The sequence below is a fragment of the Lipophrys pholis genome, assembly GCF_963383615.2.
Source record: "Lipophrys pholis genome assembly, chromosome: 3".
Classification (NCBI taxonomy): domain Eukaryota; kingdom Metazoa; phylum Chordata; class Actinopteri; order Blenniiformes; family Blenniidae; genus Lipophrys; species Lipophrys pholis.
In genome coordinates, this window is record NC_137627.1 from 36394032 (window position 1) to 36454031 (window position 60000).

General features: G+C 48.6%; 5 protein-coding genes across 13 annotated transcripts in view; 2 read left to right on the forward strand and 3 right to left on the reverse strand.

The window, feature by feature from the left end:
- The first annotated feature begins 17663 nt into the window (after window positions 1–17663).
- ilkap (integrin-linked kinase-associated serine/threonine phosphatase) lies at window positions 17664–23258 on the forward strand. Of its 4 annotated transcripts, none has more exons than XM_080460305.1 (10): window positions 17664–17971; window positions 20603–20727; window positions 20922–21033; window positions 21130–21236; window positions 21936–22029; window positions 22106–22193; window positions 22355–22482; window positions 22733–22852; window positions 22911–22992; window positions 23091–23258. In XM_080460305.1, exons 2-10 carry the CDS (start codon window positions 20667–20669, stop codon window positions 23211–23213), a joined length of 915 nt encoding a protein of 304 aa, XP_080316431.1. In that variant the 5' UTR covers window positions 17664–17971; window positions 20603–20666; the 3' UTR covers window positions 23214–23258. The 4 variants fall into 4 exon arrangements, with proteins under 4 accessions (XP_080316431.1, XP_080316428.1, XP_080316429.1 ...); XM_080460302.1 differs by having other exon boundaries at window positions 17688–17971; window positions 20603–20887; XM_080460303.1 differs by having other exon boundaries at window positions 17688–17971; window positions 20603–20740.
- Window positions 23259–23319: 61 nt separating this feature from the next.
- On the reverse strand, window positions 23320–34199 carry iws1 (interacts with SUPT6H, CTD assembly factor 1). Of its 3 annotated transcripts, XM_080460308.1 has the most exons (17): window positions 34071–34199; window positions 30633–30715; window positions 29801–30545; window positions 29489–29542; window positions 29155–29362; window positions 28857–28914; window positions 28616–28725; window positions 28380–28530; window positions 28207–28289; window positions 27063–27192; window positions 26855–26972; window positions 26624–26735; window positions 25541–25597; window positions 25198–25254; window positions 25007–25118; window positions 23983–24130; window positions 23320–23704 (listed from the first exon to the last, which is right to left on the reverse strand). In XM_080460308.1, the coding sequence occupies exons 1-16, from the start codon at window positions 34111–34113 to the stop codon at window positions 24005–24007; spliced, it is 2247 nt and encodes a 748-aa protein (XP_080316434.1). In that variant the 5' UTR covers window positions 34114–34199; the 3' UTR covers window positions 23320–23704; window positions 23983–24004. The 3 variants fall into 3 exon arrangements, with proteins under 3 accessions (XP_080316434.1, XP_080316433.1, XP_080316435.1); XM_080460307.1 differs by lacking the exon at window positions 23983–24130; XM_080460309.1 differs by lacking the exons at window positions 23983–24130; window positions 25541–25597.
- Window positions 34200–34251: 52 nt separating this feature from the next.
- Window positions 34252–36925, forward strand: wdr74 (WD repeat domain 74). Its single transcript, XM_080460314.1, has 2 exons — window positions 34252–35464; window positions 36025–36925. Exons 1-2 carry the CDS (start codon window positions 34856–34858, stop codon window positions 36538–36540), a joined length of 1125 nt encoding a protein of 374 aa, XP_080316440.1. The 5' UTR covers window positions 34252–34855; the 3' UTR covers window positions 36541–36925.
- On the reverse strand, window positions 36825–47454 carry LOC308107796 (arf-GAP with coiled-coil, ANK repeat and PH domain-containing protein 2). 4 transcript variants are annotated; one of them, XM_080460313.1, is made up of 23 exons: window positions 46958–47454; window positions 46822–46879; window positions 46089–46208; window positions 45042–45095; window positions 44447–44505; window positions 44183–44366; window positions 44065–44109; window positions 43308–43403; window positions 43140–43214; window positions 42534–42637; window positions 42417–42468; window positions 42193–42293; window positions 41955–42096; window positions 41670–41863; window positions 41376–41445; window positions 41169–41263; window positions 41005–41093; window positions 38654–38808; window positions 38476–38585; window positions 38294–38404; window positions 37893–37951; window positions 37674–37805; window positions 36825–37552 (listed from the first exon to the last, which is right to left on the reverse strand). In XM_080460313.1, the coding sequence occupies exons 1-23, from the start codon at window positions 47050–47052 to the stop codon at window positions 37539–37541; spliced, it is 2214 nt and encodes a 737-aa protein (XP_080316439.1). In that variant the 5' UTR covers window positions 47053–47454; the 3' UTR covers window positions 36825–37538. The 4 variants fall into 4 exon arrangements, with proteins under 4 accessions (XP_080316439.1, XP_080316437.1, XP_080316438.1 ...); XM_080460311.1 differs by having other exon boundaries at window positions 37633–37805; XM_080460312.1 differs by having other exon boundaries at window positions 36827–37552; window positions 41946–42096.
- A 7897-nt stretch (window positions 47455–55351) lies between these two features.
- Window positions 55352–60000, reverse strand: part of ostn (osteocrin) — a 7587-nt gene continuing 2938 nt past the window's right edge. The window contains exons 3-5 of the mRNA XM_080459220.1: window positions 56075–56322; window positions 55856–55999; window positions 55352–55776 (exon numbers count right to left, since the gene is read on the reverse strand). Coding sequence (XP_080315346.1) covers window positions 55912–55999; window positions 56075–56322 — 336 coding nt within the window. The 3' untranslated portion in view covers window positions 55352–55776; window positions 55856–55911. The remainder of the gene's footprint in view (window positions 55777–55855; window positions 56000–56074; window positions 56323–60000) is intronic.

A 60000-nucleotide genomic window follows, 5' to 3' on the forward strand; every position in this document is an offset into this window, starting at 1 on the left:
CACTGGACCTGATCAACAGGACAGACGGTTCTACCTCCACTCTGGTTCCTCGTCCTGTCCCGAGCGGTGGACGTACCAGCTGAGCAGCTTCATGACCTGAGACAAGCTCCCTCAACATCTGGTTCTAAGAGTACACAGTGTACACCTAGAAAGGAAGGTACCAGTACTGAGGTGGGGGAACATGGCCCAGACCTCAAACCTGCACAGCTTGAGTTTCCATTTAAAGGTAATACTTCATATTAGGGCTGTCCCGATCCGCTCGGTAGGGATCGGATCGGGACAGCCCTACTTCAGATTGTGAGTCCGTCTGTTCTGGGTTGGACCGTCTCCAACACCGGCAGGAAAAACTATTAAAACAACGTTTCTCCAGAAACCTGCAGCTCAGACACCTTCGTCACAAGAACATTAAAACACCTGAGAATTGCACCAGAGACCTCATCAGCATTATCACCAGTACTTATAAAGGTAGAAGCTACAGCAGGGAGGTCTCTGGACTTTACTCAGGCCTGTAATCCTTCAAACATACTTCAACAGTTTGTACTAAACGCAGTCGGGAGAAGGAAACAAGTAAAACACTGGAACATCACGAGTAGTTAAATATATATCAGATTAATTCCTCCTCCACCAGTTCAGGGCAACAGAGGAATATTATCAGGTATTTTACAACCCTGAAAACAAAGTACCAACAGAGGGGCAGAACAGAACGGGGACATTGCTGGAGACAATGTCCTCCTGGGTGGCTGCCCTGGAATCCAACTTCACTGCTCCAGAGTGGTCAAAGAAATAAAAGCTTTTCTTGGTTGTGACATTGAGTTCAACTATCAAACAGAATATTTATGTAATCTACCATCCCAGGATAAGTACCTTCTGAAAATATTACAAGAAATCTATAACAAGGAAATGGCTAAACAGGAAGCCACCTACGCAGGGAGAATGGACCGCCACAGTAAAAGAACTAAACAAAATGGAAAGATTGACATTCTCCCCAAGACAATAAAGCTGAGACATACTGGTTGAAATGGTTAATCTGTGTGAGAGGGATTGATAGAACCATAATCTGCTGACTATACTGGGACTGATGGACGGACTGGAGGAATCCCCACCCGGGGGGGTTAATCTCTGCCGACACACCCGCCTCGCTCTCCTCTCATCTCTCCCAGGGATTACTGTAATCCCATGTATCACAGAAATATTAGTTTGTCTTTATTTCTCTGATGAACCACAAAGTATCTCAACCAGCGACCTGATTGGTCTGTTTTGTTCAGGTTTCATATGTTTTGTTCTTTTTATAAAACTATGAAAAATATATTGTTTGTATTTAAAGGGCTCAAATGTGCTGGTATTTAAAATATAGCACAACTTTCTTAAAAAATATTTAATTTATGTATGAAAATAGTACAATATCAAAGTATTTCTGTAAAAAGTATACTATCCTGATTTGATAGAAACATAATGAAAATGGTTTCAGATTATGAAAGTAGACCTAGTTTTCTGTGTGGTTAATGGTCATTTTACAGATTATTTACCTGCGTTGATTTAGTAAAAAATAATAGTTTAAAATATACTTTAACCTAATTAAATGTGTTTACCTGAAATTGTATTTATTTGTATTTATCTTGTTTGATGAGAAGTCTTGAACTTATTTGCATTGTGTTTTATGTTGAAAGGTTTTTCACCTTTCTCGTCACTGGAAGAACAAAAACAAGAACGAGTGAAATCCTGAGTTTGGTCGAGTGCCAGAAGCCTCGTCGTTATAAAGACACTCGACAGATATCCTGGTATGTTAATCCAGGTAACAGAGATATCCTGGGATGTTAATCCAGGTAACAGAGATATCCTGGTATGTTAATCCAGGTAACAGAGATATCCTGGTATGTTAATCCAGGTAAAATAGATATCCTGGGATGTTAATCCAGGTAACAGAGATATCCTGGTATGTTAATCCAGGTAACAGAGATATCCTGGGATGTTAATCCTGGTAACAGAGATATCCTTGTACGTTCATCCAGGTAACAGAGATATCCTGGGATGTTAATCCAGGTAAAATAGATATCCTGGGATGTTAATCCACGTAAAATAGATATCCTGGGATGTTAATCCAGGTAACAGAGATATCCTGGGATGTTAATCCAGGTAACAGAGATATCCTGGGATGTTAATCCAGGTAACAGAGATATCCTGGGATTTTAATCCAGGTAACAGAGATATCCTGGTATGTTAATCCAGGTAACAGAGATATCCTGGTATGTTAATCCAGGTAACAGAGATATCCTGGTATGTTAATCTGGGTAACAGAGATATCCTTGTACGTTCATCCAGGTAACAGAGATATCCTGGGATGTTAATCCAGGTAAAATAGATATCCTGGGATGTTAATCCAGGTAAAATAGATATCCTGGGATGTTAATCCAGGTAACAGAGATATCCTGGTATGTTAATCCAGGTAACAGAGATATCCTGGGATGTTAATCCAGGTAACAGAGATATCCTGGGATGTTAATCCAGGTAACAGAGATATCCTGGGATTTTAATCCAGGTAACAGAGATATCCTGGGATGTTAATCCAGGTAACAGAGATATCCTGGGATGTTCATCCAGGTAACAGAGATATCCTGGGATGTTAATCCAGGTAACAGAGATATCCTGGTATGTTAATCCAGGTAACAGAGATATCCTGGGATTTTACTCCAGGTAACAGAGATATCCTGGGATGTTAATCCAGGTAACAGAGATATCCTGGGATGTTAATCCTGGTAACAGAGATATCCTGGTATGTTAATCCTGGTAACAGAGATATCCTGGAATGTTATTCCAGGTAACAGAGATATACTTGGATGTTCATCCAGGAAACAGAGATATCCTGGGATGTTAATCCAGGTAACAGAGATATCCTGGGATGTTAATCCGGGAAACAGAGATATCCTGGTATGTTAATCCTGGTAACAGAGATATACTGGGGTGTTAATCCAGGTGACAGAGATATCCTGGGATGTTTATCCTGGGATGTTAATCCTGGGATGTTAATCCAGGTAACAGAGATATCCTGGGATGTTTATCCTGGGATGTTAATCCAGGTAACAGAGATATCCTGAGATGTTAATCCAGGTAACAGAGATATCTTGGGATGTTAATCCAGGTAACAGAGATATTCTGGTATGTTAATCCTGGTAACAGAGATATCCTGGTATGTTAATCCTGGTAACAGAGATATACTGGGATGTTAATCCAGGTAACAGAGATATCCTGGGATGTTTATCCTGGGGTGTTAATCCAGGTAACAGAGATATCCTGAGATGTTTATCCTGTGATGTTAATCCAGGTAACAGAGATATCTTGGGATGTTAATCCAGGTAACAGAGATATCCTGAGATGTTTATCCTGGTAACAGAGATATCCTGGGATGTTAATCCAGGTAACAGAGATATCCTGGGATGTTAATCCTGGGATGTTAATCCAGGTAACAGAGATATCCTGGGATGTTAATCCTGGTAACAGAGATATCCTGGGATGTTAATCCATGTAACAGAGATATCCTGGTATGTTAATCCTGGTGACAGAGATATCCTGGGATGTTAATCCAGGTAACAGAGATATCTTGGGATGTTAATCCAGGTAACAGAGATATCCTGAGATGTTTATCCTGGTAACAGAGATATCCTGGGATGTTAATCCGGGAAACAGAGATATCCTGGTATGTTAATCCTGGTAACAGAGATATCCTGTGATGTTTATCCTGGTATGTTAATCCTGGTAACAGAGATATCTTGGGATGTTAATCCAGGTAACAGAGATATCCTGAGATGTTTATCCTGGTAACAGAGATATCCTGGGATGTTAATCCGGGAAACAGAGATATCCTGGTATGTTAATCCTGGTAACAGAGATATCCTGGGATGTTAATCCGGGAAACAGAGATATCCTGGTATGTTAATCCTGGTAACAGAGATATCCTGGGATGTTTATCCTGGGATGTTAATCCAGGTAACAGAGATATCCTGGGATGTTAATCCTGGTAACAGAGATATCCTGGGATGTTAATCCGGGAAACAGAGATATCCTGGTATGTTAATCCTGGTAACAGAGATATCCTGGGATGTTAATCCTGGTAACAGAGATATCCTGCTATGTTAATCCAGGTAATAGAGATATCCTGCTATGTTAATCCAGGTAACAGAGATATCCTGCTATGTTAATCCTGGGTTGTCGTTTAGACACCTGATCAATACCTGATAGCAGTTTGTCCACTGATCAGTCTGAAATGGAGTGAAAAAGCGACACACTGAAGGCAACACGAAGAGGCTGATGAGGAGCAGGAGGAGCACGATGAGGAGGATGAAGAGGAGGAGGATGAAGAGGATGAGGAAGAGGAGGAGGGGGAATAGGAGTATGAAGATGAGGATGAAGAGGGGGAGGAAATGTGACTGGAATCAGACTCAGACTTTGAGCTCCGAGGATTTAAACATTACTCACAGTGAACCGCTCCTATTGTACAGAGGAGGCCCCACACACACACACACACACACACACACACACACACACACACACACACACACACACACACACACACACACACACACACACACACACACACACACACACACACACACACACCAGCAAAAGGTTGGTCGCAGTTCTTTCTTGAGGTTTTCTGAGAACATTCTGAACACAGACCGAATGACAGAACGAGACGAGACGTGACGAGACGAGACGTGACAGAACAGGAGAGAACAGGACAGAACAAGACGGGATGAGACGTTATGAGGAGGAAGGACAGAACGAGACAGGACGAGACGTGACGAGACAAGACGGAACAAGACAGAATGAGATGGAACAGGACAGAATGAGACAGAACAGGGCGGGACAGAACGAGACAGAATGAGATGGGACAAAATGAAACAGGACAGAACGAGATGGAATGAGACAGAACAAGGCGGGACAGGACAGAACGAGATGGAATGAGACAGGACGAGGCGGAACAGGACAGAACGAGGTGGAACAGGACAGAACAAGAGGGGATGAGATGGAATGAAAGAAGAAGTTACAGGACAGGACAGACACAAACTTCTGTGGGAGGTAGGCCTGACAGCAGATCTACCGCAGGTATTATGAACACACACACACACACACACACACACACACACACACACACACACACACACACACACACACAGTTCACCGAGGTTGTTTAGGATCAGGCACACTGCACTCAGTGTGTGTTGACTTTGCATCCATCACTTCAGCGTCAGACTTGAAGCCGATTACAAACACACACACACACACACACACACACACACACACACACACACACACACACACACACACACACACAATTTCACACATTCCTGAGGTCCGACACCCCGATGAAGCTTGTTGGTTGAGGACTTCACGTCAACATCTCACAGAGACACAACAAACCAACATTCATGTGACGTCATGACAACAAAGACCAGACACAAAAAAAACACTAAACAACCTTGAAAACTCACAAAACTACCAGCAAATAACAAACAAAAACACACAAAAAAACACAAAGAGGCAACATCGACCATAAAACAAACAAAGATACAAAACTACAACAAAGAGACACAAAACTACTAAAACGCCTCATAAAAGACAAAAACCTTAAGGTCCTAAAACACATTTAATAAAGTTCAACTCCGAACAGGAAGGGTTAAATGCAGAGAATTAAAGAGAAGAGAGAATCAATAAAGTATTCTTTATTCTATTTTTTATTTTTATAAAAAACCAGAAAGAGTAAAAAAAGAAAACAAAAACTCAGAAACAAGCAAAAGAAAACTCATCCTGGAACAAAATGACAACAGAAAGAGGAAATAAAGTCGGTATTAAAAATACAAACTCTCACCGGCTCCCAGGAGCTCTCCGGCGGCCCCCCGCCTCCTCCTCCTCCTCCTCCGGCCGGGGAGCTGCTCTCCGTCCCCCGGGGCTCATCCAGCCGGGCTGCTCGCTCCCCGGGCCCCGCTGCGGGGGACTCGGCCCCCTCCAGCCGGGCTGCAGCCCTCCTCCCCCCGGCTCGAGAGGCCGCAGAGCGGCGGAGAGCAGCGGGAGCATCCAGAGGACCGGCACCGGCACCGGGAGCCGCATGTTGCCGCACCGCAGGAACACAGCCACACCGACACCTGCAAATAGGCTTAAATTCCCACGGCCCTGAACGCACCGTGATGCCTTCACAGACACTGAGAGCGTCGGAACTCCGACCGCGAGAAGCTTTCTGCAGCCACTGACCAGGAGGCCAGGAGCGCAGCCGCGGCCAATGAGAGCCCATGAGCGCCTCTCAGCAACCAATCAGAGACCAGGAGTGCAGCTCAGTGGCCAATCAGGTGTTGTAGTGTTCTCCAGGGTGCGAACTATGAGGGGCCGAGGGGCTCAGACTCCTAGATGAGACATGAGCCCCCCTTTCATTATGATTAGTGAAAATTGTGAGGGCTCTCTAAAATATTGGCAAAATTGTGTTTTTTTACCATGTGTTTCCTGTTATTTTGTATTTTTTTGTATTGTCATCTTTAAAATGAAGCTATTATTAATGTGTGATTGTTGCATGAGGGGGATTCATTATATTTCACTTTAGTAAAGAGCTGGCCTGCATGCAATTCCTGTCCTCACCACCACTGAAGCGTGGTGGCGCTGTCTGAAAACGTCCCTTCAATCAGACTTGTGCCCAGTTTCAAATCTGGATTTGTGTTTATTGCAATATTGAGCAGCCGGTCGTCACGTCGAAGAGACAACAAGGAAACCGACTTTCTGATTTCAGTTTCACAAAGAAAAACCAGACCCTACAGGACGGGGCGACCCTACAGGACGGAGCGACCCTACAGGACGGGGCGACCCTACAGGACGGGGCGACCCTACAGGACGGGGCGACCCTACAGGACGGGCCTACCCTACAGGACGGGCCTACCCTACAGAACGGGGCGACCCTACAAGACGGGCCTACCCTACAGGACGGGCCTACCCTACAGGACGGGGCGACCCTACAGTACGGGGCGACCCTACAGGACGGGCCTACCCTACAGGATGGGGTGACCCTACAGAACAGGATAAGCCTACCCTACAGTACAGGGTGACCCTACAGGACGGGCCTACCCTACAGGATGAGCCTACCCTACAGTACAGGGTGACCCTACAGGACGGGCCTACCCTACAGGATGAGCCTACCCTACAGTACGGGGCGACCCTACAGTACGGGGCGACCCTACAGGACGGGCCTACCCTACAGGATGAGCCTACCCTACAGGACAGGGCAACCCTACAGGACGGGCCTACCCTACAGGATGAGCCTACCCTACAGGACAGGGCAACCCTACAGGACAGGGCGACCCTACAGGACAGGGCAACCCTACAGGACAGAGGTCGCTGATGAGGGCGACCCCACCTGTGTCTCTATCCAGGGCTGGACTACCTGGACCAGCCAGCAGTGGAGACAATGGAAGTCCTGCAGAACCCGGCTCTTTATTAAAGATGGAAAGTTGTGATGCACAAATGGCAGAGAGCCAAAAACTCTTCTGCTCTCTGAGGAGGTCATGAGCATCACGTATCAGAAGAGTGGATTGATGGAGACACCAGCAGCTCCCTGCTTTCATGAAACTCCAGGAGCTCAATGGCACTGTGGCACTGTGCAGAAATCACACCAGTCATCTGGAACTTAAAGGTCATATTGCCCAGCACATGAAGTTGGTCTCAAACATTAAAGAAAGTTGGGATTAGATGATGAGTTTCTGAAGAACAACCTCATCAGCCGGCAGAACCAGTGGCCCGGTTGAGAAGCTTAAACGTGACTTCCCAAACTTGCCTGCATCCACTGCCTGGCCCGCCGCCCTGGCGGACCTTGACCCAAAGACGCTGCTGGATGAAGCCACGTTGAGCTTTTCATTTCCATCTTCACACACTGCATCACTCCATCCCGTACATCCCCGAGAGGAAAGCCCCCGGCAGGAAGGAGGGTGGTGGTTACTCCACACTCCACGTCCCTGGGCCAGTCTACAGATGTTCCACTTGTTGAGGGCAGGGGAAAATCTACCGGCGTCACTTTTATCACGCAGTGGTTGACAACCTGAAAATGCCAGAATCAATCAGAATGAAGTGTGAGCGCTGGACGAGTCCGCTGGGGAGGCAGTGGAGGACAGACACGCCTGCAAAGTACAAGACAAAGTCCCAGGCAGGACGCTGGAACAGCCTTACGGCCAGCAGAACACATGTCCCCTCATCAGGGTGAGCGGGGCTCTTCTGTCCTCAATAACACCCACAGCAAGACCTGCAATACACTGCATGAGAACAGCCTCTCATGGCTCCTCATTGTGGATCTTAAGGGAGAGACTGGACCCGGAACCCTTCATCACATCCTGGATTAAATCAGGTCCTCGCCCGTCCACATTGTGGGCTTCTGGAAGGATCATGGGATATGCTCCTTGCAACTTTGGCTATGTGTTGCCCTGGTTCCGTGTTCCGTGTTCCGTGTTCCGTGTTCCGTGTTCCGTGTTTGAGTTTTTGAGCTGAGCGCCCCCCTCGGAGCGGGGCGTGTTCGGTGTGATTCAATAAAGACCTTCCTGAGCGTTCCTGAGTCTCCTGGTCCTTGTATACTCACTGCGGCGCTACAGAGGGTATTTTGAAGCTTGTTGATCCAGACTGGGTTCCTTGTGGTCAGACTGGCCTGTTTTCATTTAAACCTGTTTGGTTCACATTTGAAGTGTGTGAAGTTTGGATGTGATAAATGTTTATATGTGCTGATAAAAGTCAGGTAGACGTATACAGGCTTGTAACAATGGATGTATTTTGAGTAAGCCCTCGCCCTGCCTGTGTGTGTGAACCCCCCCCATTGCGTTTCATTGTGTTCTCATTTTGTTCTTGTTCTCATTGTGTTCTCATTGTGTTCTCATTTTGTTCTCATTGTGTTCTCGTTATGTTCTCCTTGAGTTCTTGTTGTGTTCTCGTTATGTTCTCATTGTGTTCTTGTTATGTTCTCATTGTGTTCTCATTTTGTTCTCATTATCATTGTGTCCTCATTGTGTTCTCGTTATGTTCTCCTTGTGTTCTTGTTGTGTTCTCATTTTGTTCTCATTGTGTTCTCGTTATGTTCTCCTTGTGTTCTTGTTGTGTTCTCGTTATGTTCTCATTGTGTTCTTGTGGCGTTCTCATTGTGTTCTCGTTACATTCTCATTATGTTATCGTTATGTTCTCATTGTGTTCTCATTTTGTTCTCGTTATCATTGTGTTCTCATGATGGTTTTATTGTGTTCTCGTGATGCTTTCATTGTGTTCTCGTTACGTTCTCTTCGAGTTCTAGTGGTGTTCTCATTGTATTCTCATTATGTTCTCGTTATGTTATCATTGTGTTGTCATGATGGTCTCATTGGGTTCTCATTGTGTTCTCATTATGTTCTCATTGTGTTCTTGTGGTGTTCTCATTGTGTTCTCATAATGCTTTCATTGTGTTCTCGTTACATTCTCATTGTGTTCTCATTATGTTGTCATTGTGTTCTTGTGGTGTTCTCATTGTGTTCTCGTTATGTTCTCATTGTGTTCTCATTTTGTTCTCGTTATCATTGTGTTCTCATGATGGTTTTATTGTGTTCTCGTGATGCTTTCATTGTGTTCTCGTTACGTTCTCTTCGTGTTCTAGTGGTGTTCTCATTGTATTCTCATTATGTTCTCGTTATGTTATCATTGTGCTGTCATGATGGTCTCATTGTGTTCTCATTGTGTTCTCAGTAGGTTCTCATTGTATTCTTGTGGTGTTCTCATTGTGTTCTCAGTAGGTTCTCATTGTGTTCTTGTGGTGTTCTCATTGTGTTCTCAGTAGGTTCTCATTGTGTTCTTGTGGTGTTCTCATTGTGTTCTCATAATGCTTTCATTGTGTTCTCGTTATGTTCTCGTTGTGGTCTCATTGTGTTCTTATGTTCTCATTGTGTTCTTGTTATGTTCTCATTGTGTTATCATGATGGTTTCATTGTGTTCTTGTTATGTTCTCTTTGTGTTCTCATTACGTTCTCATTGTATTCTCGTTGTATTTTCGTGGTGTTCTCATTGTATTCTCGTTGTGTTCTCATTATGTTCTCATGGTGTTCTCATTGTGCTTTGCCCTTTATCTTATTGTTCTTTGGGTTCTACTTATTGTCCAACTTAAAATCACAACCTGACCGATGTGACACGACAACGGTGCTTTAAAACACGTCTTCTCACTTTTAGGAACATTCATGTTCACTTTCAGCACCGAGGGAAGCTTCATAGTGAACTATGATTTGTACTCGTGCTGGAAGCCACAACGTTGTTCACCAAAGTTCACTTTAATAAACCTCATGACACATTTCTAACCCGTTGCACTCTGACTTTCACTTTAGTGTCTCATATTGTATCGTTGACTGTTTCACTCCGGTGTTCACTTCACACCGTTACAGACACAAAACAGAGGTTATAGATGTGTTTGTGTGTGAAATAGAAACATTATTACAAGTTTGATGTGTAATAAACGGTCAATGGATTTCACTTCTAGAGCGCTCTTACACTGCTTCAGGTAAAACCACCGACAACTGAAAGATAAACTGTTAGAGACGTCCTGATCAGATCGGTAGATATCAGATCGGTAGATATCAGATCGGTAGATATCAGATCGGTAGATATCAGATCGGTAGATATCAGATCGGTAGATATCAGATCAGGACGATATTAGTGATTTGTGACTGATCAGGAATCATTAAATCCAGCCGATCACCCCGCCGATCTAAAAAAAACTAAAACCAACCTTTTTCCCGTCAGCTGCCGTAAAGCGAGCCTGTTAGCGACCTGCCGTAAAGCGAGCCTGTTAGCGACCTGCCGTAAAGCGAGCCTGTTAGCGACCTGCCGTAAAGCGAGCCCGTTAGCGACCTGCCGTAAAGCGAGCCTGTTAGCGACCTGCCGTAAAGCGAGCCTGTTAGCGACCTGCCGTAAAGCGAGCCCGTTAGCGACCTGCCGTAAAGCGAGCCTGTTAGCGACCTGCCGTAAAGCGAGCCCGTTAGCGACCTGCCGTAAAGCGAGCCCGTTAGCGACCTGCCGTAAAGCGAGCCTGTTAGCGACCTGCCGTAAAGCGAGCCTGTTAGCGACCTGCCGTAAAGCGAGCCCGTTAGCGACCTGCCGTAAAGCGAGCCTGTTAGCGACCTGCCGTAAAGCGAGCCTGTTAGCGACCTGCCGTAAAGCGAGCCTGTTAGCGACCTGCCGTAAAGCGAGCCCGTTAGCGACCTGCCGTAAAGCGAGCCTGTTAGCGACCTGCCGTAAAGCGAGCCTGTTAGCGACCTGCCGTAAACTGAGGTGAGCAGCCTGAAGCCACTGAGAGGATCAACCAGCAGTCTGGAGGGAGTTTAAGTGGATAACCAAACCAGTCCTGAGAGGTGGAGCACCAGAGCTTCACCACAGTCCTGAGTGGTGGAGCACCAGAGCTTCACCACAGTCCTGAGTGGTGGAGCACCAGAGCTTCACCACAGTCCTGAGAGGTGGAGCACCAGAGCTTCTTCACAGTCCTGAGTGGTGGAGCACCAGAGCTTCACCACAGTCCTGAGTGGTGGAGCACCAGAGCTTCACCACAGTCCCGAGAGGTGGAGCACCAGAGCTTCGTTTAACACAACTAATCTGACAAGACATCTAAAAAGTAAACATGCGGCGGAGTACGCTCAGCAAAGACCATCATCCGTGGACAAAAGATGATGTAATGGCTCCCCTCCCCCTCCTCCCCCCACCGCTCCGCTACGTCACCTAATAACCACAACAATCAGGGACTAGAAGCTCGGGTGGAGCTGCAGAAGCTAGAAGCAGGTGGAGCGGGGCCATAGACCTATAAAACTAGAGTTATATATAGTGGTTTATGTGTTTATGTGCAGAAGTCTACTTCTAAATTTCTATGTGGTCTGTCTTCTTCTGTGTTTTTGTTGTTTGGTGAGTCACAGCGCCCCTACAGGCCTGGCATGTGTACTACATGCCCTGAAGCCTCGTGTTGAGCCGTGTTCATAGTGAGGTGTGGACGGAGGTTCTTAGGGAGAAGGCCAGGGAGGACAAAGATCGTATTCTGAATAAGTTCTTGAGAGTACTATGTTCAGAGTACTTTAGTCAAACAGGTTTTACCACTTTGAAGTGGAATTAAATGTTTATAATTCACATTGAAATGTAAATGTTTAGTGACATTCAGGTCAAACCTCTCATACTGCTTTAAGGTAAACTGGAATTTAATACACAAAGAAGTTACATTGGAGCCTCAGAGTATTTATGTTTAACATTTATTTATTTATTTATTTTTATTATTGTATTTGCACTTTTTTAGGACTTATTTTCAACCCAACCAGTCAAAGACACTTTGAAGTAGAACTGGGTTCTTCTGATTGGTTTTACTGAATACTGTTTATGTTGTAGTTTTTTATACTTTCTATGTTAGTCAAACTGATTCTCTGGGTTTCATTTTTAATTCTTTTTATTTGCCACAAAATCCAGGAGAAGTAGTTTAAGTTAAGATAAATAAGAGAAACAAGACTGCAGAGTGGAACTGTTTGGTTGTTCTGACTGAATCAAGTTTAAATAAGTTCTGAAGTCGTTCTGAGAAGAATTCTGATTCAATAAGTGAGTTTTACAATAATTTCTAGGTAAACAAAGCTTCTGCCAGTACTGCGTTTAGCTTCAGACATCTTAGTTACTCCTAAAATACTCTATTGAGTATCTGTGCAATAGCAATGTGAGTATCGGATTCTGAAAAATCAGATCGGGATCGGGACGTCCCTATAAACTGTACTATACCGTCGACAGTGATGCCGGTAACGCGTTAATTAGTAACACACTCTCATATGACCAGTGGCGGCTGGTCAATAGAGGGCGCCGGGGCACCGCCCCCCTGGTGGAGGCAAGAGGAATGTTTTTTTTTTAAATTATGAAATATATGAATAAACTGTAATACTATCAAAATTTGTTTATGCCAATTAACTAACAATGGGCAGATAATCTATAGAGAATCTTCAATAAAAGAGAGGATTTCTTGATTTCTCTCTCTCTAATAGTGTGTGTGTGTGTGTGTGTGTGTGTGTGTGTGTGTGTGTGTGTGTGTGTGTGTGTGTGTGAGCAGCCTGCCGCCTTGTGGAGGCGGGGCTTAGTAGTGATCTCACCAGTTACTGATTAACACCAGAGCGACTGACGGAATATTTAACCAATCAGCTTCATTTCATGTTGAGACTTGGCGCCTTTTTAAATGGCCCCTGGCCAGAGCTGCTCTGTGATTGGCTTAAAGTCCGTTCTGGTTTGTTCTGGTGTTTCTATGAGATGCTGAGATGAAGACAACAAGCGGCGAGTCTCTGATTATTAACTCTGTCACTTCTCTTCTAATTTACCGGTTTGAAAGAAGAAATTTGGTTGAAAAGTTGCAGGACAAGTTCAACTTTCTCCAGTAAAGTTATATTTTTGAGTTTTTTTTCAAGAGAGAGGAATTGATGTGTTGTTTGAAAATAAACCTGATAAACCTTTAGTTTTCTCTAAACTCAGACGAACTGTCATTTCCAGTAAACCAGCAGCAAAACCTTCATTTTCTAAAAGGAACTAATGAAACTTCTGCTTCTATTTGTTTACAGGAATGTTAATGAAAGAGTCTTAATAAATGTCTCTGTTCAATAGCCTTTTAAATGTTTAGGGGGGGAGGGGGTAATAATGAAGAGCCCCACCTAAGAAGATAGTAATAATAGTTACTATTGTGGCGTTACTATTGTAGCGTTACTATTGTAGCATTACTATTGCGGCGTTACTATTGCGGCATTACTATTGCGGCGTTACTATTTCAGCATTACTATTGTAGCATTACTATTGCGGCGCTACTATTGCAGCGTTACTATTGCAGCGTTACTATTGTAGCGTTACTATTGTAGCATTACTATTGTAGCATTACTATTGTAGCGTTACTATTGTGGCGCTACTATTGTAGCGTTACTATTGTGGCGCTACTATTGCGGCGTTACTATTGCGGCGTTACTATTGTGGCGTTACTATTGTAGCATTACTATTGCGGCGTTACTATTGTAGCATTACTATTGCAGCGTTACTATTGCGGCGTTACTATTGCGGCGTTACTATTGCAGCGTTACTATTGTAGCGTTACTATTGTGGCGCTACTATTGCAGCGTTACTATTGTGGCGCTACTATTGCGGCGTTACTATTGTGGCGTTACTATTGTAGCATTACTATTGCGGCGTTACTATTGTAGCATTACTATTGCAGCGTTACTATTGTAGCGTTACTATTGTGGCGTTACTATTGCGGCGTTACTATTGCAGCGTTACTATTGTAGCGTTACTATTGTGGCGCTACTATTGCGGCGTTACTATTGTGGCGTTACTATTGTAGCATTACTACTGTACCGTTACTTTTGTAGCGTTACTATTGTAGTGTTACAACTGTAGCGTTACTATTGCAGCGTTACTATTGTAGCGTTACTATTGTAGCGTGACTATTGTGGCGTTACTATTGCGGCGTTACTATTGTGGCGTTACTACTGTAGCGTTACTACTGTAGCGTTACTACTGTAGCGTTACTACTGTAGCTTTACTTTTGTCGCGTTACTACTGTAGTGTTACTACTGTAGCGTTACTACTGTAGCGTTACTATTGTCGCGTTACTACTGTAGCGTTACTACTGTAGTGTTACTACTGTAGCGTTACTACTGTAGCGTTACTATTGTAGCGTTACTACTGTAGTGTTACTACTGTAGCGTTACTACTGTAGCGTTACTATTGTAGCGTTACTACTGTAGTATTACTACTGTAGCGTTACTACTGTAGCGTTACTATTGTAGCGTTACTATTGCAGCGTCACTACTGTAGCATTACTATTGTAGCGTTACTACTGTAGCGTTACTATTGTAGCGTTACTACTGTGGTATTACTACTGTAGCGTTACTACTGTAGCTTTACTATTGTAGCGTTACCATTGTAGCGTTACTACTGTGGTATTACTACTGTAGCGTTACTACTGTGGTATTACTACTGTAGCGTTACTATTGCAGCGTCACTACTGTAGCATTACTATTGTAGCGTTACTACTGTAGCGTTACTATTGTAGCGTTACTACTGTAGCTTTACTATTGTAGCGTTACTATTGCAGCGTTACTACTGTAGCATTACTACTGTAGCGTTACTACTGTAGCATTACTATTGTAGCATTACTACTGTAGCATTACTACTGTAGCATTACTATTGTAGCGTTACTACTGTAGCATTACTACTGTAGCATTACTACTGTAGCATTACTACTGTAGCGTCCAGCAGGACGACTTTATTATTAAACAGAACCTGCTGCTCCTCCATTCTCCTTTAAACTGACACAGACACACATCGCATGCAGCCTGCACCCTCACCTGACCCGCCCCCTTCTCCAATCTCAGCCAATCACAGGCCAGCTCGCTCTAACGATGTGTTCAGGTGACACAAAAGAATGGGAACAGACTAACATCACTAAACTACATCATTGCACCAAGAACACAACAGCAGAAATGTTAAACCACGTTTTGTGATTTTCCTCAGTAAAAAGATATATTGGCAGGAAGCCCCGCCCCTTTTTTCAATCAGTCAATTAATGAAAGACTTTATTTATCCCAGGGGGGCAATTAAAAGGTTGCATAGAGCAGGCAGTGCAAATAAATGAATAGATAAATAGATAAACAGTACAAAAACAGACTACAACTACGTACGTAATAAATACCAGTAATAGTAAAAATCTGATTATAAAACCATGAGTCAGATATAAATACAACAAAGAATGAAGGTCAGAGGTTAAACATGTACCAGCAGGAGGTCAAAGGTTAAACATGTACCAGCAGGAGGTCAGAGGTTAAATATGTACCAGCAGGAGGTCAGAGGTTAAACATGTACCAGCAGGAGGTCAGAGGTTAAACATGTACCAGCAGGAGGTCAAAGGTTAAACATGTACCAGCAGGAGGTCAGAGGTTAAACATGTACCAGCAGGAGGTCAGAGGTTAAACTTGTACCAGCAGGAGGTCAAAGGTTAAACGTGTACCAGCAGGAGGTCAGAGGTTAAACATGTACCAGCAGGAGGTCAGAGGTTAAACTTGTACCAGCAGGAGGTCAAAGGTTAAACGTGTACCAGCAGGAGGTCAAAGGTTAAACATGTACCAGCAGGAGGTCAGAGGTTAAACGTGTACCAGCAGGAGGTCAGAATTTAAACTTGTACCAGCAGGAGGTCAGAGGTTAAACTTGTACCAGCAGGAGGTCAGGCAGGGATCAGCAGTGAGTTTTTGGTAAAACCAGTTGTAATGTTCATGTAGAGATCAGAGGGGGTGTTGTCGGCAGCTGCTGAAAGTAACTAAAACGTTACTTGTAATCTAACTTAGTTACTTTTAAATACAAGTAATGAGTAAAGTGCTGTTAGAACCCGGCCTTAAGCCCTCTGGTTCCTCCGGGTCCTTTGATCCTATACATGATATGTTCTACCATTTATGTATCAATGGAAGTAAAGAGCCACATGGAAGACCTGAAGGTCTCAGCAGGAGGACCAGCAGAGAGTCCAATCTCCCTGGTTCGACATTGTTCTTCTGGGCGGGGCCACACCCCCACAACAGGTTGGGCTTCAGCACCATTGGTCAGTTTGGTCAGTGGCGTCTGTTGCCAACGTGAGTCATGAAAGCTGTATGTTGTTATCTGGAGTAGCTGAGTTCTAATCTGTTGTTCTACCATCATAGGTCAGGCTGAGAGCAGAACAACCTGGTCCTGGAATGAACAGTCAGAATGAACAGTCAGAATGAACAGTCAGAATGAACTGTTAGAATGAACAGTCACAATGAACAGTCACAATGAACAGTCAGAATGAACAGTCAGAATGAACTGTTAGAATGAACAGTCACAATGAACAGTCACAATGAACAGTCACAATGAACAGTCACAATGAACAGTCACAATGAAAAGTCACAATGAACTGTTAGAATGAACAGTCAGAATGAACAGTCAGAATGAACAGTCAGAATGAACAGTCACAATGAACTGTTAGAATGAACAGTCACAATGAACAGTCACAATGAACAGTCACAATGAACAGTCAGAATGAACTGTTAGAATGAACAGTCACAATGAACAGTCACAATGAACAGTCACAATGAACAGTCACAATGAAAAGTCACAATGAACTGTTAGAATGAACAGTCAGAATGAACAGTCAGAATGAACAGTCAGAATGAACAGTCACAATGAACTGTTAGAATGAACAGTCAGAATGAACAGTCACAATGAACAGTCACAATGAACAGTCAGAATGAACTGTTAGAATGAACCGTCAGAATGAACAGTCAGAATGAACAGTCACAATGAACAGTCACAATGAACAGTCAGAATGAACAGTCACACTGAACAGTCACAATGAACAGTCAGAATGAACTGTTAGAATGAACAGTCAGAATGAACAGTCAGATTTTCAGTTTCTAAGCATAAACATAAACCGTGATCACAGTATTGCTAATGTAATATCCTTCAGTAACTAATTTATTTTTAAAAGATTAACTAGTAATCAGTAATCTGACTACTTTTTCAAGGTAACTGTGGCAACACTGATCGTTGAGGTGTAATAACAGAGGTAATATATGTGTTTACGTGTGAAGCACGTTGAATAAGCTTCGGCGTAATTACAGGGACTGACCAGTGGGGGCAGTGACGTCAGCAGCTGCTGTTCAACCGCCGAAGAGGAGAAGAAGTGGAGCATTTGTGATGCTAGCTGTAGCTTAGCTTCTCCCAGTCAAACTTTACCCTTTTCGCTCACAAGGTGAATAAAAGTCTTGGTTTTTTTTTTATTGAGGCTTTTTGAGACGTTTTCAGCGTTTCAGTCCGTCTGACCGAGCCCCGGCAGCTTGTTCCGTGTGACAGTTTACGGTCCGTCTGAAGCTTCGTTAGCTCGGAGGCTAACTGCTGCGACGCGGGATGGATCTGTTCGGGGACCTGCCGGAACCGGGCCACAGCTCCGGTGAGTGGGCCAGGGGTTAACCGGGCCGGAGGTCCAGTTAGTGGGGGGGGGAACTGGGCCAGAGCTCCATGAAATACACTAACAAGACCAGAAAGTACATTTTCTGACAAACTTGGTCACATCTAAGTGAGATTTGAGGATAAATCACAATAATGTCACAACTTTTACTGATAAACACAAAAGAAATCACCAATAAATGTAATAATAAAAGACAAGAAAACTCATCAGAACTCTCGCCACTCTACAAAGAGTCTATGGGTACGTCCGAAAAGTCTCCTTATCTATCGACTTTACCTTCACCCCGTGACGTCATCCACGGGGTGAAGGAAAGGTGTTAGGAGGCTTCCTAAAGGAGTTAGTAAAGGAGTTAGGAGGCTTCCTAAAGGAGTTAGTAAAGGAGTTAGGAGGCTTCCTAAAGGAATTAGTGAAAGGTGTTAGGAGGCTTCCTATAGGAGTTAGTAAAGGTGTTAAGAGGCTTCCTAAAGGAGTTAGTAAAGGAGATCACGGTGGTGAGGCAGTCAGACTTTCACTGAGTGACATCATAATAAAGCGACGGCGGCTCTAGTTAGTGACGTCTGCCATGGTGGGGAAAGAACTACAAGTTTCTGAAAATGAACTACAAAAAGTTCATCTGGGTTCTAGATGATTTCAAGTGGTTCTAGGCAGATTATTGCTTTGGTAACTTACATGATCTCCTTTTTCAGTCATCCTGAGTTTCCCTGAACGCTCCGGTGAGCGGGTTCCTTTAAATGTTGTCGCCGCAAGGAATTGTGGGGGAACATGAGCTGGTCTCCTTTGGTAAAGGAAGCATCAGTGGTTCCTAGGCTAAAGGAGGTTCTAAAGGAAGGATCAGTGGTTCCTAGGCTAAAGGAGGTTCTAAAGGAAGCATCAGTGGTTCCTAGGCTAAAGGAGGTTCTAAAGGAAGGATCAGTGGTTCCTAGGCTAAAGGAGGTTCTAAAGGAAGCATCAGTGGTTCCTAGGCTAAAGGAGGTTCTAAAGGAAGCATCAGTGGTTCCTAGGCTAAAGGAGGTTCTAAAGGAAGGATCAGTGGTTCCTAGGCTAAAGGAGGTTCTAAAGGAGCATCAGTGGTTCCTAGGCTAAAGGAAGTTCTAAAGGAGCATCAGTGGTTCCTAGGCTAAAGGAGGTTCTAAAGGAAGGATCAGTGGTTCCTAGGCTAAAGGAGGTTCTAAAGGAAGGATCAGTGGTTCCTAGGCTAAAGGAGGTTCTAAAGGAGCATCAGTGGTTCCTAGGCTAAAGGAGGTTCTAAAGGAAGGATCAGTGGTTCCTAGGCTAAAGGAGGTTCTAAAGGAGCATCAGTGGTTCCTAGGCTAAAGGAGGTTCTAAAGGAAGGATCAGTGGTTCCTAGGCTAAAGGAGGTTCTAAAGGAAGCATCAGTGGTTCCTAGGCTAAAGGAGGTTCTAAAGGAAGCATCAGTGGTTCCTAGGCTAAAGGAGGTTCTAAAGGAAGGATCAGTGGTTCCTAGGCTAAAGGAGGTTCTAAAGGAGCATCAGTGGTTCCTAGGCTAAAGGAAGTTCTAAAGGAGCATCAGTGGTTCCTAGGCTAAAGGAGGTTCTAAAGGAAGGATCAGTGGTTCCTAGGCTAAAGGAGGTTCTAAAGGAAGGATCAGTGGTTCCTAGGCTAAAGGAGGTTCTAAAGGAGCATCAGTGGTTCCTAGGCTAAAGGAGGTTCTAAAGGAAGGATCAGTGGTTCCTAGGCTAAAGGAGGTTCTAAAGGAGCATCAGTGGTTCCTAGGCTAAAGGAGGTTCTAAAGCACACGTGTCGAACTCCAGGCCTCGAGGGCCGCAGCCCTGCACGTTCTCCATGTCTCCCAGCTTCAACACAGCTGATTGCAATGAGCAGCTCGTTCTCTGGCTTTGTGCTGAATGTGGTGATGAACCATCAGGACATTCAGGGGAGGGAGACATTGAAAACGTGCAGGGCTGCGGCCCACGAGGATCTGAGTTTGACACCCCTGGTCTAAAGGAAGGATCAGTGGTTCCTAGGCTAAAGGAGGTTCTAAAGGAAGCATCAGTGGTTCCTAGGCTAAAGGAGGTTCTAAAGGAAGGATCAGTGGTTCCTAGGCTAAAGGAGGTTCTAAAGGAAGCATCAGTGGTTCCTAGGCTAAAGGAGGTTCTAAAGGAAGGATCAGTGGTTCCTAGGCTAAAGGAGGTTCTAAAGGAAGGATCAGTGGTTCCTAAGCTAAAGGAGGTTCTAAAGGAAGGATCAGTGGTTCCTAAGCTAAAGGAGGTTCTAAAGGAAGGATCAGTGGTTCCTAGGCTAAAGGAGGTTCTAAAGGAAGGATCAGTGGTTCCTAAGCTAAAGGAGGTTCTAAAGGAAGCATCAGTGGTTCCTAGGCTAAAGGAGGTTCTAAAGGAAGCATCAGTGGTTCCTAGGCTAAAGGAGGTTCTAAAGGAAGGATCAGTGGTTCCTAGGCTAAAGGAGGTTCTAAAGGAAGGATCAGTGGTTCCTAAGCTAAAGGAGGTTCTAAAGGAAGGATCAGTGGTTCCTAGGCTAAAGGAAGTTCTAAAGGAAGCATCAGTGGTTCCTAGGCTAAAGGAGGTTCTAAAGGAAGGATCAGTGGTTCAGACGTTTGACTGAGTTCTCCCTCTGATTGACTCTGGACTTTCTCAGGTTCACTGCCAGACGGCAAAACGCCTTCCACCAAAGAAGAAGAAGAGAGGAGGACCAAACGGAGATGGGAGGAAGAGGAGGAAGAGGAGGAGGAGGAGGAGGAGCAGCGCGGGAAGACGAAGAAAGTTTGTAAACAAGGTTTTCAACTGTTTACCCCCAATGTTTGTCTGCTTCTCTCCTCCAATCAGATGCAGCGTGAGCAGCGAGGAGGCCGGCTCTCACTCTGTGTGTGTGTGTGTGTGTGTGTGTGTGTGTGTGTGTGTGTGTGTGTGTGTGTGTGTGTGTGTGTGTGTGTGTGTGTGTGTGTGTGTGTGTGCAGGTCCCCCCATGTTCAGAGGGTACGTGGCGGCGAGGCGTGGCGAGCGAGAGGAGATGCAGGACGCTCATGTGCTGCTGCCTGACCTCAGTGTGACCTCACTACCTCCACATGTGTACGACTACTGTTTGTAACACACACACACACACACACACACACACACACACACACACACACAGATCCCTGAGGGACACCACTGTTTATGTCGCAGGTGTCGCGTGTCGTACTTCGCCGTGTTTGACGGACATGGCGGCTCTCGAGCTTCACGATTCGCTGCTGAACATCTGCACCACGTTCTGGCCAAGAAGTTCCCCAGCGGTGAGTCTGAACCGGCTGGTTACTGAAGAACAATACTCCAGTTACTAGTTACTCTTTTAACAAGTAGTGAATTTACTTGAGTAGTAACAATTTAACTTTATTTCTAGAGCTCCAAATACAGCAGTTCTTTGTTCTAGTTCCATTAGCTTAGCTGCTAGCACTGTGTGGGTCTGGTGTCAGTTCATGTGAAGTTACATCAGTTACAGGAGGAAGATGCTCTATAATCTGAGATTAGAGGAGGAAGATGCACCATAATCTGATGTTAGAAGGAAGATGCGCCATAATCTGATGTTAGTGGAGGAATATACTCCACAATCTGATGTTAGAAGGAAGATGCTCTATAATCAGGATGTTAGTGGAGGAAGATGCTCTATAATCTGATGTTACAGAAGGGAGATGCTGTATAATCTGATGTTACAGGAGGGAGACGCTGTATAATCTGATGTTACAGGAGGAGGATGTTCTATAATCTGACGTTACAGGAGGAAGATGAGCTATAATCTGATGTTGCAGGAGGAAGATGTTCTATAATCTGATGTTACAGGAGGAAGATGTTCTATAATCTGACGTTACAGGAGGGAGATGCTGTATAATCTGATGTTGCAGAAGGAAGATGAGCTATAATCTGATGTTGCAGGAGGAAGATGAGCTATAATCTGATGTTGCAGGAGGAAGATGAGCTATAATCTGATGTTGCAGGAGATGGTGAGAACCTCGAGAAGCTGATCAGGAAGTGTTTGGTCGACACCTTCAGACAGACGGACGAAGACTTCCTGAGGAAAGCTTCCAGTCAGTAAGTTCCCATGATGCACTGGGAGGGGGCGGGGCCTCGGCGTGGAGCTACTCTGAAGCCCGCTGTGTCCAAACAGGAAGCCGGCATGGAAGGACGGGTCCACCGCCACCTGCGTGCTGCTGGTGGACGACGTGGCGTACGTGGCGAACCTGGGAGACAGCAGGGTGAGAGGATGCCACCATGACGGGCTTCAGTGTGTGTGTGTGTGTCACTGAGTGTGTGGGTGTGTCACTGAGTGTGTGTGTGTGTCACTGAGTGTGTGTGTGTGTCACTGAGTGTGTGTGTGTGTGTGTGTGTGTGTGTGTGTGTGTGTGTGTGTGTTCAGGCCGTGCTGTGTAGGATGGAGCAGTGTGACGGTCAGACAAAGTGTGTGACTCTGTCGCTCAGTAAAGAACACAACCCGACCATCTACGAGGAGAGGATGAGGATCCAGAGAGCCGGAGGAACCGTCAGGTCAGGTCTCACTACCTCACCAGCTCACTACTTCACTCTCTCACTCACTACCTCACTCTCTCACTCACTACCTCACTCTCTTGCTCACTACCTCACTCTCTCACTCTCTCACTCACTACCTCACAGGGATTGGTGTTCCTCAAGGATCAACCCTGGGTCCACTTCAATACTCATTTCACACACATACCTGCGTCCAATTGGCTCAGAGGTGTCCTCTGGTCACGTGACTCTGTTTTTGCGTGTCCTGCAGAGATGGGCGTGTCCTCGGCGTCCTGGAAGTGTCTCGTTCCATTGGGGACGGTCAGTACAAACGCTGCGGCGTCATCGCCACGCCCGACCTGAGGAGGTGTCAGCTCTCAGCCAATGACAGGTGATACACGGTGTGTGTGTGTGTGTGTGTGTGTGTGTGTAACGCTCTCTGTCTGCAGGTTCATCCTCCTGGCCTGTGACGGACTCTTCAAAGTCTTCTCAGCTGATGAAGCCGTCCAGTTTGTGCTGGTTGTCCTACAGGTGACACACACACACACACACACACTTTCTCTGACCAATGACGGCTGAGCTCTGGCCAGCAGCTCCATTCTGATTGGTCTTCCTCTCCGTCCCATCAGGAGGAGCAGACGCAGGGTGAGGAGCAGCGGTTTGATTCCGCCTGTCAGCGGCTGGCCAGCGAGGCAGTACGCCGAGGCTGCGCCGACAACGTCACTGTCATCCTGCTTTCTATTGGCTATTGAGCGCACGCATCACTTCCTGTTTTCTAATAAAAGCTCTCTGAGGACTGCGTGTAGTTCACTGACTGGGAATTCTCACACACATGTTGGAAAGACGAGCGAGGCGGGGTGGACTTTCAGCGTTTATTAAGAAAACTTTGTGGTCGCTCCGCGCTGCGTGTTTCCTGTACAGACGCTACGGGAGCTCGCAACGGACAAAAAACAACCAAAAAAACCCCAAAACATTCAAACCACCTGAGGGCTGGCTGCTAACGTAGCCACGAGCTAACAAAATAAATCTGAAGATACGAGCTTGTTTAAACATTTTATAAACAGACTTCCGTAACATCACAACAAGCCCCACCCCCCGTGATGTCACACGTTGCTCCTCAGAGGGGCATCCGGTTCCCCTCCACGCTGATCTTCACGGCGTGGCCCGTCTTCGTCAGGCGGCGGATGTCCGCAAAGCGACGCATCTGCTTGTCCACCCGAGAAATACCCTTCTTGACCGGCCCCTGCAGGAGGAAACAGCAGCTGGTTCAGAGGCTCAAATCTCCCACTGACACTGAACGCATCGCAGTAGCGAGTAAACGCAGTAAAGAAGAGAACCAGTTAATGTTTCTGATGCTTCGCATTCCAAAGTACTTCCAATATTTAGAGCAGTCCCACACACCGCCACAGGGGGCGCACACTGCTGCAGTCCCACACGCCGCCACAGGGGGCGCACACTGCTGCGGTCCCACACGCCGCCACAGGGGGTGCTGGCACACTGCAGGCCATGCAGACCACTTACTGCCCCCTGGTGGCAGCTGCAGCTACAGCGGCATCCTGTTGCCCTCGATGCTGATCTTCACGGCTCCTTGAGGCCGACACAGTTTCCTCTGCTCCGCAAAGCGACGCTTGTGTTTCTCCAGGAGACTCAGAGACTTTTTACCTCCAGTCTGAGGACCAATCACAGCTCAGCTCAGGGGACCAATCACAGCTCAGCTCAGGACACACTCTGTTCTAGTAGTTTAGTTCTGCAGATCTAAAGTTCAGCTCAGATTTAAACTTTAATTCTTTGTAGTTTAGGAAACAGTTTGAGTTCACAGGTTTAATTATCCTCATGTTGAGGTTGAGCTGCGTTCAGGTCCAGAAGGTTCTGGTTCCTCAAAGAGCCTCACTCGCCCTGCTGGAGCCTCACCGGTCCTGCTGGAGCCTCACTCACCCTACTGGAGCCTCACCTACCCTGCTGGAGTCTCACCCGCCCTGCTGGTGCCTCACCGGCCCTGCTGGAGCCTCACTCACCCTGCTGGAGCCTCACTCACCCTGCTGGAGCCTCACCTACCCTGCTGGAGCCTCACTCACCCTGCTGGAGCCTCACCGGCCCTGCTGGAGCCTCACTCACCCTGCTGGAGTCTCACCCACCCTGCTGGAGCCTGACCCACCCTGCTGGAGCCTCACCCGCCCTGCTGGAGCCTCACCGCTCCTGCTGGAGCCTCACTCACCCTACTGGAGCCTCACCCACCCTGCTGGAGCCTCACTCACCCTGCTGGAGCCTGACCCAACCTGCTGGAGCCTCACCCACCCTGCTGGAGCCTGCTGGAGCCTCACCCACCCTGCTGGAGCCTCACCCACCCTGCTGGAGCCTCACCTACCCTGCTGGAGCCTGACCCACCCTGCTGGAGTCTCACCCACCCTGCTGGAGCCTCACTCACCCTGCTGGAGCCTCACCCACCCTGCTGGAGCCTCACCTACCCTGCTGGAGCCTGACCCACCCTGCTGGAGTCTCATCCACCCTGCTGGAGCCTCACCTACCCTGCTGGAGCCTCACTCACCCTGCTGGAGTCTCCCTCCACATTCCACTTGGGTCGGACCACGTAGTCCTTGTTGGAGGGCATCGGGACCCGAGCCCGGGCACAGAAACCAGGATCCCCGGGTCTCAGAGCTCTGTGGGGGGAGGGGGAGGAAGAAGAGATGAGGTTGTGGTTCTCTTCAGGGAGCTTCAGGTGTTGTCAGGTGGACTTACTTTTCTTCTCCAGTGAGCTGCTTCTCCAGGTCTCTGCGGGGCGTCTGACCCCCCGAGCTGCGCACACACACACACACACACACACACGCACGCACGCGCGCACGCGCACACACACGCACACACACGCACACACACGCACACACACGCACACACACGCACACACACACAGTTAGTTTCAGAACGGCAAATGATAGCTGGCCTGTGATTGGCCGATGAGCTCCATGCTGTTATGACATCACAGCAGGTTAGAATCACGGACATGGAGACAGACTCGTGGTGCGTTCAGGTGCAGCAGGTGAGCCCAGCACTGCACACGTTAGTTCAAACAGATGCTGAAGACAACCTGCTGGGTGGACAGAAGACGTCAGGTTCCTCCGTCCTCTCCACCTTCTGAGGCTGACTGAGGAGGAGGAGGAGGAGGTGATGAAGAGGAGGAGGAAGAAAGGCAGGAGAAAGAGGAGGAGGAGGTGATGAAGAGGAGGAGGAAGAGGAGGTGATGAAGAGGTGGAGGAAGAGGAGCAGGAGAAAGATGAGGTGATGAAGAGGAGGAGGAAGAGAGGCAAGAGAAAGAAGAGGAGGAAGAGGAGGTGATGAAGAGGAGGAAGAGAGGCAAGAGAAAGAAGAAGAGGAAGAGGAGGTGGAGGAAGAGAGGCAGGAGAAAGAGGAGGAGGAAGAGGAGGTGATGAAGAGGTGGAGGAAGAGGAGCAGGAGAAATATGAGGAGGTGATGAAGAGAAATAGGAGGGGATGAAGAGGAGGAAGAGGAGCAGGAAGAGAAATAGGAGGTGATGAAGAGGAAGGAAAGCAGTGACAAAAACTCTTCTGAACCTCTCTGATTGGACGACCTGTGGCCGGATCACATGACCAACATTTCTGCAGTTTCAGGCTTGGACATTTGACACACGAGGCTCTGCTGAAGTGACCGCTTCTCAAGCTTCTCAAGCTTCTCAAGCTTCTCAAGCTTCACAAGCTTCTCAAGCTTCTCAAGCTTCTCAAGCTTCACAAGCTTCACAAGCTTCACAAGCTTCACAAGCTTCTCAAGCTTCTCAAGCTTCACAAGCTTCTCAAGCTTCTCAAGCTTCACAAGCTTCTCAAGCTTCTCAAGCTTCACAAGCTTCACAAGCTTCTCAAGCTTCACAAGCTTCTCAAGCTTCTCAAGCTTCACAAGCTTCACAAGCTTCTCAAGCTTCCAGGAGGGTCCACGACGTGAAAAACTGGAATTGGTTCAATCTGAGCTCCATCTCGACACGTTCTACCCATGTGTCCCCCCGTCCTACCCATGTGTCCCCCCCGTTCTACCCATGTGTCCCCCCGTCCTACCCAGGTGTCCCCCCGTCCTACCCATGTGTCCCCCCCGTTCTACCCATGTGTCCCCCCGTCCTACCCAGGTGTCCCCCCGTCCTACCCATGTGTCCCCCCCGTCCTACCTGAGCCGCCGTCTCTGAGGCGTCTGCTGGTCCAGGTCTCTCTGCTGACGCTCCTCCCTCGTCATGCCTTTGTAGTTCGACGTCAAGCCGAAGATCGGCCGCGACCACTCGTCTGGAACACGGAGCACACAACCCTCAACTACTACACAAACGCTGTGTGTGTGTGTGTGTGTGTGTGTGTGTGTGTGTGTGTGTGTGTGTGTGTGTGTGTGTGTGTGTGTGTGTGCTCACTGATGAGCTTGAGGGCCAGGTCCTTGTTGTTCCTGGACTCTTTGGGGTGTTTGTAGAGGAACATGACGGCTCTGCCGATGCCGCTGTGCTTCAGAGTCTCCTGACTGACACTGGGGAGCTGAGGAGGAGCACAGGAGGAGACGCTGTCAGCTGGAGCCTGCACCTCCTCCCCTGGACACCCCACTGTGGACGACAGACCCCCCCTCACCTCCTGTAGGATCCGCAGCAGCTCCTCCCTGATCCGCAGTGCAGGCAGAGATTTGTCAGGCAGCGGGCTGATCCACTCTTTAATGGCCGACATGACGCCGCTGTCGATGAACGTCTCCTTCAGGTCCTGTCTGAGAGACACGAGCAGCAGAGTCAACTCCTCCTCTATAACCTCTGACCTCCTCTATAACCTCTGACCTCCTCCATAACCTCTGACCTCCTCCATAACCTGACCTCCTCTATAACCTGACCTCCTCTATAACCTCTGACCTCCTCCATAACCTCTGACCTCCTCCATAACCTGACCTCCTCTATAACCTGACCTCCTCTATAACCTCTGACCTCCTCCATAACCTCTGACCTCCTCCATAACCTGACCTCCTCCATAACCTCTGACCTCCTCTATAACCTCTGACCTCCTCCATAACCTGACCTCCTCCATAACCTCTGACCTCCTCCATAACCTGACCTCCTCCATAACCTCTGACCTCCTCCATAACCTCTGACCTCCTCCATAACCTGACCTCCTCCATAACCTCTGACCTCCTCTATAACCTCTGACCTCCTCCATAACCTGACCTCCTCCATAACCTCTGACCTCCTCCATAACCTGACCTCCTCCATAACCTCTGACCTCCTCCATAACCTGACCTCCTCCATAACCTCTGACCTCCTCTATAACCTCTGACCTCCTCCATAACCTGACCTCCTCCATAACCTCTGACCTCCTCCATAACCTCTGACCTCCTCTATAACCTGACCTCCTCTATAACCTCTGACCTCCTCCATAACCTGACCTCCTCCATAACCTCTGACCTCCTCCATAACCTCTGACCTCCTCCATACCCTCTGACCTCCTCTATAACCTCTGACCTCCTCCATAACCTCTGACCTCCTCCATAACCTGACCTCCTCTATAACCTCTGACCTCCTCTATAACCTCTGACCTCCTCCATAACCTGACCTCCTCTATAACCTCTGACCTCCTCCATAACCTCTGACCTCCTCCATAACCTCTGACCTCCTCCATAACCTCTGACCTCCTCTATAACCTCACTGACATTAACACTGGTGTGAATAAAATGTGATTGTTCAGCATTACTGTGACGATTGGATGAGGAATGGACCGGGTGTGTGGTTCTTACTTCTTGAGGTGCATGACAACATGCGGCAGCAGCATCAGCTTCTTCAGTGCCGGTTTCTTCTGACTGTTCAGAGTTCGGTCCTCCTGTCAATCACACACACACACACACACACACACACGTCAAAGGCTGGACCCGGGGTGTTTTATGGCAGCGGGCAGCGGGACGAGGTGCACCTCGGCGGCCTCGTTCATCTTGGTGATCATAGCGCTGACCACGTCGTCAGCGTCGCTGATGAAGGTTCCGCCATCACGGTGTTTCCTCCTGCGGCTGTTCATGGCTTTCCTCCGGGCGAGCATCAGGTCGAAGTCCGACATGAAGCTGGTGCTGATGGGAACAAACCCCACAACAATCGTCAGCAGGGAGACAAGTCAGGGGGTGGAGTCAGGCGAGGGTAACCATGGAAACGCACTCCTGCCCGCCGCGGTCCACGCCTTCATCGGAGTCCGAGTCGTCCTGCAGCTGCTGCTGCTGCCGCTCCTTCGCCTGCCTATCCCCGTCCAGGTCCTCCTGGTTGAAACCCTGCACAGTTCAAACAGGGTCAGTCTCCATGGCAACCAGGGCACGCAGGTACAACCAGAAAAAATACGGTTACACAGAAGAACCTTTAACTGAAGAATATTTTAAAGTTTTGCTCTGAAATGTTAGTTTACCGTGAACTCTTCCTCCTCCTCATCTCCAGACTCCCCAAAGATGTCTGCAATCATTTTCCTACACACACACACACACACACACACACACACACACACACACACACACACACACACACACACACACACACACACACACACACACACACACACACACACACACACACACACACACACACACACACACACACACACACACACACACACACACACACACACACACACACACAGTGTTGTCAGGTGATTTCTGCGGTTGCCGGGACAACGGTTGTCTGGCGTCCCAGGTTTGTGGCTCACTCACTCCTCCTCGTCCCCGGACTCGCTGTCGCTGCCGAACAGCGCCTCTTTGTCCTTCGCTCCGCCGCCGCCTCGCTCCTCCTCCTCGCTGCCGCTGTCGGAGCCCAACTCACGAAGTTTCGCCGCCAGACTTTTGTCCGGACCGCCGGAGCCGTCGTCACTGTCCGAGTCATCGTCATCAGACACAGCACGAGATCGCTTCAACGCTGAGGCTGAGAGACAGAGACAGAGACAGAGACAGAGACAGAGACAGAACTTTCTCAGAAACTCCACCAGCTTCCGACGTCGTACCACCAGAAACTCAACGGGGATAAAAAAAAGCTGCTCCAGATGTTTACCTGGTTCGTCCTCCTCGTCCTCGCTGTCTGACAGGACGGCCTTCTTCCTCTTTACTACACACACACACACACACACACACACACACACACACACACACACACACACACACACACACACACACACACACACACACACACACACACACACACACACACACACACACACACACACACACACACACACACACACACACACACACACACACACACAATAAGACCTTCACTCATATTTGACCAATCAGATGGAATCCCATGCAGTCGAGCCCCGCCCACTTTGTCCCCGGGGTAGTTCGCCAGGTAGTTCGGGTGTACCTGGCTTATTTTTGTCTTCGTCGCTGTCATCTCTCATCTTCTCCTCCTGCTGCTGCTCTCCATCGCTTCCTGTGGCAGCCTTCCTCCCTCGCTCCACCTCCTCCTCCTCACTGTCCGACTGCATCACAGCCTTCCACTTCCCTCCAGCTCCTCCGTCCTGTTTCTCCTCCTCCTCAGAGTCTATCTGCGCCTCCTTCTGTCGGGGGGCATTCTCTGTCTCAGAGTCACTGTCTCTGTTGGTTGCCGCCGGTTTGGCGTGCTGGTTGTCGTCGGAGTCGCTGTCCACGGGCGCCGTGGCACGCTGCTCCTCCTCCATGTCAGAGGCCGGTGCCGGCTCCCGTTTCTGCGGTGACTCCTCCTCCTCCTCGGAGGCGCTGACCCGACGACGCTTCGCCGGTGACCCATCCTCTTCGTCTTCCTCGGAGGCGCTGATCCGACGACGCTTCACTGGAGAGTCGTTGTCGCTGTCGGCGGGCCGCGGGGCCTCAGAGCCCGAGTCGCTCCTGTCGTCGTCATGACGACGACCCTCAGGGGCCTCGGCCTCCGAGTCGCTGTCGGCCACTCGGGCCAGCCGGACAGCATCTTCGTCGTTACTGTCGTTGCCGTGATGACGGCCATCGGGATTCTCGGTCTCTGAGTCACTCCCGTCGTCACCATGACGATGGCCTTTGGGGGCCTCGGTCTCTGAGTCGCTGTCGGCCGCTCGGGTCTGGCGGATGGCGTCCTCGTCATTACTGCCGTCGTCCTGAGAGAGGGAGTAAAAAAACCTTTACTCACTTTAATTTTCAATCTTCTGTGAAACACACACAGACAGGAAGTGATGCGCCCTAACCTCAGACAGACGCCCCTCGCTCCTGACCTCCTCGCCGTCTGACCCCTGGTGTTCATCCATGACCGGCGTGCCGCCGCCGTCGTCTGCGGGACAGAAAACACTTCAGTTGAGACGATGGAGCTGATGGATTGAAGCCTGGCGGGCCGATCTGGCCTGATGGTCCACAGTCCTGGTTTAACACACAGACCTGGGCATGCGGCCCTTTGGTTGACTCTGACCGGTCCGCGTAAGATTCATAAGAAATTACAAAATAAATGTATTTTCGTATTTTACCTCATGCGTGGATTGAATGTGCATTGCTTTTATTTTGAAGTTGTGTTTTTTTTACATCGCGCATTGATACGTAAGTGAACGTGTTACTGAATTGACGTTGTCTTAAGCAGGGGACAGGTGTCAAGACGTACTTCAACCCCAAAATGTCGAGTAAAAAAAAGAAAGGTAGATACTGAATGCAGGGTTTTCAAGAAGACATGGACAGCTCGGTGTTTATTTGCTGAAGTCAGAGGTGAAGCGGTGTGTTTGCAGGGACCAGATTGCCGTGTTCAAGGATTACAATCTGAGTCGACATCACAAGACAAAACATTCAGAGAAACATAAAAACTTGAATGATGCTGAAATGGCGCGGATATCGGAGGATTTGGAAGCTAAGCTACAAAAGCAACAAGGTTTTTTTTTTACCAAACTTCACACATCCAGGGACGCAGCAACCAGGACCAGCTTTGTAACATCCCACAACATCACTACAAACCGTAAGCCATTCTCAGAGGGAGGGTTTGTGAAGAGTGTTGCTGGACTCTGCAGCACTAATATGTCCTGGAAAAACAAGAAGCTTTTGACTAAGTCCTGCTGTCCAGGTCGACCGTGACCAGAAGGATCGAGGACATTCCAGGAAATTTGGAGCTTCAGCTGCAACGTGAAGTGGCAACTTTTCACTTTTCTCCTCGGCTTTGGACGAGAGCCACGATGTCCAACACACAGCTCAGTTACTTGTATTCGCCGCTCACTAACACCAGAGTCAGAGCCGCTCACTAACACCAGAGTCAGAGCCGCTCACTAACACCAGAGTCAGAGCCGCTCACTAACACCAGAGTGAGCGCCGCTCACAGTGACGTCTTTGGTAAAGGAAACATTCTCCAGCCTGGAAAACTGCTCCAGCTCATTTTTAATTATTGATGTATTGATTGTTGTGACAGGCCGATTCATGACGAAGTTAGTTTCTTTCAAGCCAACTGGAGAGCAACAATCTCACTCACATGCAAACCCTGAAAGAAGTCACACCATCAGATGATCACCTCCGCAGGTACTCAGCTATGTTAGGAGCACTGCATGGTGACTTCTCAAGGTGATTTGAAGATCTCAGAACAATGGAGAGTGACATGCACTTGATTTCCTCTCCTGCAGTGTGGACGATGCACCTCGTGATGTCCAGCTGGAACTCACTGACCTGCAGTCTGATGCCATACTGGCAGAGCACTTTAAGTCACAACCACTGCTGGAATTCTCCTCTTCTCATAAGCAAGAGAAGTTTCCAAACACGAAGAGACATGCTCAGAAGAGGTTGGTTCTCTTTGGCTCTACCTACATATGTGAACAAACCTTCTCAGTGGTGAAGTTTAACAAGTCCAGGTACAGATCCTCTCTCACTGATGATCCTCTGTCAGCTGCGCTTCACTTCTCCACCTCAGACATTCAAGCTGACCCTGATTCTCTTGTTAAAGACCAACAGAGACTACATTTCTGCTACTGACCAAGAAGAAAGAACTGAAAAAACACAGAATGAGTGTGAATGTGATTACACTACAAATGTAGGCATCAATCCATCTTACTGAATGTGCCTGAAAATGGTCACTAATATAATGAATCAAAAACTGTACAAGTGTTGACATTTCGTTGACCCTAGTTTTGGAAAATTTTATTGAATAAATGGCATTTTTTTCCAGACACAACCTCTCTTTTCATTGCTCAATTGTAACATATACTCTCACCAGGCTGATAAACTTCTCAAAACTGCAGTCAAAATCTGCAGTACGGGGGCTCCCCAGGGACGGTCCTGGCTCCCTTCCTCTTCACCCTCTACACTGCAGACTTCTCCCACAACACATCCACCTGTCACCTGCACAAGTTCTCTGATGACTCCGCCATCGTCGGCCTCATCACCAACGACGACGAGGCGGAGTACAGAGAACTCAACCTGGACTTTGTGGACTGGTGCCAGCGGAACCACCTCCTGATCAATGCGGGTAAAACCAAAGAGCTGGTGGTGGACTTCCTCAGGCGGAGACCCACTCCCCCCACACCGGTGAACATCCAGGGAAAGGACATTGAGATAGTGGACTCTTATAAGTACCTGGGTGTTCACCTGAACAATAAACTGGACTGGTCCAACACCACCCAAGCTCTCTACAAGAAGGGCCAGAGCAGACTCCATCTGCTGCGGAGACTCAGGTCCTTTGGACTGCAGGGGGCGCTCCTGAGGACCTTTGATGACTCAGTGGTAGCATCAGCCATCTTCTATGGAGTGGTCTGCTGGAGCAGCAGCACTCCGGCTGCAGACAGGAACCAACTGAACCAACTGGTGAGGAAGGCCAGCTCTGTCCTGGGCTGCCCCCTGGACCCTGTGGAGGTGGTGGGAGACAGGAGGATGCTGAAGAAGCTTTCATCCCTGATGGAGACCGTCTCCCACCCCCTACATGGTACCGTCACATCACTGGGCAGCTCCGTCAGTGACAGGCTTCTCCACCCGCGGTGTCTGAAGGAGAGCCTCCGCCGGTCCTTCCTCCCTGCTGCAGTCAGACTCTTCAACCAATTTTTATTATATTGTATTTTTATCTGCTTTTTTTAGTTCCTGCTATGTGTGCTTCTTTCTCTTTACTATCCTGTTGTACCACTGCACATTTCTCCACATGTGAGATAAATAAAGGAGATCTTATCTTATCAAAACGATGCTACTTACTGCTTTATATAAAGAAACACAATCATGCAGACTTTAGTTCAGCCTTGTGATCCAGCCCCCCACAATATTTTCTTGCTCTCATGTGGCCCCATGTAAAAAATTATTGCCCACTCCTGTTCTAACAGGTGTTACAGTGACACACACACACACACACACACACACACACACACACACACACACACACACACACACACACACACACACACACACACACACACACACACACACACTTACAGGTGGCTAAACATTAGTAATATTAGTTATATCGATGTGAGTCGAGCTGATCTGTCCGCTGTTCGTGAAGCTAAAAGCGGTCATATTTCCAGGAAACTCCCGCTGCTGCCGCGGACCCAGAAACCCCCCGAAGCTCACCAGTCCAGGTGGGTCAGCGGGTTAAAGGTCAACAGGTTAAAGGTTAACGACCCATCGGCTGCTCATAACCAGGTAACTAGTGGTGAGTTAGCGGAAACAAAGCGGGGAATTACCGGAGCGGCTCCCGGACATTAAGTCGTCCTCCACACCGTTCATGAGTCCCCCGAAGCGGCTTCTGGTTCCGGCCTGGAGGCGGAGACGGTGAGCGGACGGTTCTCGGTGCTCTGCGGCTCAGAAAGGAGCTTTAGAGCCGCGAAAGAAGAGCTACACGAAGGCTAAGCGTTAGCGGCTAGCTGTAAACTGAGAACGGCAGGAGCAAAAATGGAGGCCTCGCTTCAGCTGCGCATGTGCAAACATGCAACAGGAAGTGTTTACCAAATAAAGTGTCAGAATAAGAGGTCAGAGCAGATTTTTTGGTCGTTTCAGTTCTCCGGAATGGACGCCTGAATGAAGATACAGTTTACGGCGGTAATATATCTTGAATGAGCCTTCAGCAGTCACGCCTGCATTTTCTTCTAGAAATGCAAACCTCTAGTTCAATATAACTATTCTTTTATTGGTCACATTAGGAAACTCAACGTGTTTTAGGGAGTGTATAGTAAGTTTTAAGTTAATGTAGATTCACCTTAGGATTGATCAACTTTATCATTATCTATCATAAAGCATCCATCCATCCATCATCCACCCATCCTTCTTTATTTGAATAAATCATCTCACCTTGTTGTGCTTTTATTTTAAATCATTTATTATTTCCGTCTTTTCCCATTAATAAAGTTTAGTTTTGAAACGTCCCCCATGCACAGTGACGTATTTCCCATGCGACACACACGCTGAGGATCCACGAGTTTTTCAGAGACCTGGACCAAAAGAGAACCAAAGAGCCCCGGACCCCTCAGAGATGGAGGAGCGCAGCCGGCTGTGTTCGGTGTGGCTCGGCTCGGAGACCGGGATTCTGAAGGGGGTCAGCGTGGCCCGGCGCCAGGCCTTTAACTTCTGCAACAGCAGCCACCTGAGCCGGGACCAGGAGGTCCGGGTCCTGGCCTGGGCCGACCCGGACCAGAGCGAGCTGCTGGTGGGCTCGGTGGACGGGTCCGTCAAGACCTTCAGCCTGGAGAAGGGGGTCTTCACGGACACGCGCCGCTGCGGGGACGCGCTGGACGGCTGCTTCACCGGGCTGGGCGCCCTCCCGGGGGGCGCGCTGCTCACCTGTGTGGAGCGTGGCGCCGTGCGCGTCTGGCGGGAGGGGAGCGAGGAGCCCGTGACCGAACTAAGCGCGGGCCCGAGCGTGTGCAGAATGCGGCAGAGCCCCGTGAACGAGCAGCGCGTGGCTACCGGGGGCAAGGAGAACGGGCTGAAGGTGTGGGACCTGGACCGGCCCGGGGAGCCGGTCTTCACCGCCAAGAACCTCCGGGACGACTGGCTGGACCTCCGCCGACCCCACTGGGTCCGGGACCTGGCCTTCATCCCGGACTCCGACAAAGTGGTCACCTGCACTGGACACCACCAGGTGAGCAAGGAGGAGGGGTCAGGTCTAGATCCAGGCGAGCCAGGGGGCATGGTCAGGTCTAGATCCAGGAGACGGGGTCAGGTCTAGATCCAGGTGAGCGAGTGGGCATGGTCAGGTCTAGATCCAGGTGAGCCAGTGGGCGGGGTCTGGTCTAGATCCAGGGGGCGGGGTCAGGTCTAGATCTAGAGGGCGGGGTCAGGTCTAGATCCAGGTGAGCCAGGGGACAAGGTCAGGTCTAGATCCAGGGGGTGGGGTCAGGTCTAGAGCCAGGTGAGCCGGGGGACAAGGTCAGGTCTAGATCCAGGGGGTGGGGTCAGGTCTAGAGCCAGGTGAGCCGGGGGGTGGGTTAGGCTACGACCTGATTTAATTTCATGTGTTAAAATCAGTTTTTCTCGTCAGTAAAATGTTGAGCTATTCAAACAGTTTAAGGTTCAAGTGTTTCCATGGAGACGGAGCCCCAGCGTTTTCAGAAAGTTGTTTTCAGTGACTGTGAGCCTGAGTGGGAATTGGACCGGGTGTCCTGCTGCCATTTTGCTGACCAAGCCGTTTGAATGTTGCAGGTCCACGTGTTCGACCCGTCCACGCCTCAGCGCCGCCCCGTGCTGGAGGCGGAGTACGGTGAGTACCCGCTGACGGCGCTGGCGCTGACGGCTGCCGGCGGCTCGGTGGTGGTAGGAAACACGCGGGGGGAGATGGCGGTGTTGGATCTGAGGAAGGGGCTGGTGCGTGGCGCCCTGAAGGGGCTGGCAGGCGGCGTGCGGGCCCTGGAGTGCCACGCCTCCAGCCCCCTGGTGGCGTCCTGCGGCCTGGACCGCTTCCTGCGTATCCACAGCCTGGACGACCGCACGCTGCAGCACAAGGTTTACCTCAAGTCCCGCCTCAATTGCCTCCTGCTGTCCAGACGCCCCCTGCAGGAGATGGGGGGAGCAGCAGGAGACCCGGGGGCGGAGCCTCAGGAGGTGAAGGCGGAGGACGACGAGGTGTGGGGCGCCATGGAGCAGTTGGAGGAGACAGGAAAGAGAAAACCAGAAGAAGTGGAGTCGCCAGAAAACACAAAGAAGAAGAAGAAGAAGTGAGGAGGCTGAGAGGCATTCAGGTGCCTGCAAAGCGTGGGACATTTAGGGACTGATGGAGCTGGACGCTTTTGCGGCCGTCGCCTTATGAGATGGTCCTCAACGCCTCGCAGCGCAAAGATTTATACACCGTGTGTGTGTGTGTGTGTGTGTGTGTGTGTGTGTGTGTGTGTGTGTGTGTGTGTGTGTGTGTGTGTGTGTGTGTGTGTGTGTGTGTGTGTGTGTGTGTGTGTGTGTGTGTGTGTGTGTGTGTGTGTGTGTGAGTGAGAGAGAGATAAAAGGCTCTTGTGAGTGTTCAGTGGTTTTATTGCACGGCAGTGAGAGGATGAAATGTGTGAACAAGTTAAGCAGCTCTGAATCTGGAAATAAACTCAAACTGTTTCGTCTCAGTGGTTCGTTTCTGTTTCAAGCAGTCAGTGAAGTTAAAAAGATTTAAAACTTTGTTACTTAAAATAACCTTCGTGTGGTTGGGAGAGCTGCGAGCAGGTTCCAGGAAACCTGTTTGTTCCTGTACACACCTGGAGAACGTCTCAGTGGAACGTTGTAACATCTGGTGGTAGAAGAGGCTAACAGCTGCCACTCAACTAAAATGAAAAGAAAAAAATGTAAACTTAAAAGTTTGACTTCTTTTGTAACAACTCTTTTTAAATCTAAAATTGGCTTTGAAGCTAAATTTGATTAAATGTGACCTTTGACATGATGTTGGTAGTTTTCTGGATTAGTTTACGATCGGAGGAGCTGCTCACTGAACTTTAATGTTCTGCAGCTTCGAGGACGACGTGTGAGAAAGAAACCGACAAAACATTTTGGAAAAATATCGTTAAGATTTCAGCAAAAGTGTTTCAAAAGTCCTCCGATTTGAACCCTGACGTCCATCGTCCTGTCGCAGAGCATTCTCAGTCTTCACTTCATGATTGGAATCACCATGGCAGCCAGAGGTCATCCTCACTGTCAGCCAATCAGAGAGCAGCAGCTGGTTGGTCATCCTCACTGTCAGCCAATCAGAGATCAGCAGCTGCAGACAACCAGCAGAATACATAAATGTAAGTGTCTAACATCTGAAGTTTCCCACACTGTTCTGAGCCTCAAACGCACCACAGCTCATTCTTTCATGGTGTGGGTTGGTCCAATGTTACCATGGTAACCCGCAGGCTCCTCCTCCCGCCCCTCCCCCGCCCGGCTGAAGCGTCTCCGGCTCAGTCTCTCGGGGTCGTGGGACGCCATGTCGCTGAAGTCCCGGAAGATGTCCTGGAATGTCTCGTCGTCTCCTGAGGAGGGACGTCACAGGGACAGGTCAGCACGAGGTGTTGAGAGTCTCTGCAACATCCGACACGGCGGCACAGAGTCCCACTGACCTGCAGCTCCAAACACCTCCGAGTCCCTCATCTCCTCGTTCATACGAGCCATTCGCAGCCTGGGACAGGGACACGGACGACACAGGGACATAGATGACACAGGGACGACATAGGTCCATGGAGGACACAGGGACATAGACGACATGGAGGACACAGGGACATGGAGCACACAGGGACAACAAAGGGACAAACAACATGGACATAGACGGGACAGGGACATGGAGGACACGGACATAGACGACACAGGGACGGCACAAGGACATTGACGACACAGGAACACGGAAGACACAGGGACACCACGTGGACATAGATGACACAGGGACATAGACGACACGAGGACAAGTCAAAACCAGCTCAGAACCCCCCCCACCACCACCACCACCATCCCCTTACCCACTCACAGCGTGACAATGTCAGCGTGGGCCGTTTCCACGGCGATGGCAAGCGGGTCCTGACCTCTCTCATCTGCAGCGTACTGATTGGCTCCTCTCTTCAGCAGCAGACACACCTGCCTGCAGCGGCCAATCAGAGTGAGTGGCGTCTTCGCGCGCGCGTGTGTGTGTGCGTGTGTGTGTGTTGTTACCCGGTGTGTCCAGCGGTGGCAGCGGCGTGCAGCGCCCCACGGCCCCGCAGGTCTCGGTGGTTGACGTTGGCTCCGTTGAGCAGCAGGAACTCACAGGCCGACAGCGAGCCCTGCCGTTAGCCACACGTTAGCACACAGTCACACTCATCACCATGACAACATGACAACTCGTCCTCACCCCGACCACCGCTCCGATCAGCGCCGTGCGGCCCTCCTCCTCCGCCACGCTCCCGTTCACCTCTGTGCCCTCCGCCAATGCTGCTGCCATGGCAACCAGGTCTCCCGCCACAGAGGCTCGGTACAGACGCAGCGAGGCCTCGTCCGGCAGACGGCCTGAAAACCAACAACACAACAACCGCACACCATCAACTAGGAGTGTAACAACATCGATTCATTTATTAATGATACAGTTACATCGATGCACAAAGACAACATCGATTCACATCGTCATCTTTAAGATACTCCTTTATTTTGAAATTCACATAGCACGTCTGTATGTCGGTGTCACCATTTCCTGCGCACCCTTGCTGCCTGCACACAACGTGCATGGCGGCGTCATGGCTAGCGCGAGCAGCCCCAAAAAGGACAACATACGCTCGCCGTTTGGAAATAAATTGGCGGGATGGGAAGATTTCGGATTCCGACGGAAAGACGGCTCAACAGACAAAACTCACTCCATATGCATATCGTATGGTGATGAAGCTGGTGTTTACACCTCTACCATCAACACAACAACACAACAAAAGGCCATCAACACAACATGAATACACCAACAACACCCCAACTGCACAACATCAACACTACAACACACCATCAACACAACCACAACACACCATCAACACAACCACAACATACCATCATCAACACAACACACCATCAACACACCATCAACACAACCACAACATACCATCAACACACCATCATCAACACAACACACCATCAACACACCATCATCAACACAACCACAACACACCATCAACACACCATCAACACAACCACAACATACCATCAACACACCATCATCAACACAACACACCATCAACACACCATCATCAACACACCATCAACACAACCACAACACACCATCAACACAACCACAACATACCATCAACACACCATCATCAACACAACATACCATCAACACAACATACCATCAACACACCATCAACACAACCACACCATCAACACACCATCAACACACCATCAACACAACCACAACACACCATCAACACAACCACAACATACCATCAACACACCATCATCAACACAACACACCATCAACACACCATCATCAACACACCATCAACACAACCACAACACACCATCAACACAACCACAACATACCATCAACACACCATCATCAACACAACATACCATCAACACACCATCATCAACACACCATCAACACAACCACAACATACCATCAACACACCATCAACACACCATCATCAACACACCATCAACACAACCACAACACACCATCAACACACCATCATCAACACACCATCAACACAACCACAACACACCATCAACACAACCACAACATACCATCAACACACCATCATCAACACAACATACCATCAACACACCATCAACACAACCACACCATCAACACACCATCAATACAACCACAACATACCAACAACACACCATCATCAACACAACCACAACACACCATCAACACAACAACACAACATGAATACACTAACAACACAACAACAAAACACAACACAACATTAATACACCAACAACACTCCAACCGCACAACAACACTGCACATCAACACATCCACACACCGACAACCGCACAACATCAACACTACAACACACCATCACCACAACCTACCAACAACACACCATCATCAACACAACCACAACATACCAACAACACACCATCATCAATACACCATCAACACAACATGAATACACTAACAACACAACAACAAAACACAACACAACATGAATACACCAACAACACCCCAACAACACTGCACATCAACACAACCACACACCGACAACACCACAACCGCACAACATCAACACTACAACACACCATCACCACAACATACCAACAACACACCATCATCAACACAACCACAACACACCAACACATCAACACAACATGAATACACAACCACACACCGACAACACCACAACCGCACAACATCAACGCTACAACAAAACACCATCAACACAACACAATATCAACGCAACAACATCAACACAACATGAATACACCAACTGCACAACAACACAACACACTAACAACACAACACCGCAACCACACACCATCAACACTACAACAACAACAACAACACAAACACATCACAAACCCTACACACCCCAGAGTGTCTCACGGTGACACAAACACTCCAGCAGCCATGTTGAAATCTTAACATTACGACCTCAAAGGGGAGGAGCTTTTGCAACTTCCCACAATTCCCCCCCAAAATGAAAAACCTCAGTACGTTAAGCTCCATTAAAACACTTGGGTGGATCTGAGAAAAAGGGCTGAGGTTACTTCACTGACCGTGGGATTTATGAGTTCCAATGACGCCGCTGCTCCTCACAAACCTCTTCTCCACGTACTTCTCCCTGATCCACGCCTCCTTCTCCGCTCTGACAAACACAAACAGGTTCAGAGAGACGGGCCCGGGTCAGTGAACGCCTCATGGAGAGGAGGCGTGGCCTCACCGTGGACTGCCGGCACCCGGTTTGATTCGCCCCTCCTCCGAGCAGCGCGCCTCGTAGATCTGGTTCATGACATCGTTCCCCAAAACACACAGCAACTGTGAAGGAACACGGTTCAATTTCCCCAACACACATCTATCCACTGCACTGTGTGTGTGTGTGTGTGTGTGTGTGTGTGTGTGTGTGTGTGTGTGTGTGTGTGTGTGTTACCTTGAGCTGTTCAGCTTCCCATGAGTCCAAAGTGAGTGATCGCACCTTCGAAAGATGAACACCAAGACTCCTACACACACACACACACACACACACACAGTGGAGAGATGTGTGTTGGGGAAATTGAACCGTGTTCCTTTACAGTGTGTTTTGAGGAACGACGTAAATCTACATCTGGTTCATGACATGTGTAGTTGTGTATTGTGTGTAGTTGTGTATTGTGTGTAATTGTGTGTAGTTGTGTATTGTGTGTAGTTGTGTGTAGTTGTGTATTGTGTGTAGTTGTGTAACCACCTGTGTATCCCGGAGCACTCGATACACACGGTCACTCCGAGGTTGACGGCGGCCCAGCGAGGCTCCGCCTCCTGGCAGTCGCAGCAGTTCTGGTTTCCGGAGCCTGTCATGGCCACGCCCAGCACGGCTGAGGTCCGGGGGGCGGGGGCGGGGCCAACATCCCCCCCACAGAGCAGAGGGGGGGGCTCTGTGGGCTGCACACAGGAAGAGGTTTGTTCTGGAGTGAGGGACTATAATCCTCCAGCAGGTTCCTCTTCAGGATTTACATTAAGTTACATTAGTTACAGTTGCTGAGGTGGTGATTGGTGGACGTGTATGTGTGGGCGGAGCCTCAGCTCGCTCTCTGTAAGCGAGGTCGATGCCACCCTGCAGAGCGCTGAGCCAGGAGACCTTCAGCTGGTCTGAGTCCGCCTGCAGAGCACAGCACCTGCAGAGACAGGTCAGAGGTTGGAGGTCAAAGGTTGTGGCTTAGGCTCTCCTCCTTCCCCTCTTGCAGCCGGGAGTACCAACATGGCGGACTTACTTCTGCACAGAAAGCAGCTCGAAGCAGAACCGTCGGTCGACGTTGTCCACAGACTTCACAGCACAGAGCCGAAGATCCTCGAACAGAACCACAGCTTCCTCCTGCAGCGACAAATCAGACCAACCAGAGACAAATCACACCAACCAGGGAAAAATCAGAGACAAACCAGACCAACCAGGGACAATCAGACCAACCAGGGACAAACCAGTGTGTGTGTGCCTCACCTTGTGTGACTTCCTGTAAATCAGCTGGTTGTCTCTGAGGGTGAACCAGCACCTGAAACCAGTTGAAGGTGAGCAACAGTTCACAGGGTCAAAGGTCATCGTGTTTCCTGTCCTCACCTCTTCCAGGTTTTACTTTTCCTCCTCGAGCGCTTGAACAGGTAACCCTGGATGATGTCATCACTGCCAGGGCCCGAGCTGACCAACGGCTCTCCTGAAGCATCCTGGACACACACACACACACACACAAAGATATCAACACACACACACACACACACACACACACACACACACAAAGATATCAAAACACACACACACACACACACACACACACACACACACACACACACACACACACACACACACACACACAGACACAAAGATATCAACACACACACACACACACACAAAGATATCAACACACACACACACACACACACACACACACACACACACACACACACACACACACACACACACACACACACAAGATATCAAAACACACACACACACACACACACACACACACAGACACAAAGATATCAACACACACACACACACACACAGACACAAAGATATCAACACACACACACACACACACACAAAGATATCAACACACACACACACACACACACACACACACACACACACACACACACACACACACACACACACACACACACACACACACACACACACACACACACACGATGGAGGGCTTCTTACTCTCTGTTGAACAAGCAGGTGTGTGTTCTCCAGTTCTTTCCTCTGGGCTGCACAGTCGGCTGACAGCTGTGATAGCTGAGGGGCACACACACATGCACACACGCACACACACACTGTCAGCACACACCCAGGTCACACGTATGAAGGTGAGAGGTCAGAGGTCAGCACCTGAGCGGCCATGGTCTTCATGGTGGGCTCCAGATCTCTGAGCAGATCGAAGCCTTGGTGGAAGAAGGTGAACTGAGCGTGGACGAAGGAGAAGATCTGAGGACACACACACACACACACACACACACACACACACACACACACACACACACACACACACACACACACACACACACACACACACACACAGTATTTACTGCACACTGACTCTCTGCTGCCCCCTGCTGGAGGGCAGAACATCACTCAAACTGCTCCAGTTATGTTTTCTTTTCTTTGTTTCATTTGTTACTTTATTATATTTTTTCAGTGTTCCTAAAATACTGAAGCTAATGCTGAAGCTAATGTTAAAACTAATCCTGGTGCTAATGCTAATAGTAAAACTAAAACTACAGATGAAGCTAAAGTTGAAGTTAATGCTAAAACTAACACTGAAGCGAAGCCTGAAGCTAAAGGTAAAACTACAGATGAAGGTAATGCTAAAAGTAATGCTGAAGCTAATGCTAAGTCTAATATTGAAACAGAAGCTAATGTAAAGTTAAAATTAACATTGAACTAATCCTGAAGCTGAAGAAAATACTAAAGTTTAAGCTAAAACTAATGCTGAAGTTAAAGATGAAGCTCATGCTAAAGCTAAAACAAACACAGAAGCTAATCCTGAAGCTGAAGCTAACACTACACCTAATGCTAACGCTGAAGCTATTGCTAAAACTAGCACTCCAGCTAATGCTGAAGCTATAGCGAGGTGTCGTGCGCTCACAGAGTTCAGGATGTCGATCCTCTGCTGAGTCTTGAAGGTGTTGAGCTGAAACAGAGGAACAGGAAGTGAGTGGATCTCCCCCTGGTTCTGACCTCTGACCTCTGGGGGCCGGTTCTACCTGCAGACAGTAATCCAGGGCGAAGTGCTGGTAGCATTTCCGCGTGGCGAGCAGCAGGTGACTCGCCCGCTCCGCGTCTCCGGCTTTGTGTCGGGAGACTTGAGCGTTCTTGGCCGCCGCCGCCTCCAGGTCCTCGCTGATCCGCACAAACTCCCGCCGGGTCTCCGCCAACTGGGGGAGGAACCTCCAGTACACAGACACACTTCTTCATCATCATCACCATCAAACAGCCAATCAGAGAGCAGGATCTCAGGGGGAACTCACTGTGTACACAGGTTGGAGAGCTGCTGACTGATGGCTCGTTGTGTTTGATCAAAGAGCATCTGTGGACGGGGGGACACACACACACACACACACACACACACACACACACACACACACACACACACACACACACACACACACACACACACACACACACACACACACACACACACACACACACACACACACACACACACACACACACACACACACACACACACACACTTTCTCAAATGAAGCTTTCGGAGTACCCAGAGATGATCCCTGAGGAACACTTTCATTTTAGGAACATGGTGTGTTTACAGCTTCATTCATGTCTTAAAACAGCAGTGGAGCTGGTACGGAGCCCTGCGGTTCTCCGGCAGGGATCAGAAACAGCAGTGGAGCTGGTACGGAGCCCTGCGGTTCTCCGGCAGGGATCAGAAACAGCAGTGGAGCTGGTACGGAGCCCTGCGGTTCTCCGGCAGGGATCAGAAACAGCAGTGGAGCTGGTACGGAGCCCTGTGGTTCTCCGGCAGGGATCAGAAACAGCAGTGGAGCTGGTACGGAGCCCTGCGGTTCTCCGGCAGGTTCTGTAGTAAACATGCGGACTCACCGTGTGGAAGCTGAGCATCTCCTGCAGACCCTGATGGAACTGCTGCAAACAGGCCTGAGAGGAGAAACGCCACGTCAGAGGAGCACAATACACAGTACTACACACTACTAAACACTACTACATAGCAGTACACACTACTAAACACTACTACACAGTACTACACACTACTAAACACTACTACATAGCAGTACACACTACTAAACACTACTACACAGTACTACACACTACTAAACACTACTACACAGCACTACACACTACTAAACACTACTACACAGCACTACACACTACTACAGAATACTACACACTACACTACAACCTACTATACAGTACTACACGCTACTACACAGTACTTAGACACTACTACACAGTACTACACAGTACTACAACTACACTACAAACTACTACACAGTACTAAACACTACTACACAGTACTTAGACACTACTACACACTACTACCCAGTACTACACACTACACTACAACCTACTACACATTACTACACAGCACTATACACTACTAAACACTACTACACAGTACTACACACTACTACACAATACTATGCAGTACTACACACTACTACAGAATACTACAAACTACACTACAACCTACTATACAGTACTACACACTACTACACAGTACTAACCACTACACTACACACTACTACACAGTACTTAGACACTCCTACACAGTACTACACAGTACTACACACTACACTACAACCTACTACACAGTACTAAACACTACACTACATACTACTACACAGGACACCGCACACTCCTACATAGTACTACACAGTACTACACACTACAACACAATACTACATACTACCACCACACAGTACCACACAGTACTACACTACACAGTAGTAAACACTACTACACATTACTACCAACTACACTCCACTACACAGTACTACAAAACACACTACTACACAGTATTAGAGATTATCATGCAGTCTGATACAGCACAAAGAACTATGCATTACTATGAAGTACTATGCAGTAAAAAGTATTAAGCAGTAGAAAGTACTTGGCAGTACTCCAAAGTACCGTGATGACGCTCTCCGCCCTGTGATTGGTGGAAAGCTCTGCCAGGCCGCCCAGGAACAGCTGATTGGCTGCATTGTAGGTTTGTCCCGCCTCCACCATCTTCCCACATAGTTTCATCACCTGATTGGTTGAAGACAAAGAGCACGGACCAATAAGCAGCCAGCACTCCTCCACGGTCCCAATATTACAGAACTCATACTGCAGTCACAATACCACAGAACTGGAAATACAGTCACATTACTACAGAAGTAGTACTGCAATCACTATAGTAGAGAACTAATACTACAATCACAATACTACAGAACTAGTACTACAGTCACAATACCAGAGAACTGGAAATACAGTCACATTACCACAGAAGTATTACTGCAATCACAATACTACAGAACTGGGGAAATATATCACAATACTACAGAACTGGAACTACAGTCACAATACTACAGGATAACTGGAAATACAGTCACATACAACTTGAGAATGGGTACTACAGTCACAATACTACAGAACTGGAATGACAGTGACAATACTACAGCTTTAGAACAGGAGAATGAGTACTAAAGGAGTACTATAAGTACTATATGTAATATTTAGTCATACTATTAGTTAAATGAGTACATTTGTTACAGTTTGTAGTGGTACTGGTGGTTTTCAGAGTATTTCTTGTAGTGGTAATAGTGTATTTGTTACAGTTTGTAGTACTTGTGGCATGTGGAGTACTCGAGTAGTCTACTACCTTTTCCAGTTTCCTCTCCAGCTCAGAAACTTCACTCTCCATCTGATCCAGTTTGATTCTGAACAACACAAAACGCCATCAGATCTGCTGCTCACGCACACTGTAGTGGACTCACAACGTGCACGCGGGCGCTCACCTGAACTCAGGCGAGTCCATGACGCACTCCTCGAAGTCCAGCATGGTGACGTCACGGCACCGTGCTGTTTGCCCACCGAGTTCAATAAAGTTCATACAAACCTCATTCTGACTGAAGCGAGCAAGGAACCGAACCGTTAGCTCCGCTGAAGCATCCCGTAGAAATAAACAATTAGCCTGTTAGCTCATTTGTAGCATCCCATAGGGAATGAACCGTTAGCCTTCTGTTAGCTCCGCTGCAGTCATTTATAAATAGTAAACCCTTAGCTTGCTGGTAGCCGGAGACTTTTTATCGGTCTCAAACTTCACCCAGAGTCCGCTCGGTCGTGTCACGGAGGAAGCGGACGCCGTGCCCGGGCGGCCGACTATCGGCCATGCTCGGAAAAAGTGCAGTTAGTGATAGTTTGTGTGTTTTTTCGCGGTGACAGCTGTCTGCAGACTCCCGTTGTTGTACCTGTTGCTAACCGACCGCTCCCGACATATCCGGTTGTTCTCTGAGCCGGTCAACGGGGCGACAGCGACACCCGGCGGCTTCACCCGCAACTGCAGTCTTCTTCTTCTCTTGCGTTTTGGGCAGGCTGGGTGCCATCTGGTGCATGGCTGCCTTTCCACTTGTATTTCTTTGCTGTATCCATCATGTAGGATCCAAGAGCACCTTAGATCCTGAGGGGCAGGTTGGTAAATAAATTGCCACAGCGCCGCCGCTTCTCCATTCCTCTGTAATTCAGGACCCACCATTGTCTTTATTGAAAAGGTTGTTAAGCCAATTTTCCCAAGTCTTTGGAAGAGACAGATTATTTTATGCTTGTACATATCGCAGTTCATCAGATTGTGCTGAACGGTCTCTTCCCTCCCACACTGATACTGACCATTTGTTCTTTTTCCAATTACAGCCAAATCCGGGCCAGACCAGAGTGTCCTCATCTTAATCTGGAGAATATGATCTGTTGATACCTGCCCTTTCCCCAACAGGAGTCCCCACCTTTAACACCTTGTTGAATTGAGTAATAATGTCTTCCCCTCATCTCTGTGTCCCACTCTCTCTGCCAGATTTTGGATATCTTCTTTCCCACGATGCTCTAGTACTCTGAGGACCCGATAGATGTGATTATATTGACTGATTCATGACTCAGCGCCTTTTTAGCTGCTGAGTCTCAACACTTCCTGTCTGCCGGGCCATGAGAGCAGCTGCTGGGTCTCAACACTTCCTGTCTGCAGGGCCATGAGAGCAGCTGCTGGGTCTGAGCATATTAACGCCCGCTGAGCCCCAGTTTTTGCCCAGCCATTCTAATGCACATAACAATGCTCTAACTTCTGTGGTAAACACAGACACATTATTAGGAAGCCGGTAACCCTGACTAACGTCAGCCTCAGGAATGTGCACAGCAAACGCAGCTGGGCTGGTTGGAGGATCCACAGACCCTCTGTATGAGTCTGGACGTGTCCATCCCAGTGCTGACCACATCAGCAGAGTTTCCTTTGCCCTTTTCCTGAGAATGTCTGAGCAGTCCAGTCTGTTTCAGCCTCTGGACGCACCCATGGGGGGACAGAGCGCCACACCACCCTCGGAGCCATGTCCAAGACCCAGAACTCAGGGGTTTTCCCCCATACTCTTTTAACAAATGCTCCTCTCCCCTGCCCACCCTGAGCTGCCTCCTCACCCCCCTGCAGCAGACATTTCACCGGGTGACACTCGTCCTGGCTCTGGATTCTTCCAGCATACTGGAGGCCTCAGCCACAGGGGCATGTCTCCACACTGCACTAGAAGAGCCGGGATAGGGGTGTTCCTGACTGCTCTACAACAGAGCCTCAAGGCTTTAGCCTGCACCACATCCAGTCTGACAAGGTTTGTCTTTGCTGCACTCCCATACGCCAAGCACCCCTAGTGGAGAGAAGAGAGAACCACAGCTCGATAAATCATGAGCAGAGTGCCTTTATCTGCCCCCCAGCTCCTCCCTGCAAGGCGCCGCAGAACATCTAGAATGTTATCACATTTATTCAGTTTTCTGAATATGGCTCTTCCAGGTCATCCTCTCATCAAAGTGCACACCTAAAAATGTAAAGCTTTTAACTTTTTCCAAAGATTTGTCATGTATTTGCTTTTTTCAGCAGATATTGTGATCCCCCATCTCCCCGCCCACTCTGCCACTCTGCCACTCTATCCATGGCTCCTTGCATTTTCTCCATTATAAACTTTAGATTGCACCCCCTCTTCCAAATTGCCCCATCATCTGCAAACAGCGAAAGTCCAGAAGTCCCATCAATATTTTCAAAAACATTATAAATCATTACATTAAAAAGTACAGGGCTTATTGGGCTTCCCTGGGGTGTCCCATTGTCCACGTCCATAAACCCACTGCATGCCTCATGCAGCTGGCACCTCTCCACTTTACCATACATTGTTTATCTGTGCTAAAATCTCATTCAGAATATTTCCATCAAATTCTTTGTAAATCTCATAACCTCACCCGTCCTCACCTGGTGATGTCTTAGCTCCTCTACTTGTAGCATTCTGCAGCTCCCTTAGTGAAAAGAACAAGTTAACCAGGTCAGAATTATCTCAGTTTACACTAAGCTTAAACTCCTGGTTAGACAAAGTGTTATTCCTCTCTCAGAGCCCACCCTCCCCAATATTATCCCCCCAATGGACTTCTTGAAACCTCCTCGCCAACATACATGCCCTCTACCTGTCCCTCCAGGCCTCTATCCCCCCGTCCTCCAGAACAGCAACACCCCTACACCTGCCCTCTACCTGTCCCTCCAGGCCTCTATCCCCCCGTCCTCCAGAACAGCAACACCCCTACACCTGCCCTCTACCTGTCCCTCCAGGCCTCTATCCCCCCGTCCTCCAGAACAGCAACACACCTACGCCTGCCCTCTACCTGTCCCTCCAGGCCTCTATCCCCCCGTCCTCCAGAACAGCAACACACCTATACCTGCCCTCTACCTGTCCCTCCAGGCCTCTATCCCCCCGTCCTCCAGAACAGCAACACCCCTACGCCTGCCCTCTACCTGTCCCTCCAGGCCTCTATCCCCCCGTCCTCCAGAACAGCAACACCCCTACGCCTGCAGACACACGACATACGCTGCACATCTGACCCAACTTCTGCCACTGACGTCTGCACACCCAGCTTGCTACAGCATTTCCTCCAGCATTCTCGTTTTTCTGTCTTTATTATTCTACGAGCCACGGCCCTCAGTCTTTATACTCAACAGCGTTCTGTTCCGAAGGGAACTTCCTTAATATCCAATATGCTTTATTCCTCTTTTTTACAGCCTCAGTACCTGCTCTGTTCCACCAGGGATCACTTTCCCTTGTCTTTGCTCCTGTCTTCTGAGGGATGAACTTACAAACATTTTGATTAATAATCCCACACGGAGACTCCCACCATTCATCCACAGAACCCTCGTCAACCTGGTCCAGGTCCCTGTTACACCCCTCAACAAATTCCCTCTGCCTTGCTTTACTAAAATCCAAAGTTTTTGGCCCACTTAACTCCTCCTCCAACAGAGTATTCCCAAACTTCGCTCCCTATAGAGCATCTATCGAGACTGTCCCAGTCCCCGCTCCTCGCTAGAGCTGAAGAAGCCAGTGCCAAGTCAGTGCATGAATGTCTTCCTGATCTAATATCAAACCTTGTGGTTCTACCATCATTTAAACACACTAAGTCACTCCACTCCATAAAATCCTCAACGATCTCCCCATTAAGATCCTGCCTCCTACTACCCCAGAGGGGGCTGTGCACATTAAAGTCTCCCACCCCCAACACTGGTGCTCCTACTGACTGCTGAATATGTTCTAAAGTGCTTACATGAAGGTGCATACATGGATTATATAAATTCACTACATCTGTTTTACCTTGTGTACCCCACACCCTCACTGCTACAAACTCCAACTGTGAGTTCAGTGTGAAACTTTGATACTGAATATCTTCTTTAATAAATATTGCTCATATTAAATTAGGCTTATATTTAATTTCATCGATATATTTTTAAACTACAGTCCATTCGCTGTAAGGCTACGAGCATTCCACTGTAGCACCTGGAACATTTAACTTGCAGAACCTTCCCTACTCATCGGATTCTCCTTTGAGCGAGCGTGAGATAGATTCAGGTGTTCTGGGGATACATCAACTCCTAAAAACCTCGGAGCTTCCTTTACAATTATTGTTTTAATGTCACTCGAAGTCTTAACCTGCCTTGCTGCTCATAAAATCTCAACTAAGTAAAGGAAAAATGCCGTTTTGTCAATAACCAAGCTGTTTTCTGGGACGTCCAGGGCCTCATTTGTGTCAAACCGGTTCTACTGCGCCCTCTGCTGGACGTCTCCCTGAGTCGCTTTAACCTTTCTGACAGCCTCTGCATAAGAGTTATTTCCCGCCTGTTTTACGGTCTCCACTTTCTGAGCCTGGATAATAGCTGCACATCCTCTATACGCCGTCACATGGTTTCCCCACAATTACAGCACTTTGATTCACTGTTTCCACGTTCTGATTGGTCGTGCTCTTCACCACATTTCCCACATCTTTTCTCACGCCGGCGCACGGCTGCAACATGTCCAAATCTTTGGCACTTATAACAACGAAGAGGTGGCCGAACGTTTGGTTTGACTTGGTAGGCCATGTACTCCAGGGAAACTCTCTGAGCGAGAGCATCGCTCTCCAATAGGATGAGCACCGCCGTACTACGCTCTTCAGCCTCCTCCTTTCTCGTCTTAAACCTTCGCACACCCACCACATCTCCTCCTTTCAGATTTCCCAGTAACTCTTCCTCAGAAATGTCGGTGTCGACATAGATGACTGCATTAGAGCCATTGAAAGACCCCAGATCATGTTCTGGCACTAAACATCCAACCGCATGTTTATCCAACTCACTAACTCTCAGAGCTTTTTTCCTCTGAGCCTCGGACTTTCAAACTATCAAAACGTTCCCATTTGACAGGGTTTTAGTCCAAAATGTCTCCAATTTTGCCACGAATCTCTGAGGATAATCTAAGAGGATTAGGAACTTTCCTCACCCCGTCACGAAACTTCAAAATAATCTTAAATTCTTCCTCATCGACCCTCACCATTTTGGTACCCTCTCCGTCTTGTTTTTCCTTACTGCTGGCTCTTCTTCGTTTACGCTCAGCTTCCCCCGCTCCACCCCCGCTCCACCCCCCCTCCACCCCCCGGGCTTCCCCCTGTCTTTGAGTTCAGTGTTCAGTGCTGACGTCACTCCTCTTCCAACTGCTCTGTACGTTCTGATACTGACACCTCTTCTAATCAACCACCGTCACTGCAGCCCGCAACTACAGTCTGAACACAACCGTGTACAAACGTTTTAAGTCGTGTTTCCACTGCAGGAATGGAGTGGTATACTCCGGTACGATTTCGGTTTCAGCCGCAAGAATACCGCTCCAAAGGTGGACGCTTTTCTGCTTCCCCTCCGTCGGGGTACTACGGACCATGGGACGGGTCTGAGTTTGAGGAGCCGTCTGCTGATTGGTCAGTGATTTACGTCACTCTCGAGACTCCCGCCATTGAATCTGTGTAAGATCTCATCATTGCTTCCTTAAGCATTAACAGGTCCTGCAGGCGAAACAGGAACCATGCAACCACAAATAGGATGACCACGAAATCCTCCATTGTGCTCCGAGCTTCTCCCGCGTTTGTAACAACAACCCTTTTCATTCTTGCATGATGATGTCACATACTTGCGTCGTTACGTGGCGCGCACCATCTCGCCTCCATTTTAACCCTCCCCTCTGCGGTGGAAATGCGACCCAAATTTCTGGGTCTGCTTTGCCGTAACGCTCCGATCCTTCCCTGCTCTTTTTGTGTGGTGGAAACGTGGCTTCAAAGTTCTCCTATCCTCCTCCTCTTCACCTCCTCCTCCTCCTCCTCCTGTTCTCCTCCTCCTCCTGTTCACCTCCTCCTCCTCTTCACCTCCTCCTCCTCCTCCTCCTGTTCTCCTGTTCCTCCTGTTCTCCTCCTCCTCCTGGTCTGGTCGGTCCAGAAACCTTCAGTATTCTAAGTTTCTAGCTCCTCCTTGATTTTCCTCATTTGAATATTGGATCATAGGAGCTGCATTCAGAATCTGCTGTGTCTGTGTGAGCTGGACTGGCTCCGCCCACACATGCCCATCTTGTGAAGAGGAGGAAGTACTTCCTCTCGTGGTGCCATGTGCCAGAGCAGAGCTGCCTAATTGTGGGAGGAGTCAAAGGGAGGGCCTACCTTGATTGGGATTGGCTGAACCCCCGATGACACTATATAGGGTTTGATTTCTGATTGGCTGCTTGGAGCAACACACTTTTTAAAACCTGAAACAAGCCAGGGACAGAGAGGACAGACTGTCTTCACTTCTGGGGCGTCAGTCCAGGTATGGGGACGAGTAGTACTGCTGGAGAACCTTCAGGAAGTGAATTGAGCAGAATATGATCCTTTAAGCTTTTCATTGAACCTTGATTTCACCATGTAAAGCTGAGTAACAAAGACGTCTTTTCAAAGAGGATCCTGAACCCCACTTTTATTTGTTAATCCTCGGGTGTTGAAGTTTAACTCTGATTCAATATACGACTTCCCAGTGAAATGCCGTCACATGGGCACAGTGGCTGTAGCTGAGGTGGTAGGGCGGTCGTCTCCCCGTTGATTTCTTGCCGGTTCGATTCCCATGTCCATCTGTCCACATGTGGAAGTGAGTGAGCGAGACACTGAACCCCAAACTGCTCCCGATGGATGGATTAGATGCAGGGCAGCGGCCTCCACTGGAATGTGACTGGGTGCATTTCACTGGTGCAGTGGTATTGATTTACCACGCTGCCTGTGGCAGGTTCAACTTAAACAAATAACAATGAAAATCTGTCAATATTGTTTTCTTTATTAGAATTCAGGCAGAATAAAGCATGTCAGTGGGCGAGCAGCAGGTTTCCATGGCAACACGCAGTTTTAGTTGTTTTTTTACATCTGTGTGATGTTTGCTTCAAGGATTATAATCCCAGGTTTGTCAGACACGTTATTACGCTGTCGTTTTTAAATTCGAACTGAACAAAAATGAAGCTTGTCGTTTGCAGAATGCGTCCAGATGTTTTGATGACCTCATCACTTCACCGTGACCTCGTTTTAGTCTTCATGCAGATTAAATGAAGTTTATATCGTCTTGAAAATGTTTGATGTCATCACTGTTTCGGTCTCACACGCCGCGTCGGCGTGGCGTCCTGCCACGGCGTCGCCATGGAAACCGACCAGAGAGAACAGCATCAAAGCAAAGATAAGGTGGGGGGGGGGGGGGGGGGGGTGCATTCAGGTAATGTCTGTAAAAGCTGCTGATGTTTCCATTTAATGTTAAAATAATAGAAACAAACAAGAAGGAAACTTTTCTTTTTGACTTTTGAACGAATCCAAGGTGGAGTTTTACACAAAGTAATGAAATTACAGTTAAACGACTTGGTTGTGTCAATATGAGTGAAAGGTTTACATTCCTATTGATTATTATTATAGTGTGAAAAGTTTCTATACTGAATTTTAAAAGACAATTGTTTCTAGTCTCAGAAATAATATATGTTTTTATAAAACGGTAAAATATCAGAACAAACTGAATCTGGAGTTTTTTGTTAAGGACATGTCAAAATTGTTGAAAACCAAAATTACAACAAAAAGCAAACTGCAGGAGTGCTGCTGGGGTGCAGAGAAAGTGCTCCTCTGGTGCTCTTCAGTTTAGGGATCCAAGTGGAACTTCTAAGAAGAAAGGTGAGGCGCTCCAGAGGGTGATGATTAAAAGGCCTTGATTAGTACTGGGCTCGTCTGATAAAACCAAAGGGAAATCTGCACCACACCATCATTATAAACATGAGAATCATGGCAGTTGTAATTCTTTAAAGATATCAGGTATAGAGCATATTGTAAACTCAATCAGGGGTGGAGACAAACTCCAAACACTCCTTCCACCAGTCATTTTGGATTTATCCATTGAAAGCTGCAGAGTACCCTGGTTTGAATGGTGAGTGAGAGTTCTCTCCTTTTTTGTAAATAGTTTTCTCTTACAACTGGTAGTTGTGTTGTCCCTCTGACAGGTCCTCAGACTTCATCTTCATTATATGAATGTATATATATTATGTATAGATGTTGTTTGATTGTCTGTTAGGTTGATGATGTTGGATGGTGTGGTGCAGATTTCCCTTTGGTTTTACAGAGTCGCCATATTTGTGACCTTTTCCTGTCATTAGCAGGTCATGCTGGTCATGTGACCACCTGTCTCTAACTACCCACCTAGTTATCGATGAGCAGAGTTGACTGACAAACACTTTGCTCTTGTCCTGACGAAGGCCTTTCAGGCTGAGTAGGGTTAGGGTTAGGGTTAGGGTTAGGGTTAGGGTTAGGGTTAGGGTTAGGCGTGTTTTTATCAGACGAGACAAGTACTAATCAAGGCCTTTTAATCATTACCCTCTGGAGTGCCTCACCTTTCTTCTTAGAAGTTCCAAAATTACAACACTGGAAAGAAAATCAGAAACGTAATCTTCAGGAAAAACTGCTCAAAACAAAAAAGTACTTTTGAAAAATTTGGGAAAAGGAACATTTTGTGGAAAAAGTTAAGTTTCTGGAGAACAAGACAAAAATAGTTCACCTAAAATTGCTTATTGAGAATTGAGAGAAAAGCCTGAGAAGAATGAAACAAGAGGACGATCAGTGTCATCACAGTGTTGAAACGTTGTGGGGCGGTAAACCCAAAGAGAAGCGTCTGTTTGGTCCTCGTCTTCATGTGAATGGTATTTACAGAGCAGCACCTGAATGCATCATCTTGAAGCTGGTGGGCGTGGCTACATGTCTGCGTCTGGAAAAACATCTGTGGGAAGAAAAACAAACAAACCAGAGTTAATTTCACATCGTTTTGTCTTTACCGATGCTCAGTGAAGGCATCACACCTGTCCAGAGGGCGGGGCTGTCTGGGAGGGCGGGGTCTGAAGGAAAGGGGTGTGGCCTATCCTCGGTTCATGGGGAGACGGCTCACTCCGATCCGGTCGATGGGAGGCAGGCTGACTCGTCGCCGTGGTAACTCCACCACTTTACTGTGAACGACGCAGAGGCTGAGTTAAACGTGATTGACACCCGAGGCTCCGCCCCCTCAGGTGCTGAGCACCTACCTCTGCTTGTTTGGCGTCTGTTTGGTTTCCATGGAGCTCACCGACAGACGGTCCAGCGGCGCGTTGTTTCCGGGGAAACTCCTTTTCCGCTTGGGCTCCATCACCTCGTTCCCCACCCTGGACAGCTCGTCCAATCGGAGCTGCTTTGCCATTAGCTCCGCCCCCATCTTCACCTGTCTGTGACGGAGCCTGGCGGCGGGCCGGTCAACACGCTGGAGGACACGGACCTGATGGGAGGAGTCTATGTGCTGGAAGCAAAGGAGGACAACAGAGTCCAGGATTAAAACAACAAGAGCCAAGAACGTTCAGAGTCCAAGACGCTACGTAGGTCCAAGGTGTATGGAGGTATTATTGGTCAAAAAGGTTTGTGTACTGGTAAAAGTGAATTTGTAGTTGTGTACCGTGAGTTGTGTACCTGTAGAATTGTTTTGTGTAGACATGTGGTGGCTGTTGGGGGCGTGGCCTGTTGTGAGGGGGCGTGGCCTGCGAGTTTGACAGCTTCTTATCAGAGTATGAAACGTCATTCTGTTCGGCAGGAACTTTGGTCTTGTACTTATGGAGTACAAGACTCCATTTTGCCATGAAAACAGAAAAGCTCCTCTCTTCTGATTGGCTGTGGGTCAGAAGTCCCTCTCCTCCGATTGGCTGTGAAATCCGTCAATCTCAGATAAGCACCGCCTTTTTCTCCAGTGACTGAACACACAAGTCTTTTTCACCAGATGTCTCAGCTGAGAGCCGCAATGTTTGATTAGTAGATGAAAACAATTCAGCAAATCTACAGGAACACAAAATAAATCTACAGGTACACAACTCACGGTAAACAACTACAAATTCACTTTTACAAGTACACAAACCTTTTTCATCAATAATACCTCCATAAAGACGCCACGTTGGTCCAAGACACCACTTTGGTCCAAGACGCCACGAGAGTCCAAGACGCCACTTTGGTCCAAGACGCCACGTTGGTCCAAGATTCCACGAGAGTCCAAGACGCCACGTTGGTCCAAGACGCCACTTTGGTCCAAGACGCCACTTTGGTCCAAGACGCCACGAGAGTCCAAGACGCCTGATTGGTCCAAGACACCATGAGAGTCCAAGACGCCACGTTGGTCCAAGACACCACGAGAGTCCAAGACGCCAGATTGGTCCAAGACACCACGAGAGTCCAAGACGCCACGTTGGTCCAAGACACCATGAGAGTCCAAGACGCCACGTTGGTCCAAGATGCCACTTTGGTCCAAGATTCCACGAGAGTCCAAGACGCCACGTTGGTCCAAGACGCCACTTTGGTCCAAGACGCCACTTTGGTCCAAGATTCCACGTTGGTCCAAGACGCCACGTTGTTCCAAGACGCCACGTTGGTCCAAGACACCATGAGAGTCCAAGACGCCACGTTGGTCCAAGACGCCACTTTGGTCCAAGATGCCACGAGAGTCCAAGATTCCACGAGAGTCCAAGACACCACGTTGGTCCAAGACACCATGAGAGTCCAAGATGCCACGAGAGTCCAAGATGCCACTTTGGTCCAAGACGCCACGTTGGTCCAAGACGCCACGTTGGTCCAAGACACCACGAGAGTCCAAGATGCCACAAGAGTCCAAGACGGCACTTTGGTCCAAGACGCCACGTTGGTCCAAGACACCACAAGAGTCCAAGATGCCACAAGAGTTCAAGACGCCACGTTGGTCCAAGACACCACGAGAGTCCAAGACGCCACGTTGGTCCAAGACGCCACGTTGGTCCAAGACGCCACTTTGGTCCAAGACGCCACTTTGGTCCAAGATTCCACGTTGGTCCAAGACGCCACGTTGGTCCAAGACGCCACGTTGGTCCAAGACACCATGAGAGTCCAAGACGCCACGTTGGTCCAAGACGCCACTTTGGTCCAAGATTCCACGAGAGTCCAAGATTCCACGAGAGTCCAAGACGCCACGTAGGTTCAAGACGCCACGTTGGTCCAAGACGCCACGTTGGTCCAAGACGCCACTTTGGTCCAAGATGCCACGAGAGTCCAAGATTCCACGAGAGTCCAAGACACCACGTTGGTCCAAGACACCATGAGAGTCCAAGATGCCACGAGAATCCAAGATGCCACTTTGGTCCAAGACGCCACGTTGGTCCAAGACGCCACGTTGGTCCAAGACACCACGAGAGTCCAAGACGCCACAAGAGTCCAAGACGGCACTTTGGTCCAAGACGCCACGTTGGTCCAAGACGCCACGAGAGTCCAAGATGCCACAAGAGTTCAAGACGCCACGTTGGTCCAAGACACCACGAGAGTCCAAGACGCCACGTTGGTCCAAGACACCACGAGAGTCCAAGACGCCACGTTGGTCCAAGACGCCACGTTGGTCCAAGACGCCACGTTGGTCCAAGACGCCACTTTGGTCCAAGACGCCACTTTGGTCCAAGATGCCACGAGAGTCCAAGACGCCACGTTGGTCCAAGACACCACGAGAGTCCAAGATTCCACGAGAGTCCAAGACACCACGTTGGTCCAAGACACCATGAGAGTCCAAGATGCCACGAGAGTCCAAGATGCCACTTTGGTCCAAGACGCCACGTTGGTCCAAGACGCCACGTTGGTCCAAGACACCACGAGAGTCCAAGATGCCACAAGAGTCCAAGACGGCACTTTGGTCCAAGACGCCACGTTGGTCCAAGACACCACGAGAGTCCAAGATGCCACAAGAGTCCAAGACGCCACTTTGGTCCAAGACGCCACGTTGGTCCAAGACGGCACTTTGGTCCAAGACGCCACGTTGGTCCAAGACGCCACGAGAGTCCAAGATGCCACAAGAGTTCAAGACGCCACGTTGGTCCAAGACACCATGAGAGTCCAAGACGCCACGTTGGTCCAAGACGCCACGTTGGTCCAAGACGCCACGTTGGTCCAAGACGCCACTTTGGTCCAAGACGCCACTTTGGTCCAAGATGCCACGAGAGTCCAAGACGCCACGTTGGTCCAAGACACCACGAGAGTCCAAGACGCCACGTTGGTCCAAGACACCACGAGAGTCCAAGATTCCACGAGAGTCCAAGACACCACGTTGGTCCAAGACACCATGAGAGTCCAAGATGCCACGAGAGTCCAAGATGCCACTTTGGTCCAAGACGCCACGTTGGTCCAAGACGCCACGTTGGTCCAAGACACCACGAGAGTCCAAGATGCCACAAGAGTCCAAGACGCCACTTTGGTCCAAGACGCCACGTTGGTCCAAGACGCCTAGTTGGTCCAAGACGCCACGTTGGTCCAAGACGCGATGTCGGTCCAAGATGCCACTCAGGCTGTTCCCGACCAGAGGCACGTGGGCTTCCTGGTCACCAGGTGCACAACAACCCACCGGAAAGAACCAGGTTCTAGTTCTGATCCAGGGCCAGATTTAGCAGCAGTTCTTTGTCTTTCCATCACCAAAGCCTTAACTTAGCTGGCCCCACTTTGTTGCGGGACCAGAGCGAAGCCAGAGTGGGGCCAGAGCGGGGCCAGAGCGGAGCCAGAGTGGGACCAGAGCGGGGCCAGAGCGGAGCCAGAGTGGGGCTAGAGTGGGGCAAGAGGAGAGCCATAGCGGAGCCAGAGCGGGACCAGAGCGAAGCCAGAGCGGCGCCAGAGTGGGACCAGAGCGGGGCCAGAGGAGAGCCATAGCGGAGCCAGAGCGGCGCCAGAGCGGGACCAGAGCGGAGCCAGAGTGGGGCCAGAGCGGGACCAGAGCGGAGCCAGAGTGGGGCCAGAGTGGGACCAGAGCGGCGCCAGAGCGGGACCAGAGTGGAGCGGGGCCAGAGCAGAGCCAGAGCGGAGCCAGAGTGGGGCTAGAGTGGGGCAAGAGGAGAGCCATAGCGGAGCCAGAGCGGGACCAGAGCGGAGCCAGAGCGGCGCCAGAGTGGGACCAGAGCGGGGCCAGAGGAGAGCCATAGCGGAGCCAGAGCGG

What these genes read in the sequence shown, in the direction of transcription:
- iws1 (XM_080460307.1), bottom strand. Translation starts at nt 34,113, where the DNA reads ATGAACGGTGTGGAGGACGACTTAATGTCCGGGAGCCGCTCCG. An exon ending in GTTGTCATGCACCTCAAGAA is followed by an intron (nt 27,193 to 28,206) that starts GTAAGAACCACA and finishes CGTGTCTCTCAG; the next exon opens with ACAGGACCTGAAGGAGACGT. An exon ending in CCTCAGAGACGGCGGCTCAG is followed by an intron (nt 25,598 to 26,623) that starts GTAGGACGGGGG and finishes CCTCCTCCTCAG; the next exon opens with TCAGCCTCAGAAGGTGGAGA.
- LOC308107796 (XM_080460310.1), bottom strand. Translation starts at nt 47,052, where the DNA reads ATGAACTTTATTGAACTCGGTGGGCAAACAGCACGGTGCCGTGACGTC. An exon ending in CTCTCCAACCTGTGTACACA is followed by an intron (nt 44,367 to 44,446) that starts GTGAGTTCCCCC and finishes TGTGTACTGGAG; the next exon opens with GTTCCTCCCCCAGTTGGCGG. An exon ending in TGAAGACCATGGCCGCTCAG is followed by an intron (nt 43,215 to 43,307) that starts GTGCTGACCTCT and finishes TGTGCCCCTCAG; the next exon opens with CTATCACAGCTGTCAGCCGA.
- wdr74 (XM_080460314.1), top strand. Translation starts at nt 34,856, where the DNA reads ATGGAGGAGCGCAGCCGGCTGTGTTCGGTGTGGCTCGGCTCGGAGACC. An exon ending in CCTGCACTGGACACCACCAG is followed by an intron (nt 35,465 to 36,024) that starts GTGAGCAAGGAG and finishes TGAATGTTGCAG; the next exon opens with GTCCACGTGTTCGACCCGTC.
- ilkap (XM_080460302.1), top strand. Translation starts at nt 17,929, where the DNA reads ATGGATCTGTTCGGGGACCTGCCGGAACCGGGCCACAGCTCCG. An exon ending in GGAACCGGGCCACAGCTCCG is followed by an intron (nt 17,972 to 20,602) that starts GTGAGTGGGCCA and finishes GGACTTTCTCAG; the next exon opens with GTTCACTGCCAGACGGCAAA. An exon ending in CGAACCTGGGAGACAGCAGG is followed by an intron (nt 22,194 to 22,354) that starts GTGAGAGGATGC and finishes GTGTGTGTTCAG; the next exon opens with GCCGTGCTGTGTAGGATGGA.